General features: G+C 52.1%; 3 protein-coding genes and 2 pseudogenes across 5 annotated transcripts; 1 reads left to right on the top strand and 4 right to left on the bottom strand.

The window, feature by feature from the left end:
* Positions 1–3,887: 3,887 nt before the first annotated feature.
* LOC310890571 (olfactory receptor 14J1-like) lies at positions 3,888–5,040 on the bottom strand (the record flags this gene model as incomplete). Its single annotated transcript, XM_083852891.1, has 1 exon — positions 3,888–5,040. Exon 1 carries the CDS (start codon positions 4,848–4,850, stop codon positions 3,888–3,890), a length of 963 nt encoding a protein of 320 aa, XP_083709017.1. The 5' UTR covers positions 4,851–5,040.
* Positions 5,041–11,435: 6,395 nt separating this feature from the next.
* On the top strand, positions 11,436–14,039 carry LOC310890651 (olfactory receptor 14C36-like). The gene has a single exon (XM_083852964.1). It carries the CDS (start codon positions 12,436–12,438, stop codon positions 13,540–13,542), a length of 1,107 nt encoding a protein of 368 aa, XP_083709090.1. The 5' UTR covers positions 11,436–12,435; the 3' UTR covers positions 13,543–14,039.
* A 5,316-nt stretch (positions 14,040–19,355) lies between these two features.
* Positions 19,356–20,774, bottom strand: LOC310890570 (olfactory receptor 14J1-like; annotated as a pseudogene). The gene is made up of 2 exons: positions 19,523–20,774; positions 19,356–19,379 (listed from the first exon to the last, which is right to left on the bottom strand). The product of its transcript is annotated as an olfactory receptor 14J1-like (transcript).
* A 13,841-nt stretch (positions 20,775–34,615) lies between these two features.
* Positions 34,616–50,785, bottom strand: LOC310890609 (olfactory receptor 14C36-like). Its single transcript, XM_083852922.1, has 2 exons — positions 49,952–50,785; positions 34,616–35,258 (listed from the first exon to the last, which is right to left on the bottom strand). The coding sequence occupies exons 1-2, from the start codon at positions 50,606–50,608 to the stop codon at positions 34,950–34,952; spliced, it is 966 nt and encodes a 321-aa protein (XP_083709048.1). The 5' UTR covers positions 50,609–50,785; the 3' UTR covers positions 34,616–34,949.
* Positions 50,786–57,622: 6,837 nt separating this feature from the next.
* On the bottom strand, positions 57,623–58,595 carry LOC310890569 (olfactory receptor 14J1-like; annotated as a pseudogene). Its single transcript has one exon. The product of its transcript is annotated as an olfactory receptor 14J1-like (transcript).
* Positions 58,596–69,690: the final 11,095 nt, after the last annotated feature.

Here is a 69,690-nt window from a genome sequence, read left to right as displayed (position 1 = left end):
TAGGGCAGATCATTGGAGGCCGTGATTCCAGACAGGCAAAGCGCTGTGCTGAGAAAAGTCTTGGTTGGTTTTGGTGAAGCAGAAGGGCCAAGACCTGACCCCAGCCCCTGCGAGGGGAGATCCTGCACCCCCCCGTCTGGCTCAGGGCTCTTCTTGGGGTCTGTATGATGTGGTGGGCAGTGTGATGCCACGAGAAGAACTTCATTAGGACACCTCCCCACCCCTGCACAGGGTATCAAGGAAGCAAAGAGGCCCCATTGCAATGACTCTATCTCGTCTCCTCAGAAGCTCTAGCCAAAGGGAGAAAAACGTCAGGGCTGCTGGGGCCTTCCCTTCTTGCCAGCATCCTCTGCCTTCTCCTCTGCAGGCTTTCCTCTGCTGTCCCACACTTTGCCCTATTTCCTTGAAGTCTGCAGACGCCCTTCTCTGTCCACCACCTTGCTCTCATCCCGGCATTTCAATCATCTCACCATGTCTCTTCAACCTTAATCAGCTGTTCCTTGAAATTCAAAGCCATGGTGTTGTTGTGGTTTAACCCGGCTGGCAGCTAAACACCACACAGCCGTTCGCTCACCCTCCCCCCTCCCTCTCTGGGATGGGGGAGAGAAACGGGAAAGTGAAGCTGGTGAGTTGAGATAAAGACAGTTATTAAGACAGGAATATAATAATAACAATAATAATAATAATAGTGATAATGATAATAGTATTAATAATAATAATGTGTAAGAAAACAAGTGATGCACAATGCAATTGCTCACCACCCGCTGACCGATGCCCAGCCTATCCCCGAGCAGCCGGCCCCCCCACCCCGGCCAGCCACCCCTATATATTGTTTAGCATGACGCCAGATGGTATGGAATACCCCTTTGGCCAGTTGGGGTCAGCTGTCCTGGGTCTGTCCCCTCCCAGCTCCTGCTGCACCCCCAGCCTGCTCGCTGGCAGGACAGAGCGAGAAGCCGAAAAGTCCTTGGCCTGGTGTAAACACTGCTCTGCAACAATTAAAACATCAGCATGTTATCAGCGCTCTTCTCATCCTAATCCAAAACATAGCACCCTACCAGCTACTATGAGGGAAAATTAACTCTGTCCTAACTGGAACCAGGGCAGGTGTGATCACAGATACTCTTTGGGTGACCTCTGTCACTACAGCACTGCCCTTTGAGGGATATTTTTTCCTCCCCGTCCCTAGTGCGAACATTCCAAGGTGCACTTTGTGGCAGTTTTTTCTCTCCTGCTCTTTCCTACTACCAAAGAAAGCTCCATCAGGGTGGAAACCACTCCTGAGGGATGCATCCCAACCCACCAGGCTCCTTGTGGCCTGTCAGCCAAGCAGACAGAAGTCACCTCAGCAGCATCCTCCAAGGCCTGGGCCTGCTGCTGGCCTTGCAGCTTCTTGGCTAGACACAGCCAAGCCTTGGGCCTCCTGCTGTCCAGTCCTGGCCTCAAGCAGAAGGGACAGGACAACCCCTCTGCGGGCCTTCTTTCTGTCTGGGTCCTCCTGGGGATGGAGGCAGAGGGGATCCCACAGGCAGCATGCCAAGCAGGGGCCTTCTGTTGGCCTAGCAGGGCCACTGGCAGATGGCAGCCCCAAAGTGCACATCCCAGGGAGAAGCCAAGGCTGACCTGCCACCTCCAGACACAAGGGACCTCACAGTCCCTTTGCGTGACACGTTCCTGCTGCTGCCCTATCAGCTGCAGAGACAGAAGTGACCTCCCAGTCACTGCCACAGTCCCATTCCTCCTGCTGGGGCAGGAGAGCCTGAGGCAGAGCTGAGCTCATCAGAGCATTCCCACCCATCTCCTCCTTGTGGCCCACACACCGACCAGATCCATGGCCCCTCACACTCATCTCTGAATGCCATGCGACTGCACGGGAACCTCATGGTTCCTGCCCTTTCTCAAGGGGCCAAGTGCCTAAAGATAACGTTTAGGAGAGGGATTGAATGTGAGGAGGTTAATACACAGGAGGACAGGGTTTGGATGTTAGTTGTTCACGTATGACATGAGGGAGTACGACAAACATTTCCGGGTGAGAGCTTAAGGAAAAATTGAAGGAGAGGGTTTGGTGTTGGGCTTGGGGTGTCAGGTCTGTGGTTAGGGTATGTGCAAGCTCTTTGCTTTAGTGTTTTGCTTAGGTCTACAAGAAGACTTGGGTTAAATAGAGCGTTTTAATGCTTGTGTTAAAGGCTGGAATCAGGGTTAGCAAGAGAGTAAAGGTAAGGGAAAGATGTTATGGACTTATTTTGGCTCAAAGGATATTGTGGTCAAAAATTAGAGCAGTGGATTCCTGTCAGGGTGTGTTGTGGCATTTAGATTTACATATTAATGTTACAGGTTAAAATAGGGTAAGGGCCTCACATGTCTGCTTAAAGTCAGCTCTACTGCAGGATCAGCATTACCTGAGCATTCTTACCTCTCCAAAATCATTAGCTTCTCCTGGCCAAGCTCCTCTTCCCTCCCCCAAATCTCACATCTCTCCTGGCCAGGCTTCTCCTGACTTCCCCATATCAGTCATCTTCTCAGGGGCAGCTTTCTGATGGCTTTCATGAACTCAGAGTATCTGTCTCACCTCGGTTGGCTACTCTGCTCCTGAGAAAGAAGCAGCTCCCAAGCCAGCATGGAGAAGCACACAAAGGCTGTAGGAGCACCCTGCACAATGTGCCCAGCAGCTCTGCACCTCCACAAAAGCAGCCCTGAAGGATGAGTTCAGGCAAAAGCGGATACCTCTGACATGACAACACCTATTTAAGACCTCTTCCTCTATGGGGCCTACCAGCTACTTAGGAAGAGAGGATCTCACAAACTGTGTGCAGAGCACATGCATCTGCTGGCCTATCATGGAGACCAGCAGATGTGAGCCTAAAGGCACAGATCCCAGCCAGGAGCCAAGGGATGACCTGTCAGCTGCTTCAGAAAAAAGTCACCTCACCGGCCACTTAACAGCCATTAGCTGCCTACTGGACTTGGAGCTTCTGAGGCACCACTGAGCTCATAATACCACACCTACAAAACACCCCCTTTTTGGCCCAGAATCTGCCCAGGTAGAAGTGATCTGGTTGTGATCCTTCCAGCCCATGGCACAGCTCCTGGGCTCCCAGCCTCTCTGACACACAGGAGCCAGTGCCGTGCCAGTTCTGGGAGGTGCTAGGGCAGGAGGGACCTTGCAGTCAAATCACTCGCCAGACTCCTTGGCTGGGGCTGCTGCGTGCCCTGGGGCTGCAGAGCTCTCCTCTGCCTGCTCACAGCAGACTGAGCCCTTGAGCTGTGGTCAGTCCACCTTGGAGGAGATCCCCCCTTAGGAGGGAAGTGCTGCAGCGCAGGCCGGCTGTGCCACTGCCGTGCCCACTGCCTGTCCCTGCCTGCAGTCCCAGCACAGCCCCACAGCAGCACTGGCACCAAGCTACAGGAGCAGCCGGGCCTGACCCCACCAGCAGGGCTCAGCACGAGAGGGGGGCAGTGGCAAGAGAGCAGCTCGGCATGCCCCAAGCGCTGGTGCTCCCTGCCCGTGCTGCTGGGATGGGACTCTTTTCCTCTGCAGCCCTGCACATGGCACTGCCCCTGCAGAGCCAGAGCAGCTCTCACAGGAAGGACGTCACACAAGGAAGGCAGTGCAGGCTCCTTTCTTTTATTTCAATTCACAGAGGGCCTGGCTCCTCATATACAGAATCTCTGAGCTATACTCGACAGGTACATACTGTAAAAGAAATCAGATGAATCATATCATTTTAATGGGCAACTTCAGCCGCATTAAAACAGAGAAAGTCCTGTAATGAAAACACTCATAAATAAACAAACACACACAAATATAATTATATATATATAATATTAGTTCTTGTAGTCAGTAATCATATCTATAATATTAGATGTTCTTGTAGTCATTGACATTATTAGTCAACTGCAGAGCTAGAATGGAAATTTATTGCCTCCGAAACACATCTAGTCATTAATTTCCACAGTGCATTCTTGAGCTCCTTGTTCCTCATGCTGTAGATGAGGGGGTTCAGTGTTGGAGGCACCACCGAGTACAGAACTGCCACCACCAGGTCCACGGATTGGGAGGTGATGGTGGGAGGCTTCAGGTAGCCAAACAAGCCAGTGCTAACAGTCATAGAGACCACGGCCAGGTGAGGGAGGCACGTGGAAAAGACTTTGTGCTGGCCCTGCTCAGAGGGCATCCTCAGCACTGCCCTGAAGATCTGCACATAGGACAGCACAATGAAAACAAAACAACCAAAGACTAAAGAAACATTAAAGACAAGTGCCCAAATTTCTCTGAGATAGGCATCTGAGCAGGAGAGCTTGAGGATCTGGGGGATTTCACAGAAGAACTGGTCCACAGCATTGCCTTGGCAGAGGGGCAGGGAAAATGTAGTGGCCGTGTGCAGGACAGCATTGAGAAAGCCACTGCCCCAGGCAGCTGCTGCCATCTGGGCACAAGCTCTGCTGCCCACGAGGCTCCCATAGTGCAGGGGCTTGCAGATGGCAACGTAGCGGTCGTAGGACATGATGGTGAGAAGGGAATACTCTGCTCCAAGCAAGAACACAGAAAAGAAGACCTGTGCAGCACACCCTTGATAGGAGATGGCCCTGGTGTCCCAGAGGGCATTGGCCATGGCTTTGGGGAGAGTGGTGGAGATGCAGCCCAGGTCGAGGAGGGCGAGGTTGAGGAGGAAGAAGTACATGGGGGTGTGGAGGCGGTGGTCGCAGGCTACGGCGGTGAGGATGAGGCCGTTGCCCAGGAGGGCAGCCAGGTAGATGCCCAGGAAGAGCCCGAAGTGCAGGAGCTGTAGCTCCCGCGTGTCTGCGAATGCCAGCAGGAGGAACTCGCTCACAGAGCTGATGTTGGGCATTTCCTGCTTCTGGGCATGGGGTCCTGCCAAAGGAACAGAAATACAGTAATAATATACCAGAGTTATCTGAGAAAAACCATTTCAATTTCTTAATTAGGCCCCTCAAAGCACTTGCCCAGTTGCACACAGACAGTTGGCAGAGCCCTTTCCCACATTGGATTCAGCTGCTCTGTGTGGGCATCTCTGACTGCAGGACAATTGCACTAAGGACGTTGTCCTGAGAAGAGCTTGAACGCTGCTGAGGGCAGAGGAATCCAGGCTCCAAGTGCCCATTTCCAGACCCCTCACCCTGTCCCTGTACTCCCCTTCCCCCAAGCACCCCGAGGGCTCACTCCATGGGCAGGTGAAACCCCCATCCCCAGGCAGCCTGGGAACAAGAGCAGCAGCAGCACGGCCAGGTGGAGAAGCCAGGAGGAATGGCAGCGTGCTGCTGCCAGGGGAGGCAAGGCCAGGGAGGGACAGACGGACACTCAGCACACCCTCCTGTGCTGCAGCTCTGCCTGCAGAGGAGGCAGCTCCTGCTGGGGACAGCGGGGGCTTGAGGGCAGAGGCTGTGCTGGTGGCAGAGGAGAGCAGGGGGTGTCCCAGGGAAGGCGCCTGCCCTGCAGGGGCTGCCAGGGCGGTGCCTGAGCCCTCCCTCGCACAGCATTTCTGGCAGCAGATCCCTCTCACCGCCTGCCCATGTCCCTGCTGCCTGCCTGTGCTTCTGCTGGGAACTCCTTCTATGTCCCCACATCTACCCCCTGTCCATGCTCACAGACCCATCCGACAAGCTCTGTGCTCAGATTCACTCAGATTCCCATCCACTGAAGGAATCTGAAAGCACAGAATCCAAAAAAGCTTCTCCCTTCAGATAAACCAAACCTCAGTATTCTTGAAATGCCCCCTTCTAAATGCCATTCTCTACAGCATCTTCTACTCGCTGAAAAAACAGAGAGACCAACCCTGACAGCTGCTATCAGCCATCGGATGTGCCAGCTGTAGAAGACCCCTCTGGCAACCCCACCTGCATGGCCCTGCTGCCAGAGACTCACGGTGCCAAGAGCCTGCAGATCTGTCCTGCCACACGCTGCCCTCTGTTGCTGCGCTCCTCACTGCCTCCAAGCCCTCTCTCCTTCTCTCCTGTCCCCGTGCCAGCTGCGGTCAGAGCCCCCAGCCCTGCTGCGCTGTGCAGAGGAGCTGCTCCTGGGCACAGCTGTCTCTCTGCACCAGGGCCCTCTTGCCACGAGCTCTCTCTGTCCCACGAGCCCGGCCCAGCTCAGCACCAGACGCCCAGCCCAAGGCATTGGAATCCCCCCTCGGGGGGCTTTGGGGAGGAGCCCACGAACCTCAGGCACTGAGAGACAATTGAAGACATCTCTCAACAAGTCCAAGTCAGAGGCAAGTTTCCTGCAGTGTCCCCCTGAGGGCCAGCCCTGACACAGCCTCCCTTGGAGCTCGTTAGAGCAGAGCATTGGAGGCACTGAGGACAAGGAGACAAAGGCACTGTGAAGGTGACCCTGATGTCACTTTTCCAAACTGGATGTGTTTCACCAAGCACAAGGACCAGGCCTTGACCCCTGGCACCAAGGAAGGGAGATCCTTTCCCTTCACACACTGCTCAGGGCTTTTCGTGGGGCAGGAGGAGATGGGGATGTGCATGGCCAAGTGCAGGAGAATGGTACGAGCCCTGCCTGGTTCATGGGTGGGGGCGAGGAGGCAATGAGGCCCTGGTGCTTTACCGATAAGCTGTCTCCTCGTAGGCCTCAGTGGCAGAGACAACAGCCAGAGCCATGGACACAAAGACCTGGGTCCTGTTGGGACTTGCTGCCTTGTCACAGCCCTTGCTGCTCTCCACACCAGACTGTCCTAGGGACTCCCAGACCTTCACCTCTTTTCCTGCTGGCTCTAGACCCTTGTCCGTGTGGTGTCACACCGGATCTGAGCTGAGTCTGATAACTCAGATTTTCTTGGTGGCCATGCTCCTCGTAAGGCAGCTCTGTAGGAAGCTGGCCTGGTTCCTGGGGAGCAGCACCACTGCTTGTATGGCATCCCTCGTGGTGCCCAGGCCCTCCTCCTCCTGGTCACTGCTCACTCAGCAGGGTCCCAGTCTGCCCTGATGTGTGGGGTTCCTCTTCCTCTGCTGCAGGACTGGGCTCTTCTCCCTGTAACTGTCAAGAGGTTTCTGTAGGCCAAATCCTGCAGTTTCTCAAGTTTTGCCTGGACAAATGCTCCATTCTGTCAGGTGTTAATGTCTACAGGCAGATGGCTCACCCTGATTGTGCTGTCTTTCACGAGGTAACAGCAGTAGGAGTTTGCAGGACAGTTTGGACAATAGAGGAGTAATTAGTTTAATGGAATTAGAGCACAGAATCACAGAAGGGTACGGGATGGAAAGATGCGAGATTCCACTTTTTCTCTTCTTTCTTCTTATGCATGCTGTTATTTCATCTAGAGCTGTGTCCTATAGACAAACACTGCACCATACCAGTTAATAGAAAGAAAATTGAGTCTATCCCAGCCACAACGAGGACAATATCCACCCCATATTCCACACCATCTGCATCGTGCTCAGCTCCAGTACTTTCTAATTATTCACCACCACCTTTTCTCTTTTGATATACACACAGAGATATCATGCCCTTCGTCTGTGGGTGTCCTGGAGTTGGCTAGGATGGAGTTAATTTTCCTCCTAGTAGCTGGTATGATGCTGTGTTTTGCATTTAGCATGAGAAGAATGATGATCACACACTGATGGCTTAGTTGTTGCCCAGCAGTGGAGGGCTGGGGGTGCCTGAGGAGCTGGGGGGGACAGAAGCAGGACAGCTGACCCCAAGTGGCCAAAGGGATGTTCCATACCGCAGCCGTCATGCTGAACAATCAATATGGGGTGGCTGGCCAGGGTAGGGGGTACCACTGCTGCGGGACAGGCAATCACCATCATGGTCATCGTCATCATTGTTCGTATTATTTGTCTTCCCTTTCTGTCCTATCAAACTGTCTTCATCTCAACCCATGATTATTATTATTTATTTTTTCCCCCTCCTCATTGTCTCCTGCATCCGCTGGGGGTGTAGCAGGGTGTGTGTGTGAGGGAATGGCTGTGTGGTGCTGAGCTGCCTGCCGGGTTAAACCACGCTCTTTTTGGTGCCCAACATGGAGCACAAAGTTTCAGCCAATGACAGATCTCACCACAGCATGTTAAAAGAAAGCCTTTATAAGCATGAGTTGATTTTAATAGTTGCTGATCACAAAGATGATTTTCTTTCTTTTTTCTTTTTTTTTTTTTTTTAATCTCAGGTCTGTTGTGCTCGATTTCAGATCTGTGTTGTACAGCACACGACTTCCTGTATGTCTCCCCTGTCATGCTGTTTATCTTTTCTGATGGCTGCTTCAAGTTTATTCTTTTGTTGTATGGTGTAACACTGGATTATGATATGATAAAATTCCTGGTCATGAAACTAATCTGGTACTTGTACTCAGCATTGCCATTACCTCCATACCTTGGGAGCCATCTCTCAGAAACTATTAAGAATTACACTCTTGACCTTTTCTCCTCAGGAAACCAAGCCATGGGGGAGACAAGGGGAGGACACTTTTCCCCACTGCTTCACTCTCCCTTTCTCCTGCACCTCCCCCTTTTCCCACAGGCCAATTACAGTAGCTCTTCAAAGTTTTGAATATCCTTGGGATGGTCAAACCAGCATGTTCCTATTGTTATGTCTCCTGAATGTGTTTCAGCTTTTGTTTAATGTCATAGAACTACTTAAGCATGCCATCCAGAGATGTGTCCAGAGGCAGGAGAGTGAGGAGTGGCAGGGAGTGTGGGAGGATCTGGGCAGGCACCTAGAGCAGGGGGCACCTCCACTGCTTTGGAACTTCACCTCTGAGCAAGTGCAGAATCCTAAAAAACTGTGAAATGCTTGGAAAAGTGGTGTTATCACCCTGGCATTTCCAAAGAGACACATACCTCTGCAGTGTGCTGGCTCTCGGCCTCTGCTTACAGAGCCACAATCAATGCCACTACAACCTCTGTGACAAGCCCTGCAGCCACTCCAACCCCTCTGACAGACCCTGCAGCCACTACAGCATCTGCAGAATGCCCTGCAGCAACTCCAGCTCCTTTTATGGGCCCTGTGTCTGGGCCAGAGAAGCAACCTGTGTCTGTATCAGTTGCTCCTATATGCAAGAAAAAACAGTGGATATGAAAGTCAGTTTTTGTTTTGTTTGTTTGTTTGTTTGTTTTTCTTTTTAAGAAAGGAAAGAAACTCCCACCCAGACAAGAAAGGAGGAGAAAGAAGATGAGGCAGGCTTCAGAAAAGCTGGGCCATCATGTGAGCAGGAGGACCAAGAGGAAGAGGTCCTAAGAGCATCAGTAATCACGCGATCCCTATCCCTGTGCTGCTCTGGTGCTGGAAGAAACGGGGCCCCTCCCTGGACTCAGAGGGCAGGAAAGGAGAGATGGTGGGTACACACGATGTGTCACCCTGTGGTTTTACCTGTGTGACCATGGAGAGGACATGAGAAAGTGGGATGGAAAATCTGCCTCAACCCTAGAGGCACAGGTATGTGAGTGGCAAGGAACAACAATCCCTAAAAGGGGTTCTTAGAGAACTGCTGCTCCACTTTCCAGCGGGCAGTCCTGCAGACACAGTAAGGAATACTATGGGCAGGACGAGAGGGGCCCTGCCTCCAGCCAGGGGGAGGAAGGGGACGATCGGCTGTATTGGACTGTGTGGATTCGATGGCCTTGCACATCAGGCCCCCAGAAGTCTCAGGCTCCAGTGGACACCACTGCACAGCGTACCCTAGTGCCATCAAGCTGTGGAGGGGTGAACCCATTTGTATGTCTGGAGTGACAGGGGGATGCCAACACTGACCTGTACTGGAGGCTGAGGTGAGTCTAAGTGGGAAGGAGTGGCAAAAGCACCCCACTGGGACTGGCCCCAGACTCTGTGCATCCTTGGAAGAGACTGCTTCAGGAGAGGAGAGATATTTCAAGGACCCAAAAGGGTATGGGTGGGCTTTTGGCACAGCTGCCTTGGAGACGGAGGACATGATGCTGTTGTCTGCCTTGCCTTGGTCTCTCACAGGACCCTTCTGTTGTGGGGTTGATGAGGGCTGAAGGACAGCTGGTGCCAATCACTGCCACAGCCGTGCACCTCAGTCAGTAGAGCACCAACCGAGTCCGCTGACAGAGGATTGTCGTGGCCTGAAGGAAGTCATGCGGTGCTGAGTGCTGCCATGCCGGACACGGTAGAGCTTCCCTGCACACTGGGATCAAAGGCACCCAAGCGTTTTGCCACAACTGATGTCGCTAATGCATTTTTCTCCATGCGTTTGCCAGCAGATGGAAGGCCACAGCTTGCTTTCAACCTGGCATCGACTGCCCCAGGGCAGGAAACTCAGCCCTACCATTTGCCATGGACTGATCCAGAGTGGCCTGGAAGAGGAGGAAGGTCCTGAACACCTGCAGTACATAGATGGCATCGTTGTGTGGGGTGACAGAGCAGAGGAAGTGTTTGAGAAAGGGAAGAAAATACTCCAAATTCCTCTGAAAGCTGATTTTGCACTGAAAGAAATGAAGGTCAAGGGACGTGCACAAGAGATCCTGCTGCAGGCTGGCCAGGGTCAGGGGGACCAATGCTCAGGGACAGGTTGAGCATCGGTGAGGGGCTTCTCAGCAATTGCACGGTGCATCACTTGCTTTGTACATATTATTATTATTGTTATGGTTATTATTAATATTGTTGTTATTGCTATTTTAACTTTCTTTTCTGTCTTTTCAAATTTTAAATCATTCACTATTGTCTGGGGCCTTGTGCTTAGTGAAACAAATACACTTTGTCTACACATCAGTATCACCTTCACGTTGCCTTTGTCTCCTTGTCCTCAGTGCCTCCAATGCTCTGCTCTAACGAGCTCCAAGGGAGGCTGTGTCAGTGCTGGCCCTCAGGGGGACACTGCAGGAAACTTGCCTCTGACTTGGACTTGTTGAGAGATGTCTTCAATTGTCTCTCAGTGCCTGAGGTTCGTGGGCTCCTCCCCAAAGCCCCCCGAGGGGGGATTCCAATGCCTTGGGCTGGGCGTCTGGTGCTGAGCTGGGCCGGGCTCGTGGGACAGAGAGAGCTCGTGGCAAGAGGGCCCTGGTGCAGAGAGACAGCTGTGCCCAGGAGCAGCTCCTCTGCACAGCGCAGCAGGGCTGGGGGCTCTGACCGCAGCTGGCACGGGGACAGGAGAGAAGGAGAGAGGGCTTGGAGGCAGTGAGGAGCGCAGCAACAGAGGGCAGCGTGTGGCAGGACAGATCTGCAGGCTCTTGGCACCGTGAGTCTGTGGCAGCAGGGCCATGCAGGTGGGGTTGCCAGAGGGGTCTTCTACAGCTGGCACATCCGATGGCTGATAGCATCTGTCGGGATAGTTGTCTCTCTGTTTCTCCAGCAAAGTGTAGAAGAAGCTGTAGAGTGGCATTTATTAGAGGAAATTTCCAGAGGAAGACTGAGGCTTGGTTTATCTGAAAGGGAAAGGCTTTTTATTTGGATTCTGTGCTTTCAGATTCCTGCAGTGGAGGGGAATCTGAGTGAATCTGAGCACAGAGCTTGTGGGATAAGTCTGTGAGCATGGACAGGGAGGAGACGTGGGGACACAGAAGCGGCTCCCAGCAGGGACACGGGCAGGCAGCAGGGACATGGGCAGGCGGTGAGAGGGAGCTGCTGCCAGAAATGCTGTGCGAGGGAGGGCTCAGGCACCTCCCTGCCAGCCCCTGCAGGGCAGGCGCCTTCCCTGGGACACCCCCTGCTCTCCTCTGCCACCAGCACAGCCTCTGCCCTCAAGCCCCCGCTGTCCCCAGCAGGAGCTGCCTCCTCTGCAGGCAGAGCTGCAGCACAGGAGGGTGTGCTGAGTGTCCGTCTGTCCCTCCCTGGCCTTGCCTCCCCTGGCAGCAGCACGCTGCCATTCCTCCTGGCTTCTCCACCTGGCCGTGCTGCTGCTGCTCTTGTTCCCAGGCTGCCTGGGGATGGGGGTTTCACCTGCCCATGGAGTGAGCCCTCGGGGTGCTTGTGGGAAGGGGAGTACGGGGACAGGGTGAGGGGTCTGGAGATGGGCACTTGGAGCCTGGATTCCTCTGCTCTCGGCAGCGTCCAGGTTCTTTTCAGATGAACAACTGAGTACAGCTTTCCTGCAGCTCTCACAGGGCAGCTGAGACCAGCACTGATGGACAGATTGCCTGTCCTCACTAAAGGACACTCTGCACTATATGGCCAGTCCCTTTTTCTCTGAGGATCCACAAAGTTTCCCTTCAAGTGCAGGAGAAATGCCCAGGATTTCTGTTTTAGAAAAACTCATCAGGTGTTGTGGGGTAGCAACAAGACACAATATGACCCCATGAAAGGAAAATGAAAAAAAAATCCATATATATATATCTGCTCTGCAGTTGGGTGACCTGGGAGCAACACTGGGGCAAAGTTCTTTGATATCAGGCCTGAAGTGAATCTGAGATAACCCCATGTTCCTCTTTACCTCTGCCTATAGGGCATAACTGACTCTTCCATTGCTCACAGAGGAGTCCCCTGCTCCCAGGGATACCCTCAGGCAGCATCAGGAAGAACTTATGAAAAGGACCCGCCAAATGTCTTCCTGGAAGTGGACAATGTTTTTGGCAATATTAAACAAGAAATGGGATGAGTTTTCTTCTGGTAAGTCTGTTGTACATTATTACTGTTCTTTCTCTTCCTTGTGCAGGACCACATCCCAAAACAAGCAGATGTCCAATCGAAGTGCCATCAGTGAGTTCCTCCTGCTGGCATTCGCAGACACGCGGGAGCTGCAGCTCCTGCACTTCGGGCTCTTCCTGGGCATCTACCTGGCTGCCCTCCTGGGCAACGGCCTCATCCTCACCGCCGTAGCCTGCGACCACCGCCTCCACACCCCCATGGACTTCTTCCTCCTCAACCTCGCCCTCCTCGACCTGGGCTGCATCTCCACCACTCTCCCCAAAGCCATGGCCAATGCCCTCTGGGACACCAGGGCCATCTCCTATCAGGGGTGTGCTGCACAGGTCTTTCTATTTGTCTTCTTGATTTTGTCAGAATTTTATGTTCTCACCATCATGTCCTACGACCGCTACGTTGCCATCTGCAAGCCCCTGCACTATGGGAGCCTCGTGGGCAGCAGAGCTTGTGCCCAGATGGCAGCAGCTGCCTGGGGCAGTGGCTTTCTCAATGCTGTCCTGCACACGGCCACTACATTTTCCCTGCCCCTCTGCCAAGGCAATGCTGTGGACCAGTTCTTCTGTGAAATCCCTCAGATCCTCAAGCTCTCCTGCTCAGACACCTACCTCAGGGAAGTTGGGCTTACTGTAATCACCTTCTGTTTAGGAATTGGTTGTTTTGTTTTCATTGTGGTGTCCTATGTGCAGATCTTCAGGGCGGTGCTGAGGATGCCCTCTGAGCAGGGCCTGCACAAAGCCTTTTCCACGTGCCTCCCTCACCTGGCCGTGGTCTCCCTGTTGGTTAGCACTGCCATGGTTGCCTACCTGAAGCCCCCCTCCATTTCTTCCCCATCCCTGGACCTGGTCGTGTCATTTCTGTACTCGGTGGTGCCTCCAGCAGTGAACCCCCTCATCCACAGCATGAGAAACAAGGAGCTCAAGGGTGCAGTGAGGAAACTGTTTCTCTACGTGCTTCTTAAGTATCAAGAGTGTCTTCAATATCTTTGATTTTGATTTAATAGTATTCTTGACCTTTTGACTGTTAATTAGTTTACTTACTTTGACAGTATTATCTAAACTACTTATAGAAGTAGGCTTCCAGTGTACATATAGGCAATAAAGAAGCCACAAGAACTTTCTTGATCTCAACTTTCCTCTCTTCCTATCACCTCTGTAGCTGTGGGAGCAGTCCCAGCTCAGGGCCAAAACCCAGCTGGCACAGGGAGGAGCAGCCCTGGTGTCCCTCAGAGCTGCCCTTCACTGCCCGCTGGGCTCTGCCTCTCTGCTGCCTTGATAGGATCGTAGAATCATTAATGTTGAAAAAGACCTCCACGTCCATCCCATCCAATGGCTGTCCTACTAATAATGTCATCACAAAACCATATCGCTAAAGACCATGAGGTGGGTCTGCCTCCCCGCCTGCCCAGCACAGCCCTCCCTCTGCACGACCCCTTGCTCTGCAGAGCAGCTCCTCTGGTTGTCATGTCAGAGATTCCAACTTTTGCCTGAAGTCATCCCTCAGGGCTGCTTGCAGCTTTCTACACAGAGGTGGCCACTGCCTCCCAGATGCCATGGGGGGAATATGAGGCCTGCATGATGGCCTGGGAAACGTTACCCTGGATCCACAGAAGCCATTCCCGAACCAAAACACGTAAGCAGGAAGCTCACTGTGGTGGTGGTGGAGAGCTGCTGGGCACCTTGTGCAGGGTGCTCCTACAGGGTGCTCCTTTGTGCCCTTTGCCCTCCTGACTACAACGCCACTTCTGTCTCAGGAATGTGGGAGCCAACAGAGGTGAGACAGAGATCATGAACTGTGAGATCACGAGTGCCATCAGATAGCTGCCCCTTAGAAGAAAACTGATATGGGGATTTCATGAGAAGCCTGGCCAAGAGAGGTGTGTGATTTCGGGAGGGAACAGGGGCTTGACAAGAAGAAATTAACAATTTTGAAGAGGAAAGAGGGTTCATGTAATGTTCATTCTGCTGTAACACTGACTTAAACAGTCATGTAAAGCCCTGCCCCTATTTTAACTAGTAACCTTAATCCCTAAACCTAAATGCTGCTCCACACCCTGACAGGAATTCACTACTCTAATGCCTGACCTCAAAGAATCCCGTGAAGCCAAAACTCAGCCCCTTACATTTACACTTGCTTTCTTGCTCACCCTGATCCCTTCCCTTTACACTAGCATTAAAGTGCTCTATTTAATCCTAGAGAACTTCTTACCAGTGCTAAAGCAAACCCTAAAGCACAAAGTTTACCATAGCCTAACCACAGACCTGACACCCCAAGCAGAACACCAAACCCTCCCACTAAACAGTTGCTTAAGCTCTCACCCAAAGCTCCTGCTCTTGTGCATTAACCTCCTCACCTTAAACCCTCTCCTAAACCTTAACTCTGAGATCATGAAAGCCATCAGAAAGCTGATCCCAATGAGATGACTGATATGGGGAGGTCAGGTGAAGCATGGACAGGAGAGATGTGAGATTTGGGGGAGGGAATAGGGGCTTGGCCAGAAGAAATTAAGTAATTTGTAGAGGTAAGAGGGTTCAGGTTATGCTGATGCTGCTGTAGCAGTGACTTAAAAGAGTCATGTGAGGCCCTTCCCCAGGTTCAATCAGTAACCTTAATTCATAAATCGAACTGCTACCCCAAACCCTGACAGGAATCCACTCCTCTTATGCCTGACCTCAAAGTATGCACTGAAGCCAAAACTCAGCCCATAGCCTCTTTCCCTTACCCTTACTCTCTTGCTTACCTTGATCCCTGCCCTTAGCACTAGCTTGTCATTGCTCTATTTAACCCTAGACTTCAAGGGTTAAACAACAAACAAAAACCTAAACAAAACCCTAAACCACAAAGCCTGCCCATCCCCTAATCACAGACATGACACCCCAAGCAGAACATCAAACCTGCCCACAAAATATTTGCTTAAACTCTAACCCAGAAAGGTGAGCCCTGGTCCCTAAACCCAAATGTAAAAAGTAACCAGACAAAGCCCTCGTTCCTGTGCATTAACCTCCTCACTTTCAGCCTCTCACCTGACCCTTAACTTTAGGTGCTTGGCCCCTTGCGGCAGGGCAGGAACTGTGAGGTTGCTCTGCAGTCACATGGCATTCAGAGATGAGTGTGAGGGGCCATGGATCTGGTCGGTTTGTGGGTCACAAGGAGGAGATGGGTGGGAATGCTCTGCTGAGCTCAGCTCTGCCTCAGGATCTCCTGCCCCAGCAGGAGGAATGTGACTGGGGCAGTGACTGGGAGGTCACTTCTGTCTCTGCAGCTGATAGGGCAGCAGCAGGAACGTGTCACGCAAAGGGACTGTGAGGTCCCTTGTGTCTGGAGGTGGCAGGTCACCCTTGGCTTCTCCCTGGGATGTGCACTTTGGGGCTGCCATCTGCCAGTGGCCCTGCTAGGCCAACAGAAGGCCCCTGCTTGGCATGCTGCCTGTGGGATCCCCTCTGCCTCCATCCCCAGGAGGACCCAGACAGAAAGAAGGCCCGCACAGGGCTTGTCCTGTCCCTTCTGCTTGAGGCCAGGACTGGACAGCAGGAGGCCCAAGGCTTGGCTGTGTCTAGCCAAGAAGCTGCAAGGCCAGCAGCAGGCCCAGGCCTTGGAAGATGCTGCTGAGCATCTGTGATCAGACTCTAGCTTTGTGTTTCAAGGAACAGCTGGTGAGGGTTGACGAGACATTGACGAAACGATGGAAAGTCCTGGATGAGAGCAAGGTGGTGGACAGAGATGGGTGTCTGCAGACTTCAAGGAAATAGGGAAAAGTGTCGAACAGCATAGGGAAGCCTGCAGAGGAGAAGGCAGAGGGTTCTGGCAGAAAGGGAGGCCCCAACAGCCCTGATGTTTTTGTCCCTCTGGCTAGAGCTTCTGAGGAGACGAGATATAGTCATTGCAATGGGGCCTCTTTGCTTCCTTGATACCCTGTGCAGGGGTGGGGAGGTGTCCTAATGAAGTTCTTCTCGTGGCATCACACTGCCCACCACATCATACAGACCCCAAGAAGAGCCCTGAGCCAGACGTGGGGGTGCAGGATCTCCCCTCCCAGTGGCTGGGGTCAGGCCTTGGCCCTTCTGCTTCACCAAAACCAACCAAGACTTTTCTCAGCACAGCGCTTTGCCTGCCTGCAATCATGACTTCCAATTATCTGCCCTAACAAGTCCCAGGGGAGGCTTTGTTAATAAGAGCCCTCAGTGGGGCCCATTAATACTCCAAGTCACTTCAACTTTTCCTTCTGACTTTACCTTCTCAAGCGGTTACATCATTCTCCTCTCAGTACCTGAGCCTCATAGACTGAGCACCAAAATACACCGTGGAACTCATTAAAATGCAGAACGTCCTTAGCAGACATATCTCTCCCATAATTTTCTTCAAGTCTTCAAGATTTGTAGAGCTAATTGGAGAGCTTTCATGGTGTAGTTAAGGAGGAAGATTTTGAGAAGCACCTGAAAATATCTTTTGTCATCTTAAAGGATGTGTTTAATTGAATTTCAGTTTGGAGCATTATTCTCTAATTGATATTGATCCAGGGTGTCTCCTTTGGAGACCTGCACAGAGAGGAAAAGCAGACTCTTGAGGTCTGACTCTGCATGGAGAACCTTGCTCCTCACCACCCCAGCCCTGACATTTCTCTCTTTGGCGCTTGCATCACTTCTCCTTCCAGCAGACTTCGGCCCAGAAGTCTGCAGCTGGATGTTACAGCTCCTTTGCACCAGCTCCCTCCTGCTTGCCTTAGAGACCTGGATGCACACAGGCACAGAAGGGTTTCTCCTTATTTCACACCAAACAACAGAAAAACATGCAGCAATCTTCCAAAAGCAAAGCAAGCTCCTCCTCCTGTGTGCCTCCTGTGAGGTTTATGTTCCCAAAAGAATGACTGGACAAGAAGTCATTTATACTGATGGACCAGAAATTATAAGTGTTAAGATTAGAATTAATCCATATGATATTAATTCAATGATAAATGATGATGAGCTTTCTAAGGACACAGTTGGACAGACTGCAGATAGCTGGGCAAGCTTCAACTCTCTGAAGCTCAAAGCAGCAACTGGGTTGGTGAGGACGGTCTGAGTGATCCAGGAGGAAGGGGAGGGCAAGTCAGGAGAACCATGGGAAGTGCATAGGTCCAGACAGGCAGCTGGAAAGGGGACATTCAACATGGACTGTATAATCCAGATGGGTGGATGTACCTGGAAGATGAGGGAGCACACGATGATAGACAAAATGATGACAATGCAAGTACAAGTGAACACCAGTATTTCTTTTTCTGTGACGAATATACATCCTGAAAATGCCTATTTCTTCATGAGAGAAACTACACTGTGTGACATTTTACAGAAGGGATTGAATCATTTGAGGTAATGAAGTCGTTGCTTTATGACTTAAGTACTGAAGAAAATACTGGGTACTGAGGCAGAGCTTTGCTGTCTGACCATAAGCAACCAGTGCCAAGGTCTTCAGAGTAGTTTACTCACATTTGAAATATTTCCTTGAAATCCCATTTCCTGGTTCTGCTTCCAATGAAATCATTAGGCCTGCAGAGGCTCTGGTGCATTTAGAGTAATTCCCTGGAACAGAAGCTGTCTGAAAGGACCTGCAGGAGACCAGAGGCCATTGGTAGATACGGTGGAGACAGGTGATGTTTCCCGGTCACCTCCACTGCCAGCAGTGCTCTTTGTCCCTGTAACTGCAGCCCAGCCAAGCACAGGAAACCCCTTCAAGGCAATTTCCTTCTTCAGTCGTTTCTTGGGACAGACCTAAATTTGAAATGGCCATTGGGATCCCAAGACACTCTCCCTTCTTCCTAGGAGACACCTAAACATCCATTTACCAGTTTTCATCAATGCAAATTACACGAGAACTACGTCAAATAAAGGTAACCTGTCCCACCACGGGGCAGCGGAGGGACCTTTTTCAGTTTCAGCCTCTTTTTCAGAGAGGCTTTGCCCTCTCCCTGAGCACCACGGGGCACAGCCTGGTCCTGGACGCTCCGTGAGTGCTGTGCAGCTCCTGGCTGGCTGCGGTGAGGGGACGAATGCCCTGGGCCCCCTTCCTGCTCTGCCCAGGCCAGCAAGGGCCCCGAGCGGCCTCGTGTCCCCTGCCCCTGCAGCTCGGGGCTCCCTTCCCCAGCCCTGGCTCTGCAGCACCAAGCCCTGCTGGGAGCCCTCCCCTGCATGCTGCCACCGCTCCCTGACGCTGCTGGTGCCCTCTGCCGGGCACTGCCCAGCCCAGCCCAGCCCCTGCCCACCTCTCCCCACCTCCCGGACCTTGCCTGGTCACCCAGTCTAGGTCCTTTCCGCTTGTTCACTGAAGGCCTCTGAGACCTTTGTGCTGTGGCCTCGCTGTGTGTCCTGGCATTGCAGAGCTCCCATCAGCCCGTGCATCCTTTGGCTTAGCTTTACTGTGAAGACCCACTCGCTGCCCACCCAACACAAGGCACACGGCATCCCAGGAGAACCCTCAGGGTGTCCTGGTGGCTCCCGATACCTCCCTGAGTCCGCCAGCCCTGTCACGTTTCAATCCCAGGAAGCCGCTTCTTGACCAGTCAGGGCCTCCAGGGGCACTGGGAATCCGCCAGTGACGACTCAGTCCAGCCCTGACTCCCTCACCCCCCACCCCGTGCCCCCATGCCCCTGTGTCCAGGTGGCACCCAAGGAAAAGAATGAGGTCTTAAGCCTGGCATTTCCTTTAGCGTCTTCTGCTCTCCAGTTTGGGAAGAAGAGCCCTGAGCACCGAGAAACTTCACTTTTATTAACAAGATGCCACAATGGAGGCCAGGTGTCATTTAGGATTAAACATGTTTACAGAAAACCTCTCAGTCAAACAGAGGGTTGGTCATCTGGAAAAGACGAATGAAAGCAAACATTTAGCTGAAAACGGAATTGCGAACAATACTACACATAAAGGTCAAAAGTTGCCTGAGATTAACTTGAATAAAAGTAGAAAAGTGAGATAGTCAATTCATTGCCAAGTAAATACTACCACTAGAATCATTTTCTTCAGTGTGGCTTTCAGGTCCTGGTTCCTCATGCTGTAGATGAGGGGGTTCACTGCTGGAGGTACTACCACATATAAAACTGCCAGCAGCAGGTCTAGGGATGGAGAGGAGATGGAGGGGGGCTTCAGGTAGGCAAACATGGCAGTGCTGACAAACAGGGAGACCACAGCCAGGTGAGGGAGGCACGTAGAAAAGGCTTTGTGCCGGCCCTGCTCAGAGGGCATCCTCAGATCCTGAAGATCAGCACATAGGACACCACAATGAAGACAAAACAGCCAAAGACTAAAGAAACATTAAACACAAGCGCCCCAACTTCCCTGAGGTAGGCATCTGAGCAGGAGAGCTTGAGGATCTGAGGGATTTCACAGAAGAACTGGTCCACAGCATTGCCTTGGCAGAGGGGCAGGGAAAATGTAGTGGCCGTGTGCAGGACAGCATTGAGAAAGCCACTGCCCCAGGCAGCTGCTGCCATCTGGGCACAAGCTCTGCTGCCCACGAGGCTCCCATAGTGCAGGGGCTTGCAGATGGCAATGTAGCGGTCATAGGCCATGATGGTGAGAAGGAAGTACTCTGCTCCAAGTAAGAAAACAAAAAAGAAGACCTGTGCAGCACACCCTTGATAGGAGATGGCCCTGGTGTCCCAGAGGGTATTGGCCATGGCTTTGGGCAGAGTGGTGGAGATGCAGCCCAGGTCGAGGAGGGCGAGGTTGAGGAGGAAGAAGTCCATGGGGGTGTGGAGGCGGTGGTCGCAGGCTACGGCGGTGAGGATGAGGCCGTTGCCCAGGAGGGCAGCCAGGTAGATGCCCAGGAAGAGCCCGAAGTGCAGGAGCTGCAGCTCCCGCGTGTCTGCGAATGCCAGCAGGAGGAACTTGCTCAGAGAGCTGCTGTTGGGCATTTCCTCCTTCTGTGCTTGGGGTCCTGTCAAAGGAACAGAAATACAGCAATAACATACGAGAGTTATCTGAGAAAATCATTCCCATTTCTCAATTAAGGGCCTCAAAGCTCTTGCCCAATTGCACGCAGACAGTTGGCAGATCCCTTTCCTGCATTGGTTTCAGCTGCTCTGTGCTGGCATCTCTTTGCAGGGCAATTGCATTAAGGAGGTTCTCCTGAGAAGAGCTTGAAGACTGCTGAGAGCAGAAGAAGCCAGGCTCCAAGTGCCCATCTCCAGACCCCTCACCCTGTCCCCGTACTCCCCTTCCCCCAAGCACCCCGAGGGCTCACTCCATGAGCAGGTGAAACCCCCATCCCCAGGCAGCCTGGGAACAAGAGCAGCAGCAGCACGGCCAGGTGGAGAAGCCAGGAGGAATGGCAGCGTGCTGCTGCCAGGGGAGGCAAGGCCAGGGAGGGACAGACGGACACTCAGCACACCCTCCTGTGCTGCAGCTCTGCCTGCAGAGGAGGCAGCTCCTGCTCATTGCAAATGATCTGTGCTCACCTCAAGCCTGCAGAGACCTCCCAAAGGCAGGGCACTGGGCATTGGAGGGTTTGCAGCTCCCAAAAATCAGCTAGGATAAAGCCTGAGAGGACCACAATGATGATGTTGGTGCAGTCTGTGGGCTGAGGTGCGGGAAGGGACTTTATGAAGTTCATTGATGGCATATTGGTCCCTCACTGCAATGCTCTAGGAGTCTCAGTCTCCTGTACAATCCTGACAATCCATTACCATGAAACCTGCCTCCCCTCCACTGCAGGATTCTTCAGGCACCGAGTGCAGAAAAAGGCTTGCCTTTCTGGTATCCCCTGCTTTGGTCTTTCTCTTGAAAAATACAACCATAAATGCCGTTCTCTACAGCATCTTCTACTCCTCGCTGGAGAAACAGAGAGACCCATCCTGACAGATGCTATCAGGCATCGGATGTGCCAGCTGTAGAAGACCCCTCTGGCAACCCCACCTGCATGGCCCTGCTGCCAGAGCCTCACGGTGCCAAGAGCCTGCAGATCTGTCCTGCCACACGCTGCCCTCTGTTGCTGCGCTCCTCACTGCCTCCAAGCCCTCTCTCCTTCTCTCCTTTCCCCGTGCCACCTGCGGTCAGAGCCCCCAGCCCTGCTGCGCTGTGCACAGGAGCTGCTCCTGGGCAGAGCTGTCTCTCTGCAGCGCTGCCCGCTTCCACGAGCTCCCCTTGGGCCCAGGAGCCCGGCCCAGCTCAGCAGCACAGCACCCGACCATGGCATCGCTTGCTCTGTGCCATTGGGCTCCCTCGAGGTGTCCCCAAGGCCTCAGGGCTGACAACTCCCGAAGGCAGCAGGGTCTCTGCTGGGCTGTGGTGTCTGAAGCAGACCAAAGTCATCGCCGACTGCTCCTCTTTGTAGATGTGAGAGACTGATTTTTACAAGTGTGATTTGTGCTGTTGGACTGTGGTTGTCAAACACGTTGTGCTTTAACCCGTCAGCCACCTTAGCACCACACAGATGTTAGTTGACACCCACACCCAAAAGATAATGGGTTGAAATAAAGATAGTTTAAATGGACAGAAATTGAAGAGATAGTAATAACTTTAACAATACTACTAATAAATAATAATAATTTTTATTTTTTTATTATTATATGTATAAAGCAAGTGATGCACAATGCAATTGGTCATCACCCACTGACCGATGCCCAACCTTTCCCCAAGGAGGGGTCCCCCTGAACCTGACCAGCCTGCATTATGTTCTCCTCTGCAGGTCCCTTGACCTTACTTTGGTTTAGGGCAATACAAGCTTTCAGAAGGATTAGGACTATTTTCTTCCCTTTCTCAAATATTTCTTGAGCTGTGTTGCCCCATGTGATGACAACATCAATGTACTGGAGGTGTTCAGGAATTTCCCCCTCTTCCAGGGCAGTCTGGATCAGCCTATGGCAAATGGTAGGGCTGTATTTCTACCCCTGGCGCAGTCGATTCCAGGTGGACAGGACGCCCCTCCAACTGAAAGCAAAGTGTGGCCTTCACACTGCTGCCAAAGGGATGGAGAAAAATGCATTAGCAATATTAATTGTGGCTGAGCGCTTGGCTGCCTTTGACTGCAGTTCGTACTGAATGAAGTTCTAGCATGCCCAGCACAGCAGCACTCAGCGGTGGTGTGACTTCATTCAGGCACAGAAGCCCACCGTTCTCTTCCACTCACCATTAGAATTTTGCACTGTCCGTATGGGACTACTAAAGGGTGAGCAAGTGTTGCTGATCACTCCTTGGCTCTGCAGTCAATGAACCAGCTCATGCATGGGAAGCAGGGAGTCTCTGTGAGTGCAATACTGCCTCAGGTGCGCTGTTGTGGTAGCGATTGGCACCTGCTGCTCATTGGCCATCAGCACCTGCACAGCAGAAGGGTCCTGTGAGAGAGTGGGCAAGGTAGACAACCATTTGATGTCCTCCGTCTCCAAGGGAGTCATGCCCAAAGTCCATCCAGTAAACATTTGGATCTTTGAAGGACCCTCTTGTGATTTAGTCTATGTCAGGGTTGCACAGAGCCTCCAGGCCAGTCCCAGTGGGGTGCTTTTGCCACTCCTTCCCAGTTAGGCTCACTTCAGCCTCCAGTACAGTTAACTCTTGGGTTTGATGTGCCAGGCCAATACTCCTCAGAGTCCAATACACCCGATTGTCCCCTTCCTCCCCCTGGATGGAGGCAGGGCCCCTCTAGTCCTGCTCATAGTATTCATTACTCTGTTTGGAGGACTGGCTGCTAGAAGCTGGAGCAGTAATTTTCTCAGAAGAACCACTTTTTTGCGAATGCTTTTCCTTGCGCTTCATGTATCCATGCCTCTAGGGTGGAGGTAGGGTAGATTTTTGCATCCCGTTTTCTCATGGCTTTTCCATGGTCACACAGTTAAAACCACAGGGTAGCACACAGTATGCACCCACTATATCAACTTTCTTGAGCAAAGGGATGTTTACACCTGATAGCCAAGCTATTGGTTCGTGCAGGTGGGGAGGAAGATGTCTCCTCTTGTAGTTCTGACATCTCGTGAGAAAGTTTCTCTCTAGACGAGATGCAGGCCCATAGGGAAGAAGAGAGACTTTCGTTGTAATGCTGTAGTTGGCTAGCCGATTCATCCATGTGGGTTCCTCTTGGCCTTTCCAGGTCATAACTGCCAATGAGCTGGCATACGGTGATGGTGCGCTCTGTACAAACTTCTGCCACATGGGTCATGGGCACTCGACTTCATCTGGAACTTTGGACAGCTGTTTGTTGTCTAGGTCACTATCAATCACCTTCAGCATGGCTAATTCCCTCAGGTACCGGATACCCCTCTGCATGGTGGTCCACTTTCCTGGTTGACATACAAGATCTTTCTTGAAGGGAGACCTTTCCTTGACGCCTGACAGGATTAAATTCCTTGTGCCCTTTTCCAATGGCTTTGTCATTCACCCCTTCCTTAGGGGGGGATCCCAGCTGCTTGGCTTCCCTGCCCTCTAATTGCAGGCTATTGGCCCTGTTCTCCCAGCACTGGGGCAGCCAGGTGACAATGTGCTCATCAAGATGATGGCTGAAATCTTTTCCCTTATCTCGTAGCTTACCCTGGGAAAGGGATCACTTGGTTTCTGATGTTTAGATGTTCTCTTCTTCTTTGTCCTCCTGTTTCCAAGATGGTCCAGCTTTGGAGAAACCTGCCTAATCTTCTTCCTTATTTCTTGTCTAGGTAGGAGTTTCTTTCCTTTCTACAGAAAAACTGACTTCCACACCCATTGTTTTCTCTTGCATAAAGAGGCAACCGATACAGGCATAGGCTGGTTCTCTGGCCCAGCCATGGAGCCCATTGCAGGGGCTGGAGCGGATGCAGGACCCATCACAGGAGTTGTTCTGGCTGCAGGGCCTTTCAGAGGAGTTGGAGTGGGTGCAGGGCCTATTGCAGTTTTGGGAGCGGCTCTAGGGCCTGTCACAGGGGTCGGTTTAAATTTACGCCCATCTCAGGAGCTGGAGTACCTGCAGGGCCTGTTGCAGGTTTTGGAGTGGCTGCTGGGCCCTTCACAAGGGTTGGAGTGGCTGCTGGGCCTGCCACAGGGGCTGGCGTGTGCCTGCAGGAAAAGTCACAGGGGTTGGGGAGGTGTTGACTGTGGCTTGTTAAGCACGGGACAGAGCCCAGCACGCTGCAGTGATTTGTGTCTCTTTGCAATTACCAGGGTGATGACACACAGTTTTCACATTTTTCTTTAGGACTCTGCACTTGCTCAGAGGTGAAGTTCCAAAGCACTGGAGGTGCCCCCTGCTCTAGGTGCCTGCCCAGATCCTCCCACACTCCCTGCCACTCCTCACTCTCCTGCCTCTGGACAGATCTCTGGATGGCATGCATTAAGTAGTTGCTTAAACAGAAACAAAAGCTGAAACACAGCCAGGAGATGTAACAATAGGAACATGCTGGTTTGACCATCCCAAGGATATTCAAAGCTTTGAAGAGCTAGTGTAATTAGCCTGGAGGAGAAGGGGGAGGTGAAGGAGAAAGGGAGAGTGAAGCAGTGGGGAAAAGTGTCCTCCCCTTGTCTCCCCCATGGCTTGGTTTCCTGAGGAGAAAAGGTCAAGAGTGTAATTCTTAATAGTTTCTGAGAGATGGCTCCCAAGGTATGGAGGTAATGGCAATGCTGAGTACAAGTACCAGATTAGTTTCATGACCAGGAATTTTATCATATCATAAGCCAGTGTTACACCATACAACAAAAGAATAAACCTGAAGCAGCCATCAGAAAAGATAAACAGCATGACAGGGGAGACATACAGGAAGTCATGTGCTATACAACACAGTTCTGAAATCGAGCACAACAGGCCTGAGGTTAAAAAAAATAATAGTAAATTTTTTTATCAGCAACTATTAAAATCTTCTAATGCTTGTAATAGCTTCCTATTATTTTTTTTTTATTATTATTTTTTATTTAACATGCTGTGTTGAGATCTGTCATTGGCTCAAACTTCGTGCTCCATGTTGGGCACCAAAAAGAGCGTGGTTTAACCCGGCAGGCAGCTCAGCACCACACAGCCATTCCCTCACACACACACTCTGCTACACCCCCAGCGGATGCAGGAGACAATGAGGAGGGGGGAAAAAATAAATAATAATCATGGGTTGAGATAAAGACAGTTCAATAGGACAGAAAGGGAAGACAAATAATACGAACAATGATGACGATGACCATGATGGTGATTGCCTGTCCCGCAGCAGTGGTACCCCCTACCCTGGCCAGCCACCCCATATTGATTGTTCAGCATGACGGCTGCGGTATGGAACATCCCTTTGGCCACTTGGGGTCAGCTGTCCTGCTTCTGTCCCCCCCAGCTCCTCAGGCACCCCCAGCCCTCCACTGCTGGGCAACAACTAAGCCATCAGTGCGTGATAATCATTCTTCTCATGCTAAATGCAAAACACAGCATCGTACCAGCTACTAGGAGGAAAATTAACTTGATTCTAGCCAACAGCAGGACACCCCCAGACTAAGGGCATGATATCTCTGTGTGTGTATCAAAAGAGAAAAGGTGGTGGTGAGTAATTAGAAAGTACTGGAGCTGAGCACGATGCAGATGGTGTGGAATATGAGGTGGATATTGTCCTCGTTTTGGCTGGGATAGACTTAATTTTCTTCCTATTAGCTGGTATGGTGCAGTGTTTGTATATAGGACACAGTTCCAGACAAAATAACAGCATGCATGAGAACGAAGCACAGAAGAAGTGGAGTCTGGCAGCTTTCCATCTCGTACCCTTCTGTGATTCTGTAATGTAATTCCATTCAACTGGTTGCTGCCGTATCGTCCAAACTGTCCTGCAAATTCCTGCTGCTGTTACCTTGTAAGAGACGGCATAATCGGGGTGAGCCATCTGCCTGCAGACATTAACAGCTGACAGAATGGAGCATCTGTCCAGGGGAGCCTTGAGAAACTGCAGGATTTGGTCTACAAAAACCACTTGGCATTTACAAGGAGAAGAGCCCAGTCCTGCACCAGAGGAAGAGGAACCCCACACATCAGGGCAGACTGGGACCCTGCTGAGTGAGCAGTGCCCAGGAGGAGGAGGGCCTGGGCACCACGACGGATGCCATACGAGCAGTGGTGCTGCTCCCCAGGAACCAGGCCAGCTTCCTACAGAGCTGCCTTACGAGGAGCATGGCCACCAAGACAATCTGAGTTATCAGACTCTGCTCAGATCCGGTGTGACACCACACGGACAAGGGCTTGCAGCCACAAGGTAAAGATGTGCAGGCCTGGGAGTCCCTAGGACAGCCTGGTGTAGACAGGACAGAGGGCTGTGACAAGGCTGAGAGTCCCAACAGGACCCAGGGCTTTGTGTCCATGGCTTTGGCTGTTGTCTCTGCCACTGAGGCCTACGAGGAGACAGCTTATCGGTAAAGCACCGGAGCCTCATTGCCTCCTCGCCCCCACCCATGAACCAGGCAGGGCTCGTACCATTCTCCTGCACTTGGCCATGCACATCCCCATCTCCTCCTGCCCCACGAAGAGCCCTGAGCAGTGTGTGAAGGGAAAGGATCTCCCTTCCCAGGGACTGGGGGTCAAGGCCTGGCCCTTGTGCTTGGTGACACACATCCAGATTTCCTACACATCAGTGTGGCTTGACATTGTCTTTCTGTATTTGTCCTCGCTGCCTCCAATGCTCTGCTCTAACGAGCTCCAAGGGAGGCTGTGTCAGGGCTGGCCCTCAGGGGGACACTGCAGGAAACTTGCCTCTGACTTGGACTTGTTGAGAGATGTCTTCAATTGTCTCTCAGTGCCTGAGGTTCGTGGGCTCCTCAGCAGAGCCCCCCGAGGGGGGATTCCAATGCCTTGGGCTGGGCGTGTGGTGCTGAGCTGGGCCGGGCTCCCGGGACAGAGAGAGCTCGTGGCAAGAGGGCCCTGGTGCAGAGAGACAGCTCTGCCCAGGAGCAGCTCCTGTGCACAGCGCAGCAGGGCTGGGGGCTCTGACCGCAGCTGGCACGGGGACAGGAGAGAAGGAGAGAGGACTTGGAGGCAGTGAGGAGCCAAAAACAGAGGGCAGCGTGTGGCAGGACAGATCTGCAGGCTCTTGGCACCGTGAGTCTCTGGCAGCAGGGCTCTGCAGGTGGGGTTGCCAGAGGGGTCTTCTACAGCTGGCACATCCGATGCCTGACAGCCTCTGTCAGGATGGGTCTCTCTGTTTCTGCAGTGCTTTAGAGAATGGCATTTAGAAGGGGGCATTTCAAGAGGGAAGATCGAGGCTTGGTTTATCTGAAGGGTAGGCTTTTTCTTCAGTCTGTGCTTGAAGAATCCTGCAGTGGAGGGGAGGCAGGTTTCATGGTGATGGACTGTCAGGATTGTACAGGAGACTGAGACTCCTGGAGCATTGCACTGAGAAATCAGTATGTCAGTGTTGAAACTTGCAAAGTACCTTCCCAAACCTCATCTCACGGACTGCACCAACATCATCATTGTGGTCCTCTCAGGCTTTATCCTAGCTGATCTTTGGGAGCTACAAACCCTCCGATGCCCAGTGCCCTGTCTTTGGGAGGTCTCTGCTGGCTTGAGGTGAGCACAGATCGTTTGCAATGAGCAGGAGCTGCCTCCTCTGCAGGCAGAGCTGCAGCACAGGAGGGTGTGCTGAGTGTCCGTCTGTCCCTCCCTGGCCTTGCCTCCCCTGGCAGCAGCACGCTGCCATTCCTCCTGGCTTCTCCACCTGGCCGTGCTGCTGCTGCTCTTGTTCCCAGGCTGCCTGGGGATGGGGGTTTCACCTGCCCATGGAGTGAGCCCTCGGGGTGCTTGGGGGACGGGGAGTATGGGGACAGGGTGAGGGGTCTGGAGATGGGCACTTGGAGCCCGGATTCCTCTGCTCTCAGCAGTGTTCAAGCTCTTCTCGGGAGAACCTCCGTAGCGGAATTGTCCAGCAGTCAAAGAAATGCTCGCAGAGAGCAGCTGAAACCAACGCAGGAAAGGGATCTGCCAACTGTCTGCGTGCAATTGGGCAAGTGCTTTGAAGGAATTAACTGAGAAACGGGAATGGTTTTCTCAGATCACTGTGGTATGTTATTGCTGTATTGCAGTTCCTTTGGCAAGACCCCATGCCCAGAAGCAGGAAATGCCCAACAGCAGCTCTGTGAGCGAGTTCCTCCTGCTGGCATTCGCAGACACGCGGGAGCTGCAGCTCCTGCTCTTCGGGCTCTTCCTGGGCATCTACCTGGCTGCCCTCCTGGGCAACGGCCTCATCCTCACCGCCGTAGCCTGCGACCACCGCCTCCACACCCCCATGGACTTCTTCCTCCTCAACCTCGTCCTCCTCGACCTGGGCTGCATCTCCACCACTCTCCCCAAAGCCATGGCCAATGTCCTCTGGGACACCAGGGCCATCTCCTATCAAGGGTGTGCTGCACAGGTCTTTTTCTTTCTCTTCTTCATATCAGCAGAATATTATACTCTTACTGTCATGTCCTACGACCGCTACGTTGCCATCTGCAAGCCCCTGCACTACGGGAGCCTCGTGGGCAGCAGAGCTTGTGCCCAGATGGCAGCAGCTGCCTGGGGCAGTGGCTTTCTCAATGCTGTCCTGCACACGGCCACTACATTTTCCCTGCCCCTCTGCCAAGGCAATGCTGTGGATCAGTTCTTCTGTGAAATTTCCCAGATCCTCAAGCTCTCCCTCTCAGACACCTACCTCAGGGAATTTGGGGCACTTGTATTTAGTTTTTCTTTAGCATTTGGCTGCTTTGTTTTCATTGTTGTGTCCTATGTGCAGATCCTCAGAGCCGTGCTGAGGATGCCCTCTGAGCAGGGCCGGCACAAAGCCTTTTCCACGTGCCTTCCTCACCTGGCTGTGGTCTCCCTGTTTGTCAGCACTGCCACATTTGCCTACCTGAAGCCCCCCTCCATCTCTTCCCCATCCCTGGACCTGCTGGTGGCTGTTTTATATGTGGTAGTACCTCCAGCAGTGAACCCCTTCATCTACAGCATGAGGAACCAGGACCTGAAAGCCACACTGAAGAAAATGATTCTAGTGGTAATATTTACTTAGCAATAAATTGGCTGTCTCCCTTTTCCAGTTTTATTCTAGTTAATCTCAGGCAATTCTTGACCTTTAGGTACGTATTCTTTAAAATTCTGTTTGCAGATAAATGTTTGCTTTCATTTCTATTTTCCAGATGACCAACCCTCTGTGTGACCTAGAGAATGTGTTTATTTCTAAATGACACCTGCCCTCTATTGTGGCATCTTGTTAATAAAAGTGAAGTTGCTGAGTGCTCAGGGCTCTTCTTCCCAAACTGGAGTGCAGAAGACGCTCAGGGAATGCCAGGCTCAAGGCCTCACTCTTGTGCTTGGGTGCCACCTGGACACAGGGGCATGAGGGCACGGGGTGGGGGGTGAGGGAGTCAGTGCTGGACTGAGTCGTCACTGGTGGATTCCCAGTGCCCCTGGAGGCCCTGACTGGTCAAGAAGCAGCTTCCTGGGATTGAAACGTGACAGGGCTGGCGGCATCAGGGAGATATCGGGAGCCACCAGGATACCCTAAGGGTTCTCCTGGGATGCCGTGTGCCTTGTGTTGGGTGGGCAGCGAGTGGGTCTTCACAGTAAAGCCAAGCCAGAGGATGCACGGGCTGATGGGAGCTCTGCAATGCCAGGACACACAGCGAGGCCACAGCACAAAGGTCTCAGAGGCCTTTAGAGTGAACAAGCGGAAAGGACCTAGACTGGGTGACCAGGCAAGGTCCGGGGGGTGGGGAGAGGTGGGCAGGGGCTGGGCTGGGCTGGGCAGTGCCCGGCAGAGGGCACCAGCAGCGTCAGGGAGCGGTGGCAGCATGCAGGGGAGGGCTCCCAGCAGGGCTTGGTGCTGCAGAGCCAGGGCTGGGGAAGGGAGCCCCGAGCTGCAGGGGCAGGGGACACGAGGCCGCTCGGGGCCCTTGCTGGCCTGGGCAGAGCAGGAAGGGGGCCCAGGGCATTCGTCCCCTCACCGCAGCCTGCCACCACCTGCACGGCGCTCACGGAGCGTCCAGGGCCAGGCTCTGCCCCGTGGTTCACAGGGAGAGGGCAAAGCCTCTCTGAAAAAGAGGCTGAAAGTGAAAAAGGTCCCTCCGCTGCCCCGTGGTGTGACAGGGCCAGGGTGGGACAGCTTACCTTTATTTGATGTAGTTCTCGTGTAATTTGCATTGGTGATGGCACAAAAAGACAGCTCCTTCACCAGTGATGTACATCCTTCTTCATGTTAGGGCACAACTCAACGTCCTTCACTCTGCTTTATCTCACAGATGAACTGGATTAGGTCTCCTTGATTACTCTGAGGCACAGTGCAGTGCTTTTTGCCTTCTGACACTCCAGCACAATATGTGTGACTTTCCCTTACTCTGTGCATTGACCTGACGGGTCATTTCACATTTTTCACTTTCATATCCCTAGTTGGAAGGGGATGATTCCCCAAAGTGGGGCAAGCTGATGGGTTCTGCCTCAGCCATTTGTAATGTCCTCCTCTTGAGTCTTTCAGGCTGAGTTTTCCACAGATGACCTAGGATGGTAAATGGATGTTTAGGTGCCTACTAGGAAGAAGGGAGAGTGTCTTGGGATCCCAATGGCAATTTCAAATTTAGATCTATCCCAAGAAACCACTGAAGAAGGAATTTGCCTTGAAGGGGTTTCCTGTGCTGGGCTGGGCTGCAGTTTCAAGGAGAAAGAGCACTGCTGGCAGTGGAGGTGCCCGGGAAACATCACCTGTCCCCACCTTATCCACCAACGGGCTCTGGTCTCCTGCAGGTCCTTTCAGACTGCTTCCATTCCAGGGAATTACTCTAAATGCACCAGAGCCTCTGCAGGCCTAATGATTTAATTGAAAGCAGAACCAGGAAATGGGATTTCAAGGAAATATTTCAAATGTGAGTAAACTACTCTGAGGACCTTGGCACTGGTTGCATAAAGCAACTGCTCATTACCTCAAATGATTCAATCCCTTCCGTAAAATGTCACACAGTGTAGTTTCTCTCATGAAGAAATAGGCATTTTCAGGATGTATTTTCATCACAGAAAAAGAAATACTAGTGTTCACCTGTACTTGCATTGTCATCGCTTTGTCTATCATGGTGTGCTCCCTCATCTCCCAGGTACATCCACCCAGCTTGATTAAACAGTCCATGTTGAATGTCCCCTTTCCAGCTGCCTGTCTGGACCTATGCACTTCCCATGGTTCTCCTGACTTGCCCTCCCCTTCCTCCTGGATCACTCAGACCGCCCTCACCAACCCAGGTGCTGCTTTGAGCTTCAGGGAGTTGAAGCTTGCCCATCCATCTGCAGTCTGTCTAACTGTGTCCTTAGAAAGCTCATCATCATTTATCATTGAATTAATATCATATGGATTAATTCTAATCTTAACACTTAAAATTTCCTGTCTATCAGTATAAAAGACTTCTTGTCCAGTCATCCTTTTGGGAACATTAACCTCACAGGAGGCATACAGGATGAGGAGCTTGCTTTGCTTTTAGAAGATTGCTGCATGTTTTCCCGTTATTTGGTTTGAAATAAGGAGAAACCCTTCTGCGCCTGTGTGCATCCAGGTCTCTAAGGCAAGCAGGAGGGAGCTGGTGCAAAGGAGCTGTAACATCCAGCTGCAGACTTCTGTGCCGAAGTCTGGTGGAAGGAGAAGTGATGCAAGCGCCAAAGAGAGAAATGTCAGGGCTGGGGTGGTAAGGAGCAAGGTTCTCCATGCAGTGTCAGACCTCAAGAGTCTGCTTTTCCTCCCTGTGCAGGTCTCCAAAGGAGACACCCTGGATCAATATCAGTTAGAGAATAATGCTCAAAACTGAAATCCAGCTAAACGCATCCTTTAAGATGAGAAAATATTTTTTTCAGGTGCTTCTTGAAATCTTCCTCCTTAACTACACCATGAAAGCTCTCCAATTAGCTCTTCCTACCTACGCAGAGCTTCAAAGGAGTAACCCTAGACCAATATCTATAGGAAAATAATGCTCCAAACTGAAATGCAACAACATTCAGCCTTTAAAATGAGGAAAGATTTTTATTAGATGCTCTTTGAAATCTTCCTCCTTAACTACACCATGAAAGCTCTCCAATTAGCTACACAAGTCTTGAAGACATGAAGAAAACTGTGGCAGAGATATGGCTGCTTAGGACTTTCTCGGTTTTAATGAGTTCCATGGTGTATTTTGGTGCTGTCAGTGAAACTTGTGTACTGAGAGGAGAATGATGCAATTGCTTGAGAAAGGAAAGTCAGGAGGAAAAGTTGAAGTGACTTGGAGAATTAATGGGCCCCACTGAGGGCTGTTCCTAACAAAGCCTCCCCAGGGACTTGTTAGGGCAGATCACTGGAGGCCATGATTGCAGACAGGCAAAGCGCTGTGCTGAGAAAAGTCTTGGTTGGTTTTGGTGAAGCAGAAGGGCCAAGGCCTGACCCCAGCCCCTGGGAGGGGAGATCCTACACCCCCACGTCTGGCTCAGGGCTCTTCTTGGGGTCTGTATGATGTGGTGGGCAGTGTGATGCCACGAGAAGAACTTCATTAGGACACCTCCCCACCCCTGCACAGGGTATCAAGGAAGCAGTGAGGCCCCATTGCAATGACTCTATCTCCTCTCCTCAGAAGCTCTAGCCAAAGGGACAAAAACGTCAGGGCTGTTGGGGCCTTCCATTCCTGCCAGCACCCTCTGCCTTCTCCTCTGCAGGCTTTCCTATGCATTTTAGTGCCAGTTTTAAGGGCAGGGATCAGCGTGAGAAATAGAGTACAGGTAATGGAAAAGGTGTTACAAACTAATTTTTGCTTCAAGGGATATTGTGATCAAAAAATAGAGCACTGGATTCCTGTCAGGGTGTGGAGTGGCATTTAGATTTAGGTATTAATGTTAAAGGTTAGACTAGTGCCTCGCATGTCTGCTTTAAGTCTGCGTTACGGTGGGATCAACATTACCTGAGCATTCTTACCTCTCCAAAATCATTAGCTTCTGCTGGCCAAGCTCCTCTTCCCTCCCCCAGATCTCACATCTCTCCTGGCCAGGCTTCTCCTGACTTCCCCATATCAGTCATCTTCTTAGGGGCAGCTTTCTGATGGCTTTCATGAACTCAGAGTGTCTGTCTCACCTCGGTTGGCTACTCTGCTCCTGAGAAAGAAGCAGCTCCCAAGCCAGCACGGAGAAGGACACAAAGGCTGTAGAAGCATCACTCACAATGTGTCCAGCAGCACTGCAACACCACAAAAGTGTGCTTCCTACCTTCAGTTTTGGTTCCAGAATGTTCCTATGGACACAGGGTAAGTTTTTTCAGGCCCTCTTGCAGGCTTTATGTTCCCCCAGGCATCTGGGAGTCAGTGGCCCCTCTGTGTAGAAAACTGAAAGCAGCCCTGAAGGATGAGTTAGGCAAATGCTGAAACTTCTGACATGACAACCCCTGTTGAAGACCTCTTCCTCTATGGGGGCTACCAGGTACTTAGGAAGAGAGGATCTCACAAACTGTGTGCAGAGCAGATGTATCTGGTGGTCTATCATGGAGACCAGCAGATGTGGGCCTAAAGGCACAGATCCCAGCCAGGAGTCAAGGGATGACCTGTCAGCTGCTTCAGAAAAAAGTCACCTCACCGGCCACTTAACAGCCATTAGCTTCCTCCTGGACTTGGAGCTTCTGAGGCACCACTGAGCTCATAATACCACACCTACAAAACACCCCCTTTTTGGCCCAGAATCTGCCCAGGTAGAAGAGATCTGGTTGTGATCCTTCCAGCCCATGGCACAGCTCCTGGGCTCCCAGCCTCTCTGACACACAGGAGCCAGTGCCGTGCCAGTTCGGGGAGGTGCTAGGGCAGGAGGGACCTTGCAGTCAAATCACTCGCCAGACTCCTTTGTTGGGGCTGCTGCGTGCCCTGGGGCTGCAGAGCTCTCCTCTGCCTGCTCACAGCAGATTGAGCCCTTGAGCTGTGGTCAGTCCACCTTGGAGGAGATCCCCCCTTAGGAGGGAAGTGCTGCAGCGCAGGCCGGCTGTGCCACTGCCGTGCCCACTGCCTGTCCCTGCCTGCAGTCCCAGCACAGCCCCACAGCAGCACTGGCACCAAGCTACAGGAGCAGCCGGGCCTGACCCCACCAGCAGGGCTCAGCACCAGAGGGGGGCAGTGGCAAGAGAGCAGCTCGGCATGCCCCAAGCGCTGGTGCTCCCTGCCCATGCTGCTGGGATGGGACTCTTTTCCTCTGCAGCCCTGCACATGGCACTGCCCCTGCAGAGCCAGAGCAGCTCTCACAGGAAGGACGTCACACAAGGAAGGCAGTGCAGGCTCCTTTCTTTTATTTAAATTCACAGAGGGCCTGGCTTCTGATATACAGAATCTCTGAGCTATACTCGAAAGGTACATACTGTAGAAGAAATGAGATGAATCATATCATTTTAATGGGCAACTTCAGCTGCATTAAAACAAAGAAAGTCCTATAATGAAAACATTCATAAATACACAAACACACACACAAAAAATTATATATATATAATATTAGTTATTCTTGTAGTCACTGACATTATTAGTCATCTGCAGAGGTAGAATGGAAATTCATTGCTTCCGAAACACATCTAGTCATCAGTTTCCTCAGGGCATCCTTGATCTCCTGGTTCCTCATGCTGTAGATGAGGGGGTTCAGTGCTGGAGGCACCAGCGAGTACAGAAATGACACCACCATGTCCAGGGATGGGGAAGAGATGGAGGGGGGCTGCAGGTAGGCAACCATGGCAGTGCTGATAAACAGGGAGACCACGGCCAGGTGAGGGAGGCACGTGGAAAAGGCTTTGTGCCGGCCCTGCTCAGAGGGCATCCTCAGCACAGCCCTGAAGATCTGCACATAGGAGAACACAATGGAAACAAAACAACCAAAGACTAAAGAAACACTAAACACAAGTGCCCCAACTTCCCTGAGGTAGGCATCTGAGCAGGAGAGCTTGAGGATTGTCCTGGTTCCAGTTAGGACAGAGTTAAGTAGCTCATAGTAGCTGGTAGGGTGCTATGTTTTGGATTAGGATGAGAAGAGCGCTGATAACACGCTGATGTTTTAATTGTTGCAGAGCAGTGTTTACACCAGGCCAAGGACTTTTCAGATTCTCGCTCTGTCCTGCCAGCGAGCAGGCTGGGGGTGCAGCAGGAGCTGGGAGGGGACAGACCCAGGACAGCTGACCCCAACTGGCCAAAGGGGTATTCCATACCATCTGACGTCATGCTAAACAATATATAGGGGTGGCTGGCCGGGGTGGGGGGCCGGCTGCTCGGGGATAGGCTGGGCATCGGTCAGCGGGTGGTGAGCAATTGCATTGTGCATCACTTGTTTTTTTACACATTATTAATACTATTATCATTATCACTATTATTATTATTATTGTTATTATTATTTTCCTGTCTTAATAAACTGTCTTTATCTCAACTCACCGGCTTCACTTTCCCGTTTCTCTCCCCCATCCCAGAGAGGGAGGGGGGAGGGTGAGCGAACGGCTGTGTGGTGTTTAGCTGCCAGCCGGGTTAAACCACAACAGTCCTTTTGGCGCCCAACGTGGGGCCCGAAGGGTTGAGATATCGACAAATCTGACCAGAGTGTGTTAAACTAAAATTGGTATAAGTATTGGACCTGCTTAATAGTTGCTAGTCACGATGTTGATTGCCTTAATCTCCAGTCTGCTGTACCTGTATTCCAAATTGAGTTTTATGGTGCGTTACTTTCTGTATGTGCTCCCTGTTGCACTGTTTATCCTTTCCGGGCCCTGGTTTAAGATTGTTATGGTACTGTGCGGTGTAACAATGGCTTATGAAATGATGAAATATCTGGTCACGACTTTAACCTGGTATTTGTACTCAGCACTGACGTCGACTCTATACTTTGGAACCCATATCTCGGAAACTATTAGCAATTACACCTATTGCCTGTTTTCGTTAGGGAGCCAATCTGTGAAGGGGACAGGGGAAGACATGTTTCCCTACCTGTTCACTCTCCCTTTCTCCTTCACCACCCTCTTATCCCCCGAGCTAGTTACGGTGGTTCTCCGAGATGTTGAATATCCTTGGGATACTCAGACCAGCCTGCTCTTGTTGTTATGTCTCCTGAATGCGCTTCAGGTTTTGTGGAGGGTTAAACAACTACTTAGGAATCTCATCCGGAGATCTGTCTTGAGGCGGGATAGTTGCGAGTGGCAGGGAGTGTGGGAGGATATGGGCAGGTTTCTAGAGCAGTGGGCACCTCCAGTGTTTTGGACATTCACCCCTGAACAACTGCAAAATCCTAAAAAGCTGGCAGAATGCTTGAAAAAAAGGTGTCATGACTCTGGCAGTTCCAAAGTGACACAAATCACTGTAGCGTGCTGGGGTCTGGCTTGTGCCTATCGAGCTGCAATTGATGCTACTAGCAACCTAGCTCCAGCTCCTGCAGCCGCTCCAGCTCCAGCTCCTGCAGCCGCTCCAGCTCCTGCAGCCGCTCCAGCTCCTGCAGCCGCTCCAGCTCCCGCAGCCACTCCAGCCCCTGCAGCAGCTCCAGCTCCTGCAGCTGCTCCCACTCCTGTGTCTGGGTCAGAGAAACGAGCTGTAGCAGTGCAAGTTGACCCCGCAGAGGGTATTCCAACCCCTGTGGCAGGGTCAGAGAAACGAGCTGTAGCAGTGCAAGTTGACCCCGCAGAGGGTATTCCAACCCCTGTGGCAGACCCTGTGTCTGGGTCAGAGAAACGAGCTGTAGCAGTGCAAGTTGCCCCTGTAGACAAGGTGAAGAAATGGTATAGAGACTCGGGTCGTTTAGAATGCAGACAGTCTTCTGCTAAGTCTGGGCATAGTGAAGATGAGGCTGGGCCATCAAAGGTGCAGGAGGATGAAGATGAGGATGGGGATGTCGAAAAATCAACAGTAACTACCCGGACTCTATACCAGCGTGAGCTACGAGATGTGCGAAAAGATTTTGGTCGCTGTATAGGTGAGCAGCTTGTCACCTGGCTGCTCCGGTGCTGGGACACCGGAGCCAATTGTGTGGAATTAGAGGGCAAGGAAGCCAGGCGGCTGGGATCCCTTGCTAGGGACGCATGTATTGACAAAGCAATTGGAGATGGAGCACGATCTTGCAGCCTCTGGAGGCGTCTCCTGGATCCAGGGTTCCTTTTTCCCAGGCCCTTACGCATGGATTTGTTTTGGATGTGCAGGGATGGGATAAGAAAATCCAAGGCACGGATGGAACTGAGCTTATCAAGTGAAGCAAAGAATAACAGGAAGAGATTCTACAGATACATGGCTCAGAAAAGAAAGGCCAAGGAGAGTGTTCCCCCTCTGGTGGATGAGAAGGGTGAACTCGTAATGACAGACATGGAGAAGGCTGAGGGACTCAGCAACGTCTTTGCCTCAGTTTTCACTGCCAGTCAGGCTTCCAGGGTCTTTCATTTCCCTGAACCCAGAGATGGAGGCTGGGGGGCAAAGTCCCACCTGCTGGAAGTGAAGAGCAGGTTCAAGACCACCTGATGAAATTAAACAAGTACAAGTCTATGGGGCATGATGATTTGCATCCCAGGGTCCTGAGGGAACTGGCTGATGTAGTTGCCAAGCCTCTCTCCATCCTATTTGAAGAGTTCTGGCAGTCGGGTGAAGTCCCTGGTGACTGGAAAAAGGAAAACATCACTCCAATTTCTAAAACGGGTAGAAAGGAGGACCCAAGGAACTCCAGAACAGTGAGCCTCACCTCTGTGCCTGGCAAGATCATGGAAAAGATCCTCCTGGAATCAATGTCAAGGCGCATGCAAGAGAAAGAGGTGATCCAAGAGAGCCAGCATGGCTTCACCAAAGGGCAAATCGTGCCAGACCAATCTGGTGGCTTTCTACAATGGAGTGACCACATCAGATGACAAGGGAAGACCGACCGATGTCATCTACTTGGACTTCTGTAAGACCTTTGACATGGTCCCACATGACATCTTGGTCTCCAAATTGGAGGGATACACATTTGATGGGTGGACCATTGAGTGGATAAGGATTTGGCATGAAGGTCACACCCAGAGAGCGATGGTCAACGGCTCTATGTCCAAGTGGAGGCTGGTGATGAGTGGTGTCCCTCAGGGTTCTATCCTGGGACCGGTACTGTTTAATATCTTTATCAATGACAGGGGCAGTGGGATCAAGTGCATCCTCAGCAAGTGTGCAGAAGACACCACCTGAGAGGTGTAGTTGATGCAACAGAGGAAGGGATGCCATCCAAAGGGTCCTGGACAAGCTTGAAATTTGGGCCCATGTTAACCTAAGGAGGGTCAACAGGTCCAAGTGCAAGGTGCTGCACGTGGGTCGGGGAAATCCCAGACATGGGGATAGGCTGGGAGAAGAACTCATTGAGAGCAGCCCTGCAGAGAAGGACTTGGGGGTTCTGCTGCATGAAATGCTCAACAGGAGCCAGCAGTGAGCACATGCAGGCCAGAAGGCCAAGTGCATCCTGGGCTGCATCAAGAGAGGAGTGGGCAGTAGGTGGAGGCAGGTGATTGTCCCTCTCTGCTCTGCCCTTGTGAGGCCTCACCTGGAGTACTGTGTCCAGGTTTGGGGCCACCAGCACAAGAAGGATGTGGACCTGCTACAGCAAATCTAGAGGAGGGCTATAAAGATGATGAGAGGGCTGGAGCACCTCGCCTGTGAAGACAGGCTGAAGGAGTTAGGTTTGTTCAGCCTGGAGAAGAGGAGGCTCCAGGGAGACCTCCTTGCAGCTTTTCAATCCTTAAAGGGGTCTTCTAAAAAAAACAATGGAGAAGGACTCTTCACTCGGGTAGATAATGACAGGAGGATGTGGGAATTGTCTTAAACTAAAAGAGGGGAGATTTAGACTAGACATTAGGAGGAAAATCTTCGCTGTGAGGGTAGTGAGGTACTGGAACAGGTTGCCCAGAGAAGTTGTGGATGCCCCATCCCTGGAGGTGTTCAAGGCCAGGCTGGATGAGGCCTTGGCCAACCTGATCTTGTTTGTGGAATCTGGGGGGAGTTCACTTAGATGATCTTTAAGGTCCTTTCCAACCCAAGCCATTCTACGATTCTATGATACTAGGATGAAAATTAACTCAATCCTAACCAAAACCAGGACACAAATAGACTAAGGGCAAGATATCTCTGTGTGCATATCAAAAGAGAGGAAAAGCGGTGATAGTTATTTAGAAAGTGTCAGACCTGAGTATGACATAGGAACAATGGTATGGAATGAGGGGTGGATATAGTCCGAGTTTTAGCTGGGATAGACTGAATTTTTCTTCCTAGGAGCTGGTGTGGTGCTGTGTTTTGGATTTACAGAATCAGCGAATCACAGAGTAGTTTGGGTAGGAAAGGACCTTAAAGATCCTAAAATTCCAAGCCCTCTGCCGTGGGCAGAGACATCTTCCACTAGACCAGGTTGCTGAAAGCCCCATCCAAGCTGGCCTTCAAAACTTCCAGTGAGGGGGGATCCACAACATCTCTGGGCAGCCTGTTCCAGTGCCTCACCACCCTCTGAGTAAAGAACTTCTGCCTAATATCTAATCTAAACCTACCCTCTTTCAATGTAAAACCATTTCCCCTAGTCCTATCACTACGCTAGTTGATGAAGAGTCCCTCCCCAGCTTTCCTACAGCCCCCTTTAGGTATTAGAAGGCCGCCATAAGGTCTTGCCAGAGCCTTCTTTTCTCTAGGCTGAACAACACCAAATCCCACAGCCTGTCTTCAGAGGAGAGGTGCTCCAGCCCCTTGATCATCCTCGTGGCCCTCCTCTGGATTCATTCGAATAGATCCGTGTCCTTCTCATGCTGGGGGCCCCACAGCTAAACACAATACCTGACATGTGGCCTCACCAGGGCTGAGTAGAGAGGCACAATCAGTTCCCTACTCCTGCTGACCACACCATTCCTGGTACAAGCCCGGATGCTGTTGGCCTGCTTGGCCACCTGAGCACCCTGCTGGCTCCTATTCAGCCGACTGTCCACCAAAACCCCCAAGTCCCTTTCCGATGGGCAGCATTCCACCCGCCATTCCCCAGCATTGCATGGGGTTGTCGTGCCCCAAGTGCAGGACCCGGCACTTGGCCTTGTTGAACTTCATACATTTGGCCTTGGCCCATGAGTCCAGCCTATCTAGGACCCTCTGCAGAGCCCACCTACCGTCGAGCAGACCAACACTCGCTTCTAACTTGGTGTTGTCTGCAAACTTACTGAGGGTGCACTTAATCCCCTTGTCCAGATCATTGATGAGAATATTCAAGGGAACAGGCCCCAGAACTGAGCCCTGGGGGTCACCACTACAGAACGGCCTCCAACTCCATTTAGCTCCATGTCCCACAACACTTTGGGCCCAGCCACCCAGACGCTTTTTAATCCAAGGAAGCAGATACCCATCCAAGCCTCAAGCAGCCATTTTCTCTGGGAGAACGCTGTAGGAAACAGATTCAGAATCCTTACTGAGGTCTAGATAAACCACATCCACAGCCATTACGTCATCCACTGAGTGCATCACTTTGTCATAGAAGGAGTTTGGACTTCTCAAGTAGGACCTGACTTTGATAAAGCCCTCCTGACTGCGCCTGATCACCTGGTTGTCTTCTAAGTGTTGCATGATGGTACTCAAGATAATCTGCTCCATGAACTTCCCCGTCACTGGTCAGACTGACAGCCCTGAGGTTCCCCACATCCTCCTTCCAGTCATTTTGTAGGTGGGCATCATATTTCCTTGTCACCAGTTGACTGGGAACACCCCTGATAGCCAGGACTGCTGATAAATGATGGAAAGCGGCTTGGTGAGCACTTCTGCCAGCTCCCTCAGTACCAAGAGGGGGATCCCATCTAGCTCCATAGACTCGTGAACATCCCCCATGAGGGATGCCATACGAGCAGTGGTGCCTGCTCACCAGGAACCAGGCCAGCTTCCTACAGAGCTGCCTTATGAGGACCATGCCCACCAAGAAGATCTGAGTTATCAGATCCTGTGAGATACCATATGGATAAGGTTCTAGAGCCAGCAGGAAAAGATGTGCAGGTCTGGGAGTCCCTAGGACAGCCTGGTGTAGAGAGGAGCAATGGCTGTAGCAAAGCTGAGAGTCCCAACAGGACCCAGGGCTTTGTGTCCATGGCTCTGGCTGTTGTCTCTGCCACTGAGGCCTAGGAGGAGACAGCTTATCAGTAAAGCACCAGGACCTCATTGCTTCCTTGCCCCCACCCATGAACCAGGCAGGGCTCGTACCATTCTCCTGCACTTGGCCATGCACATCCCCATCTCCTCCTGCCCCACGAAGAGCCCTGAGCAGTGTGTGAAGGGAAAGGATCTCCCTTCCCAGGGTCTGGGGGTCAAGGCCTGGCCCTTGTGCTTGGTGACACACATCCAGCTTTTCTACACATCAGTGCCACCTTCACATTGCCTTTGTCTCCTTGTCCTCCCTGCCTCCAATGCTGTGCTCTAACGAGCTCCAAGGGAGGCTGTGTCAGTGCTGGCCCTCAGGGGGACACGGCAGGAAACTTGCCTCTGACTTGGACTTCTGGAGAGATGTCTTCAATTGTCTCTCAGTGCCTGAGGTTCGTGGGCTCCTCAGCAAAGCCCCCAGAGGGGGGATTCCAATGCCTTGGGCTGGGCGTCTGGTGCTGAGCTGGGCCGGGCTCGTGGGACAGAGAGAGCTCGTGGCAAGAGGGCCGTGGTGCAGAGAGACAGCTGTGCCCAGGAGCAGCTCCTGTGCACAGCGCAGCAGGGCTGGGGGCTCTGACCGCAGCTGGCACGCGGAGAGGAGAGAAGGAGAGAGGGCTTGGAGGCAGTTGGCAGTGGGAGGATGTTGAGAGCTGCCTGCAGGAGAAATCTGCACAGCCCTTGACAAGGTACGTCTCTGGCTGCAGGACCATGCAGCTGCACGTCCTGGAAGGGTCTCCTGCTGGGTCTTATTTCTGGGAGGGCAGTGGGCAATGCAGTAGGCTTTGGGACTCCTGCTGGATGGCACTGCGAGGTGAGGAAGTCCGGCAGAAGCCCCTTGGAGTGTCAGAACCCAGCTGCCCCTGGTCAGCCAAGAGCTGGGTGGCCGAGCCTCCTTCAGACACTGCAGGGGATGCAGACTAATATTGAGACACCCCAGTTTGTGAATATGCTGCTCTCTCTGTGGGGCATCCTCCTTGTCTGCAGGCTGCTCTCCAGCAGGATGTAGCTCTCTTGTGCCATCCTTGTGTTATCCAGGTGCCCCAAGGAAGAGACACCTCAGTGCTAAGGCCATGTCCGTGCTGCTGGATGGCTGTCAGTGGGCAGCTGGAGTGAGGTTTCTGTACCCGTGGTTAGGTAGGATGAGCTGAGATCCTGCTGAGACACCTGGAAACAAGGTGAGAATTCTGTCCAGAGGCACTGGGACTGGGGCTTCTCTGCTTTAAGCAGTCTCCACTTATTGGGAAACACAAGAGTGTGATTGTTGTCCTAAGCATAAGAATATTTGCCTTGCTCTACACTGGTTGCTTGAGTTCTTTGCAACAGCACTGCAAATATCATTGACCTGATAAACGGACCGAGCTTGAGTTTCCCCCATGTTCCTGCCTCCCTCCTGCTTCACAGCAGGAAGGACTCCTCTGGAGCCCACAGCAGCCCCTGCTCCCAGGGCCACTCTCAGCCAGCACCAGCCGCAGCTCAAGCAGGAGAGCTGCAGAAAGGTTCTCCTGCAAAGAGAGAGGCTTGGGATGAGAGTGCTCAAAGAGTTGCAACAGGTTTTCCTGAGATAAGTCTGTTCCAACATTTTTCTGCCTTCTCCTTTTCAACAGACAACTGTGCCCAATGTCAGAAAATGCCCAACAGCAGCTCTGTGAGCGAGTTCCTCCTGCTGGCATTCGCAGACACCCGCACGCTGCAGCTCCTGCACTTCAGGCTCTTCCTGGGCATCTACCTGGCTGCCCTCCTGGGCAACGGCCTCATCCTCACCGCCGTAGCCTGTGACCACCGCCTCCACACCCCCATGTACTTCTTCCTCCTCAACCTCGCCCTCCTCGACCTGGGCTGCATCTCCACCACTCTCCCCAAAGCCATGGCCAATGCCCTCTGGGACACCAGGGCCATCTCCTATCAAGGATGTGTCGCACAGGTCTTTCTCTTTGCCTTCCTGTTAGGAGCAGAGTATTCCCTTCTCACTGTCATGTCCTACGACCGCTACGTTGCCATCTGCAAGCCCCTGCGCTACGGGAGCCTCGTGGGCAGCAGAGCTTGTGCCCAGATGGCAGCAGCTGCCTGGGGCAGTGGCTTTCTCAATGCTGTCCTGCACACGGCCACTACATTTTCCCTGCCCCTCTGCCAAGGTAATGAGCTTGATCAGTTCTTCTGTGAGCTTCCTCAAATCCTCAAGCTCTCCTGCTCAGAGTCATTCCTCAGGGAGGTTGGGCTTATTGTAGTTGTTGTTTGTTTAGTATTTGCTTGTTTTGTTTTCATTGTGTTGTCCTATGTGCAGATCTTCAGGGCTGTGCTGAGGATGCCCTCTGAGCAGGGCCAGCACAAAGCCTTTTCCACTTGCCTCCCTCACCTGGCCGTGGTCTCCCTATTTATCAGTACTGGCATGTTTGCCTACCTGAAGCCCCCCTCCATCTCCTCCCCATCCCTGGACCTGGTGGTGGCAGTTCTGTACTCTGTGGTTCCTGCTGCCATGAATCCCCTCATCTACAGCATGAGAAACAAGGAGCTCAGGGATGCATTGAGGAAACTCTTTGGATACATGCACTTAATGAAGTCCTAACAGGGCGCTTTTATTTATCTTTTTTTTTTTTTTTCTGAATAAGTGTTAGAACAGTCTTACTTCACTTTTATACTATTTTCTGAACCTTGTGATTTTCATTCAGAAATGATCTACTTAGTATCCTAGGTGTTTATCATTCTATTTTAGTTTTGAACCAAGTATCTCATGTACTTATGGAAGTGGGCTTCCCGTTTAGATAAAGACAAAAAAGAATCGAGAAGAAATTAACTGGTCCCAGCTTCCATCCCTTCCCATCTTTTCTGGAGCTGGGGGAGCAGCCCCAGCACACAGGAGGGGCTCAGGGCCCAGAGCCCAGCTGCCACAGGGAGGAGCAGCCCCGCTGGCCCTCGCGGCTGCCCCTCACTGCCCGCTGGGCTCTGCCTCTCTGCTGCCTTCGGGTCGGGGCTGCTGCTTCCCTGGAGCCATGGCCATGGCCAGCAACAGGACGTGGCCTTTCCACTGCTGCTCTCTTCTGGCTTCCACATTGTGCTTCTTGTATTTGGATAAGCCCTGAGATCTCATGTATGTTGGTGACAGTCCTGTTATCCCTACATTGGCATCTCTTCAATATCTCTGCACGCCTCTTGCAAAGCCGGTTTCAGGAATACACCCAAGGAGCTGCTTCCTGAACAGACCTCTTGCTTTTCTGGGCCTCACAATGGATCAGAACCCCAGCGTGATCAGTGAAGGACCAAGGGCTGGACCGGGAGCTGCCTTCTTGCTTGCCTATGGCCCAGCAAACAACAACTGGCCCTTGAATTCTCTGCTTGGGACTGTCCCAGTGGTGCTGGGTCTGATGGCAAATGGCATCCTGGAGAGGAATCTGGAGCTGCTCTGTGCCTGGGCCAGGCCTCTTGTGCTGGCCTGGGGAGCGGGGCTGGCCCTGCGGGGCACAGGCACTCTGTGCTGGGGATGTCCCAGGCAGGAGAGCAGGGCTCCTGCAGCTTCACGGCCCTCCATCTCCTGAGCCGTGGCTGGCCCCAGCTCGGGGGCTGCTGGGGAGGCCCAGAGCCGCCTTTGTGCCAGCAGCTGCGGTGCCTTGCGAGGGGCTGGGGCTGTGCTGGCCGTGCCAAGAGCCCTGCAGCAGCCTGCGGTGGGCACTGGCCTGGGGCCAGCCCAGCCTGGGCTGCTGGGCTGGGGAGAGGTCCGGGAGGTGGGGAGAGGTGGGCAGGGGCTGGGCTGGGCTGGGCAGTGCCCGGCAGAGGGCACCAGCAGCGTCAGGGAGCGGTGGCAGCATGCAGGGGAGGGCTCCCAGCAGGGCTTGGTGCTGCAGAGCCAGGGCTGGGGAAGGGAGCCCAGAGCTGCAGGGGCAGGGGACACGAGGCCGCTCGGGGCCCCTGCTGGCCTGGGCAGAGCAGGAAGGGGGCCCAGGGCATTCGTCCCCTCACCGCAGCCTGTCACGACCTGCACGGCGCTCACCGAGCGTCTAGGGCCAGGCTCTGCCCCGTGGTGTGCAGGGAGAGGGCAAAGCCTCTCTGAAAAAGAGGCTGAAACTGAAAAAGGTCCCTCCCCTGCCCCGTGGGGTGACATGGCCAGGGTGGGACAGGTTACCTTTATTTGATGTAGTTCTTGTATAATTTGCATTGGTGATGGCACAAAAAGACAGTTCCTTCACCAGTGATGTACATCCTTCTTCATGTTAGGACACAACTCAACGTCCTTCACTCTGCTTTATCTCACAGATGAACTGGATTAGGTCTCCTTGATTGCTCTGAGGCACAATGCAGTGCTTTTTGCCTTCTGCTACTCCGGCACAGTATGTGTGACTTTCCCTTACTCTGCGCATTGACCTGATGGGTCATTTCACATTTTTCACTTTCATATCCCTAGTTGGAAGAAGATGATTCCCCAGAGTGGGGCAAGCTGATGGGTTCTGGCTCAGCCATTTGAAGCGTGCTATACTTGAGTTTTTCAGCCTGAGTTTGCTAAAGATGACCCAGGAAGCTTAATGGGTTTTCATGTATCTCGTAGGAATAAGGAGGAGTATCATGGGTTTCCAATGGCCATTTCAAATCTAGGCCAATCTCAGGAACCCACTGAACTAGGGTGTTGTCTTTGAAGGGGTTTCCTGTGCTGGGCTGGGCTGCAGTTACAGGGACAAAGACCACTGCTGGCAGTGGAGGTGCCCTGTCAACTCCACCTGGCTCCACCTGATTTTCCCAAAGGGCTCCGGTCTCCTGCAGGTCTTTTCTGACATCTGCTGGTCCAGGAAAGTGCCAAAAACACAATGGGGCATCAGGAGGTTTTCCGTGGTTATGCTTATGGTCAGACAGCAAGCTCTGCCTCAATGCCCAGTAATTTTTTTAGTACTTAACTAATAAAACAACTACTCATCACCTCAAATGATTCAATCCCTTCCATAAAAAGTCTCACGTGAAGTGGAATTTCTATCATGAAGAAATGCTAATTTCCATGATCTATATTCAGCACTCGAGAAGAAATACTGGTGTTCACCTGTACTTGCATTGTCATTGCTTTGTCTATCATGATGTGCTCCCTCATTTTACAGGTACAAAACCTGACTTGATTACACAGACCCTGCTGAATGTCCCCTTTCCAGCCGCCTGTCTGGACCTATGCACTTCCCATGGTTCTCCTGCTTTGCCCTCCCCTTACTCTTGGATCATTCAGACCGCTCTCACCAACCCAGTTGCTGCTTTGAGTTTCAGTGAGTTCCAGCTCGCCCATCTCTCAGCAGTCTGTCTAATGGTTTCCTTAGCAAGAAACCCATTGTTTCTCATTGAATTAGTATGATATGGATTAATATTAACACTACTATTAAAAATTTCCTATTAATCAATGTAAAATACATCATGTACAGTCATCCTTTTGGGAAGGTAAACTTCACTGGAGGCAACAAAATGAGGAACTTGAACTTTATTTTTTTTTTGGTTTGAAAACTGCAGCATCGTTTCCTATTCTTTGTTTTTAAATAGGAAAAACCCTGCTTTTCCTACCCTAAGCAGGGCTCCAAAGGAGAAACCCTAGAACAGTGTCTACAGGAGAATGATGCTCTAAACTGAAATGCAACAAAATTCAGCCTTTAAAATGAGGAAAGATTTCTATTAGTTGCTCTTTGAAATCTTCCTCCTTAACTACACCATGAAAGTTCTCCAATTAGCTCTACAAGTCTTGAAGACGTGAAGAAAACTGTGGGAGAGATATGGCTGCTTAGGACTTTCTCTGTTTTAATGAGTTCCACGGTGTATTTTGGTGCTGAGTCAATGAAGCTCAGGTACTGAGAGGAGAATGATGCAACTGCTTGAGAAAGTAAAGTCAGAAGGAAAAGTTGAAGTGACTTGGAGTATTAATGGGCCCCACTGAGGGGCGTTCCTAACAAAGCCTCCCCAGGGACTTGTTAGGGCAGATAATTGGAGGCCATGATTGCAGACAGGCAAAGCGCTGTGCTGAGAAAAGTCTTGGTTGGTTTTGGTGATGCAGAAGGGCCAAGGCCTGACCCCAGCCACTGGGAGGGGAGATCCTGCACCCCCCCGTCTGGCTCAGGGCTCCTCTTGGGGTCTGTATGATGTGGTGGGCAGTGTGATGCCATGAGAAGAACTTCATTAGGACACCTCCACACCCCTGCACAGGGTATCAAGGAAGCAAAGAGGCCCCATTGCAATGACTATATCTCGTCCCTCAGAAGCTCTAGCCAAAGGGACAGAAACGTCAGGGCTGTTGGGGCCTTCCATTCTTGCCAGCACCCTCTGCCTTCTCCTCTGCAGGCTTTCCTATGCTGTCCCACTCTTTGCCCTATTTCCTTAAAGCCTGCAGACACCCATCTCTGTCCACAACCTTGCTCTCATCCCGGCATTTCCATCATCTCACCCATGTCTCGTCAAACTTAATCAGCTGTTCCTTAAAACTTAAAGTCATGGTGTGATCAAAAACACTCTTTGGGTGACCTCTGTCACTACAGCACTGCCCTTTGAGGGACATTTCTTCCTCTTCATGGCCAGTGCCACTCTTCCAAGGTGCACTTTATGGCAGTTTTTGTCTCCTGCTCTTTTCTCCTACCAAAGAAAGCTCCATCAGGGTGGAAACCACTCCTGAAGCAGGCATCCCAACCCATCAGGCTCCTTGCGGCCTGTCAGCCAAGCAGACAGAAGTCACCTCACCAGCATCTTCCAAGGCCTGGGCCTGCTGCTGGCCTTGCAGCTTCTTGGCTAGACACAGCCAAGCCTTGTGCCTCCTGCTGTCCAGGCCTGGACTCAAGCAGAAGGGACAGGACAACCCCTGTGCGGGCCTTCTTTCTGTCTGGGTCCTCCTGGGGATGGAGGCAGAGGGGATCCCACAGGCAGCATGCCAAGCAGGGGCCTTCTGCTGGCCTAGCAGGACCACTGGCAGATGTCAGCCCCAAAGTGCACATCCCAGGGAGAAGCCAAGGGTGACCTGCCACCTCCAGACACAAGGGATCTCACAGTCCCTTTGCGTGACACGTTCCTGCTGCTGCCCTATCAGCTGCAGAGACAGAAGTGACCTCCCAGTCACTGCCCCAGTCCCATTCCTCCTGCTGGGGCAGGAGATCCTGAGGCAGAGATGACCTCTCTAGTCTCTTTGGGACTAGGGCTCACTTTTCTGGGTTAGAAATTTAGCAAATGTGTTGTTCAGCTTAGGGTATCGGGTCTTTGGTTAGGTTATGGGCAAGCTTTGTGGAATAGTTTTTTGTTCTACGTCTGCCTAGGTTTAATAGAGGATTTCAATGCTAGTGTTAAGGGCAGGAATTAGGGTGAGCACAAGAGTAAAGGCAAGGGTAAGGGCTATGGGCTGAGTTTTGCTTCATGGAATCCTTTGAGTTCAAGCATTAAACTAGTGGATTCCTGTCAGGGTGTTGGAGTAGCATTTAGGTTTAGGGATTTAGGTTACTCTTTAAAATTGTGTAACGGCCTTACATCATTGTTTCAATTTAGTGTTAAAGCAGCATCAATGTTATGTGAAGCCTCTTGCCTCTACGAAATCATTGTAGAGGTTCGCTCGTCATTCCCCCTCCCTCTCTAGGATGGGGGGGGAGAATAAGAAAGAAATGAAAACTTGTGGGTTGAGATAAATAGAAAAGGATTTATTAGGACAGGAAAAAAAGGATAATAATAACAATAATAATAATGTTACAAACAAGTGATGCAGAATGCAATTGCTCACCACCCGCTGACTGATGCCCAGACTATCCCTGAGCAGCGGGCCCCCCCACCCCACCCAGCCCCCCCATATTAATTGTTCAGCATGACACCAGATGGTATGGAATACCTCTGTGGCCAGTTGGGGTCAGCTGTCCTGGGTCTGTCCCCTCCCAGCTCCTGCTGCACCCCCAGCCTGCTCGCTGGCAGGACAGAGCGAGAAGCCGAAAAGTCCTTGGCCTGGTGTAAGCACTGCTCTGCAACAATTAAAACATCAGCATGTTATCAGCGCTCTTCTCATCCTAATCCAAAACAGAGCACCCTACCAGCTACTAGGAGGAACATTAACTCTGTCCTAACTGAAAACAGGACAAATGCTACACCTAAGGGTCACAACCTGCCTGAGATTAACTTGAGTTAAACTAGAAAAGAGAGACAGACAGTTCCTACCTAAGTAAATACTACAACAAGAATCAGTTTCTTCAGTGTGGCTTTCAGCTCCTGGTTCCTCATGCTGTAGATGAGGGGGTTCGCTGCTGGAGGCACCACCGAGTACAGAACTGCCACCACCAGGTCCAAGGGTGGGGAGGAGATAGAGGGGGGCTTCAGGTTGGCAAATATGGCAGTGGTGACAAACAGGGAGACCACGGCCAGGTGAGGGAGGCACGTGGAAAAGGCTTTGTGCCGGCCCTGCTCAGAGGGCATCCTCAGCACGGCCCTCAAGATCTGGACATAGGACAGCACAATGAAAACAAAACAGCCAAATGCTAAACATGCACTAACCACCAGAAGTCTAACTTCCTTTAGGTAGTCTGAACCTGAGCAGGAGAGCTTGAGGATCTGGGGGATCTCACAGAAGAACTGGTCCACAGCATTGCCTTGGCAGAGGGGCAGGGAAAATGTAGTGGCCGTGTGCAGGACAGCATTGAGCAAACCACTGCCCCAGGCAGCTGCTGCCATCTGGGCACAAGCTCTGCTGCCCACGAGGCTCCCGTAGTGCAGGGGCTTGCAGATGGCAACGTAGCGGTCGTAGGACATGATGGTGAGAACATAAAATTCTGCTGATATAAAAAACAGAAAGGAAAAGACCTGTGCAGCACATCCCTGACAGGAGATGGCCCTGGTGTCCCAGAGGGCATTGGCCATGGCTTTGGGCAGAGTGGTGGAGATGCAGCCCAGGTCGAGGAGGGCGAGGTTGAAGAGGAAGAAGTACATGGGGGTGTGGAGGCAGTGGTCGCAGGCTACGGCGGTGAGGATGAGGCCGTTGCCCAGGAGGGCAGCCAGGTAGATGCCCAGGAAGAGCCCGAAGTGCAGGAGCTGCAGCTCCCACGTGTCTGCGAATGCCAGCAGGAGGAACTCGCTCACAGAGCTGCTGTTGGCCATTTCCTGACTCTGGACACAGCTGTCTGTTAAAGAGGATAAGGCAGAAAAAAGTTCGAGCAGACTTCTCTGAGGAAAACCTATTGCAACTCTTAGAGCACCGCCAGCCCAAGACTCTCTCTTTGCAGGAGAACCTTTCTGCAGCTCTCCTGCTTGAGCTGCAGCTGGTGCTGGCTGAGAGTGGCACTGGGAGCAGGGGCTGCTGTGGGCTCCAGAGGAGTCCTTCCTACTGTGCAGCAGGAGGGAGGCAGGAACTTGGGGGACACTCAAGTTCAGTCCACTGGTCAGACCAGAAGATTTGCAGTGTTGCTTCAAAGAATGTATCCAACGACTGTGTCGAACAAGGGACATATATTTGTTTCATTTTCTGGTAGCTACGCCTGTAATGTTTAGGAGGAACAATCTATTCGTTGTTCCCATGAGAAGAAACTACCGACATCTGAGAGCAGAGAACCCCAGACCAAGTGCATATGGACAGGATCCTCACCTTGTCTTGAATGAGCAGGATCTCAGCTTTTCCCTCTTCACCAGGGCTGCAGAGGCCTCACTCCAGCTGCCCACAGACAGCCATCCAGCAGCACGGACATGGCCTTAGCACAGAGGTGTCTCCTCCTCGGGGCACCTGGATAACACAAGGATGCCACGAGAGAGCTGCATCCTGCTGGAGAGCAGCCTGCAGACCAGAAGAACACCCCACAGACAGACAAGAATATGCACAAGCTGGACGTCCCAATATCCCATCTCCATCCCCTTCAGTGTCTGAAGAAGTCTTGGCCACGCACTCTTGGCTGACTGGAGGCAGCTGGATTACGACACTCCAAGGGGCTTGGGCCAAACTTCCTCAGCTCGCAGTGCCATCCAGCAGGACTCCCAAGGCCTACTGCATTGCCCACTGCCCTCCCAGAAACAAGACCCAGCAGGAGACCCTTCCAGGACGTGCAGCTGCATGGCCCTGCAGCCAGAGACGTACCTTGTCAAGGGCTGTGCAGATTTCTCCTGCAGGCAGCTCTCAGCATCCTCCCACTGCCAACTGCCTCCAAGCCCTCTCTCCTTCTCTCCTCTCCCCGTGCCACCTGCGGTCAGAGCCCCCAGCCCTGCTGCGCTGTGCAAAGGAGCTGTTCCTGGGCAGAGCTGTCTCTCTGCACCAGGGCCCTCTTGCCACGAGCTCTCTCTGTCCCACGAGCCCGGCCCAGCTCAGCACCAGACGCCCAGCCCAAGGCATTGGAATCCCCCCTCGGGGGGCTCTGCTGACAAGCCCACGAACCTCAGGCACTGAGAGACAATTGAAGACATCTTTCCAGAAGTCCAAGTCAGAGGCAAGTTTCCTGCAGTGTCCCCCTGAGGGCCAGCGCTGACACAGCCTCCCTTGGAGCTCGTTAGAGCAGAGCATTGGAGGCAGTGAGGACAAAGAGAGAAAGACAATGTCAAGGCACACTGATATGTAGCAAAACTGGATGTGTTTCACCAAGCAGAAGGGCCAGGCCTTGACCCCCAGCCCCTGGGAAGGGAGATCCTTTCCCTTCACACCTTGCTCAGGGCTCTTCCTGGGGCAGGAGGAGATGGGGATGTGCATGGCCAAGTGCAGGAGAATGGTACGAGCCCTGCCTGGTTCATGGGTGGGGGCGAGGAGGCAATGAGGCCCTGGTGCTTTACCGATAAGCTGTCTCTTCCTAGGCCTCAGTGGCAGAGACAACAGCCAGAGCCATGGGTACAAAGACCTGGGTCCTGTTGGGGACTCTCAGCCATGCCACAGCACTCTATCCTGTCTACACCAGGCTGTCCTAGGGACTCCCACACCTGTACCTCTTTCCCTGCTGGTTTTCGACCCTTCTCCATGTGGTGTCACACCGGATCTGAGCTGAGTCTGATAACTCAGATTTTTTGTTGGCCATGCTCCTCGTAAGGCAGCTCTGTAGGAAGCTGGCCTGGTTCCTGGGGAGCAGCACCACTGCTCGTATGGCATCCCTCGTGGTGCCCAGGCCCTCCTCCTGCTGGGCACTGCTCACTCAGCAGGGTCCCAGTCTGCCCTGATGTGTGGGGTTCCTCTTCCTCTGCTGCAGGACTGGGCTCTTCTCCTTGTAAATGCCATGATGTTTCTGTAGGCAAAATCCTGCAGTTTCTCAAGGTTCTCCCACATGGATGCTGCATTCTGTCAGCTGTTAACATCTGCAGGCAGACAGTTCAACCTTCGTGTGATTGTGCTTTCTCTGACAAGACAGCGGCATGAGGAGCTGCAGGAAGGTTTGGATAACACAGGAGTAACCAGCTGAATGGAATCGCAGCACAGAGTCACAGAAGGGCCGGGGACAGAAGGCTGCCAGGTTCCACGTCTTCTGTGCGTCCTTCTCATTCATGTTGTCAGTTTGTCTCGAGCTGTGTCCTGAATGTTATGGGGCTGTGCAGGTAAAAATTAGAAGGGCCAAAGCCCTGCTAGAGCTCAATCTTTCTACTACTGTCAAAGAAAATATAAAATGTTTATATAAATACCTTAATAAAAGAGGATTAAGGAGAATCATAATCTTTTAATGGATGTGGGGGGAAACCTTTTGACAAGAGATGAGGTAAAGGCTGAGGCACTTAATGTCTTCTTTTCCCCAGTCTGTAGCAGCAAGACCAGTTGTTCTCCTGGACATTTCTTCCTCCTCATGGCCAGTGCCACCTTTCCAAGGTGCACTTTGTGGAAGTTTTTGTCTCCTGCTCTTTCTCCTACCAAGGAAAGCTCCATCAGGGTGGCAACCACTCCTGAAGCAGGCATCCCAACCCATCAGGCTCCTTGCGGCCTGTCAGCCAAGCAGACAGAAGTCACCTCACCAGCATCTTCCAAGGCCTGGGCCTGCTGCTGGCCTTGCAGCTTCTTGGCTAGACACAGCCAAGCCTTGTGCCTCCTGCTGTCCAGGCCTGGACTCAAGCAGAAGGGACAGGACAACCCCTGTGCGGGCCTTCTTTCTGTCTGGGTCCTCCTGGGGATGGAGGCAGAGGGGATCCCACAGGCAGCATGCCAAGCAGGGGCCTTCTGCTGGCCTAGCAGGACCACTGGCAGATGGCAGCCCCAAAGTGCACATCCCAGGGAGAAGCCAAGGCTGACCTGCCACCTCCAGACACAAGGGACCTCACAGTCCCTTTGTGTGACACGTTCCTGCTGCTGCCCTATCAGCTGCAGAGACAGAAGTGACCTCCCAGTCACTGCCCCAGTCCCATTCCTCCTGCTGGGGCAGGAGATCCTGAGGCAGAGCTGAGCTCCTCAGAGCATTCCCACCCATCTCCTCCTTGTGGCCCACAAGCTGATCAGATCCATGGCCCCTCACACTCATCTCTGAATGCCATGGGACTGCACGGCAACCTCATGGTTCCTGCCGTGCCCCAAGGGAAAAAGATCCTAAAGTTAAATGTTAGGAGAGGGGTTGAAAGTGGGGAGGTTAATGCACAGGAGGACAGGGTTTGGATGTTAGTTGTTCATGTACGGCATTAGGGACTACTGCGAACCTTTCTGGGTGAGAGCTTAAGCAAATGATTAGTAGGAGGGTTTGGTGTTGTGCTTGGTGTGTCAGGTCTGTGGTTAGGGTATGTGCAAGCTCATTTGTTTAGCGTTTTGTTTAGGTCTGGAAGAATACTAGAGTTTATTAGAGCATTTTAATACTTTTGTTAAAGGCATGGATCAGGGTGCGCAGGAGAGTAAAGATAAGGGAAAGGTGTTATGGACTAATTTTGGCTTCAAGGGATATTGTGGTCAAAACTTAGAGCAGTGGATTCCTGTCAGGGTGTGGAGTGGCATTTAGATTTAGGTATTAATGTTACAGGTTAAAATAGGGTAAGGGCCTCACATGACTGCTTTAAGTCTGCGTTATGGTGGGATCTACATTACCTGAGCATTCTTACCTCTCCAAAATCATTAGCTTCTGCTGGCCAAGCTCTTCTTCCCTCCCACAGATCAAACATCTCTCCTGGTCAGCCTTGTCCTGACTTCCCCATATCAGTCATCTTCTTAGGGGCAGCTTTCTGATGGCTTTCATGAACTCAGAGTATCTGTCTCACCTCGGCTGGCTACTCTGTTCCTGAGAAAGAAGCAGCTCCTAAGCCAGCACAGAGAAGCACACAAAGGCTGTAGGAGCACCCTGCACAATGTGCCCAGCAGCTCTGCACCACCACAAAAGCAGCCCTGAAGGATGAGTTCAGGAAGAAGTGAATACCTCTAACATGTCAATACCTATTCAAGACCTCTTCCTCTATGGGGCCTACCAGCTACTTAGGAAGAGAGGATCTCACAAACTGTGTGCAAAGCAGATGCATCTGGTGTCCTGTCATGGAGACCAGCAGATGTGAGCCTAAAGGCACAGATCCCACCCAGGAGTCAAGGGATGACCTGTCAGCTGCTTCAGAAAGAGCTCAACTCACAATCCGCTTTAGAGACATTGACTTAGGAAAAGATTAGGAATTTCTGAGGCAGCACTTACCTCATAATACCACACCTACAAAACACCCCCTTTTTGGCTCAGAATCTGCCCAGGTAGAAGTGATCTGGTTGTGACCCTTCAAGCCCGTGGCACTGCTGCTGGGCTCCCAGACCTTCTGATGCACGGGAGCCAGTTCCGTGCCGGTCCTGGGAGGTGCTAGGGCAGGAGGGACCTTGCAGGCAATGTTCCAGCCCCATGCCTGTTGGCGGTCTCTCAGCTCCTTGTACACAGCAAACATCACACTCACATCCAGAAGCCATGTGCCTGAAGCTGGCCTAGAAGACACTCAGGGGAAGCGCCCTCCCAGCCCCAGCCCCAGCTCCAGCCCCAGCCCCAGCTGGCAGTGCTGCTCTGCAGAGCGAGGGAGCTGTGGTGCCCGGGGCATGGGGGCACTCTGCAGGGCCGTGCTGGGCAGGCTGGGAGGCAGACCCAGCTCATGGGGTCACTGCCGTTGCCCCAGGGCTGCAAGGAATCGCTCGCCAGACTCCTTTGCTGGGGCTGCTGCATGCCCTGGGGCTGCAGAGCTCTCCTCTGCCTGCTCACAGCAGATTGAGCACTTGAGCTCTGGTCAGTCCACATGGGACAGGCTCACGCTCTGCAGGCTCCATTCACTGCTGTCTCCCAGGCTCACGCTGCCCCTGCAAATATCCCCAAATGCTTTGCACACACTGCTCTTGCCCGCAGGTCCCACGTGGCTCTCCAACCTTCCCCTCTTCCCCTGCAGTAGTGGCATCTCACTGGAGGAGCTCTGTGCATCCCCCTTAGCACATGGTCCCCTCAGATTTGACTTTTCCTTTACCAGACTTTTCTTTGGATGGTCACTCATTTTATGAAGTTTTCTATTCACTACCCACTGAGCTCCTTGTCCCTGGAGATCCCCTGACATCTCCTGGCAGCTCCAGATTCCTCTCCAGGCTGGCATCGGCCATCAGACCCACTGCGGGAGGCACAGTCCCGTGCTGATAAGTCCAAGACCAGTTGTATGCTTGGGGAAGTGCCACCACAAATTGAGCTCTTGGTCCATCATTTTGTTCCTTCAGAGACCGCCCTGGAACTTTCAGCCTGTGTCCTTCGCTCCATGAAGAAGCCCAGGAAACAGAAGAGCAGGGAGCAACCCCTTGGCTCTATTCCTGATAGCACATTTGGAAGAGGTGTTCAGGCTTCTGGGTTTGCCCTGAGCAGCCCCTTTTGTTACTGTGGTGTTAGCAGGGAGGCCAGCTGTGAGCCAGGGCTGCACAGCGCCTGCTGCTGCCTGCAGCCACAGGGATCTCACTGCAGAGAGAACAGGACTGTCACCAAGGTACATGAGACCTCAAGACTAACACAGATACAAGAGCACAAGAAAACGAAGAAGAACCAAAAAGAGAGCAGCAGTGGAAAGGCCACATCCTGCTGCTGGCCATGGCCATGGCTCCAGGGAAGCAGCAGCCCCGACCCGAAGGCAGCAGAGAGGCAGAGCCCAGCGGGCAGTGAGGGGCAGCCGCGAGGGCCAGCGGGGCTGCTCCTCCCTGTGGCAGGTGGGCTCTGGGCCCTGAGCCCCTCGGGCATGATGGGGCTGCTCCCCCACCTGCACAGGAGATGGGAAGAGACGGCAGCTGATAACAATGAATTTCTCCTGGCTTCTTTACTGTATTTATCTACATGTGAAGCCCAGTTTTACATGAGACTATTGGGTCAAAGTAAGTTAGAAAAAATAACAGGCAGAATGTTAAGAATCACTTTATTTAAATGAAAACCACAACTTGGAGAAAATATTCATAAAGACAAATAATAAAAAATATTTTCCTGTTTCTGAAATAAACCTGGAACTCAAGTGAAAATTAATGGTTCAAAAAAAGCATGTATCCAAAGAGGTTCTTCATGGCCTCCTTGAGGTCCTGGTTCCTCATGCTGTAGATGAGGGGGTTCAGTGCTGGAGGCACCACCGAGTACAGAACAGCCACCACCAAGTCCGGGCTTGGGGAAGAGATGGAGGGGGGCTTCAGGTAGGCAAACATGGCAGTGCTGACAAAGAGGGAGACCACGGCCAGGTGAGGGAGGCACGTGGAAAAGGCTTTGTGCCGACTATGCATATTAATAATAATAATAATAGTAATAATAATAATGTGTACAAACAAGTGATGCACAATGCAATTGCTCACCACCCGCTGACTGATGCCCAGACTATCCCCAAGCAGCCGGCCACCCTATCGTGGCCAGTACCCCCATATTAATTGTTTCGCATGACGCCAGATGGTATGGAATACACCTTTGGCCAGTTTGGGTCAGCTGTCCTGGGTCTGTCCCCTCCCAGCGCCTGCTGCACCCCGAGCCTACCTGCTGGCAGGACGGAGCGAGAAGATGAAAAGTCCTTGGCTTGGTGTAAGCACTGCTCTGCAACAATTAAAACATCAGCATGTTATCAGCGCTCTTCTCATCCTAATCCAAAATATAACACCCTACCAGCTACTAGGAGGAAAATTAACTCTGTCCTAACTGAAACCAGGACAAATGCTACACCTAAGGGTCAAAACTTGCCTGAGATTAACTTGAGTTAAACTAGAAAGGAGAGACAGACAGTTCCTTACTAAGTAAATAATACAACTAGAATCAGTTTCTTCAGTGTGGCTTTCAGCTCCTGGTTCCTCATGCTGTAGATGAGGGGGTTCACTGCTGGAGGTACTACCACATATAAAAGTGCCACCACCAGGTCCAAGGATGGGGAGGAGATGGAGGGGGGCTTCAGGTAGGCAAACATGGCAGTGCTGAGAAAGAGGGAGACCACAGCCAGGTGAGGGAGGCACGTGGAAAAGTCTTTGTGCCGGCCCTGCTCAGAGGGCATCCTCAGCACGGCTCTGAGGATCTGCACATAGGACACCACAATGAAAACAAAACAGCCAAATGCTAAACATGCACTAACCACCAGAATTCAAACTTCCTTTAGGTAGTCTGAACCTGAGCAGGAGAGCTTGAGGATCTGGGGGATTTCACAGAAGAACTGGTCCACAGCATTGCCTTGGCAGAGGGGCAGGGAAAAGGTAGTGGCCGTGTGCAGGACAGCATTGAGAAAGCCACTGCCCCAGGCAGCTGCTGCCATCTGGGCACAAGCTCTGCTGCCCACGAGGCTCCCGTAGTGCAGGGGCTTGCAGATGGCAACGTAGCGGTCGTAGGACATGATGGTGAGAACATAAAATTCTGCTCCAATCAAAAAGGCAAAGAAAAAGACCTGAGCATCACACCCCTGATAGGAGATGGCCCTGGTGTCCCAGAGGGCATTGGCCATGGCTTTGGGCAGAGTGGTGGAGATGCAGCCCAGGTCGAGGAGGGCGAGGTTGAGGAGGAAGAAGTACATGGGGGTGTGGAGGCGGTGGTCGCAGGCTACGGCGGTGAGGATGAGGCCGTTGCCCAGGAGGGCAGCCAGGTAGATGCCCAGGAAGAGCCCGAAGTGCAGGAGCTGCAGCTCCCGCGTGTCTGCGAATGCCAGCAGGAGGAACTCGCTCACAGAGCTGCTGTTGGGCATTTCCTGACTTTGGACACAGCTGTCTGTTGAAGAGGATAAGGCAGAAAAAAGTTAAAGCAGACTTCTCTGAGGAAAACGTACTGCAAGCCTCAGAGCACCCCCAGCCCAAGCCTCTCTCTATGCAGGAGAACCTTTCTGCAGCTCTCCTGCTTGAGCTGCGGCTGGTGCTGGCTGAGAGTGGCACTGGGAGCAGGGGTTGCTGTGGGCTCCAGAGGAGTCCTTCCTGCTGTGCAGCAGGAGGCAGGCAGGAACATGGGGGAAACTCAAGTTCAGTCCACTGGTCCGACCAGAAGATTTGCAGTGTTGCTTCAAGGAAAGTATCCAACGATTGTGTAGAACAAGGGACATATATTTGCTTCATTTTCTGGTAGCTACGCCTGTAATGTTTAGGAAGAACCATCTATTCGGTGTTCCCCTGAGAAGAAACTACCGACAGCTGAGAGCAGAGAAGCCCCACACCAAGTGCAGCTGGACAGGATCCTCACCATGTTTGCATGAGCAGGATCTCAGCTTTTCCCTCTTCACCAGGGCTGCAGAGGCCTCACTCCAGCTGCCCACAGACAGCCATCCAGCAGCACGGACATGGCCTTAGCACAGAGGTGTCTCCTCCTTGGGGCACCTGGATAACACAAGGATGCCATGAGACAGCTGCATCCTGCTGGAGAGCAGCCTGCAGACCAGAAGAACACCCCACAGACAGACATGAATATCTGCAGTCCGGGCTGTTGCAATATCCCATCTGCATCCCCTGCAGTGTCTGGAGGAGGATTGGCCACTCCAATCTTGGCTGACCATGGGCAGCTGGGTTATGACACTCCAAGGGGCTTCTGCCAGACTTCCTCACCTCGCAGTGCCATCCAGCAGGACTCCCAAAGCCTACTGCATTGCCCACTGCCCTCCCAGAAACAAGACCCAGCAGGAGAAACTTCCAGGACGTGCAGCTGCATGGCCCTGCAGCCAGAGACGTACCTTGTCAAGGGCTGTGCAGATTTCTCCTGCAGGCAGCTCTCAGCATCCTCCCACTGCCAACTGCCTCCAAGCCCTCTCTCCTTCTCTCCTGTCCCCGTGCCAGCTGCGGTCAGAGCCCCCAGCCCTGCTGCGCTGTGCACAGGAGCTGCTCCTGGGCACAGCTGTCTCTCTGCACCAGGGCCCTCTTGCCACGAGCTCTCTCTGTCCCAGGAGCCCGGCCCAGCTCAGCACCAGACGCCCAGCCCAAGACATTGGAAACCCCCTCGGGGGGCTCAGCTGAGGAGCTCACGAACCTCAGGCACTGAGAGACAATTGAAGACATCTCTCCAGAAGTCCAAGTCAGAGGCAAGTTTCCTGCAGTGTCCCCCTGAGGGCCAGCACTGACACAGCCTCCCTTGGAGCTCGTTAGAGCAGAGCATTGGAGGCAGTGAGGACAAGGAGACAAAGGCAATGTGAAGGTGACCCTGATGTCCCTTTTGCAAACTGGATGAATTTCATCAAGCACAAGGGTCAGGCCTTGACCCCTGGAACCCTGGAAGAGAGACCTGTTCCTGTCACACCTTGCTCAGGGCTCTTTCTGGGGCAGGAGGAGATGGGGATGTGCATGGCCAAGTGCAGGAGAATGGTACGAGCCCTGCCTGGTTCATGGGTGGGGGCGAGGAGGCAATGAGGCCCTGGTGCTTTACCGATAAGCTGTCTCCTCCTAGGCCTCAGTGGCAGAGACAACAGCCAGAGCCATGGACACAAAACCCTGGGTCCTGTTGGGACTCTCAGCCTTGTCACAGCCCTTGCTGCTCTCCACACTAGGCTGTCCTAGGGACTTCCAGACCTGTACCTGTTTTCTTGCTGGCTGCAGACCCTTGTCCGTGTGGTATCTCACAGGATCTGAGCTGAGTCTGATAACTCACATCTTCTTGGTGGCCATGCTCCTCGTAAGGCAGCTCTGTAGGAAGCTGGCCTGGTTCCTGGTGAGCAGCACCACTGCTCGTATGGCATCCCTCGTGGTGCCCAGGCCCTCCTCCTGCTGGGCACTGCTCACTCAGCAGGGTCCCAGTCTGCCCTGATGTGTGGGGTTATTGTTCTTCTGGTGCAGGACTGGGCTCTTCTCCTTGTAAATGCCATGATGTTTCTGTAGGCAAAATCCTGCAGTTTCTCAAGGTTCTCCCACATGGATGCTGCATTCTGTCAGCTGTTAACATCTGCAGGCAGACAGTTCAACCTTCGTGTGATTGTGCTTTCTCTGACAAGACAGCGGCATGAGGAGCTGCAGGAAGGTTTGGACAACACAGGAGTAACCAGCTGAATGGAATTGCAGCACAGAGTCACAGAAGGGCAGGGGATGGAAGGCTGCCAGGTTCCACGTCTTCTGTGCTTCCTTCTCATGCATGCTGTCAGTTTGTCTGGAGCTGTGTCCTTAATGGTATGGGGTTGTGCAGGTCAAAATTAGAAGGGCCAAAGCCCTGCTAGAGCTCAATCTTTAAACACTTTAATAAAGGAGGATTAAGAAGACTCATCATCCTTTAATGGATGTGGGGGTAAACCTGGTGACAAGAGAAGAGGTAAAGGCTGAGGCACTTAATGTCTTCTTTGCCTCAGGCTCTAGCAGCAAGACCAGTTGTTCCCCTGGACTTTTCCTCCTCCTCATGGTGAGTGCCAACATTCCAAAGTGAATTCTGTGGCACTTTTTTCTCTCCTGCTCTTTCCTACTACCAAAGAAAGCTCCATCAGGGTGGAAACCACTCCTGAAGCAGGCATCCCAACCCATCAGGCTCCTTGCGGCCTGTCAGCCAAGCAGACAGAAGTCACCTCAGCAGCATCTTCCAAGGCTTGGGCCTGCTGCTGGCCTTGCAGCTTCTTGGCTAGACACAGCCAAGCCTTGTGCCTCCTGCTGTCCAGTCCTGGCCTCAAGCAGAAGGGACAGGACAACCCCTGTGCAGGCCTTCTTTCTGTCTGGGTCCTCCTGGGGATGGAGGCAGAGGGGATCCCACAGGCAGCATGCCAAGCAGGGGCCTTCTGCTGGCCTAGCAGGGCCACTGGCAGATGTCAGCCCCAAAGTGCACATCCCAGGGAGAAGCCAAGGGTGACCTGCCACCTCCAGACACAAGGGACCTCACAGTCCCTTTGCGTGACACGTTCCTGCTGCTGCCCTATCAGCTGCAGAGACAGAATTGACCTCCCAGTCACTGCCCCAGTCCCATTCCTCCTGCTGGGGCAGGAGATCCTGAGGCAGAGCTGACCTCTCTCTAGTCCCCTGGGGACTTGGTTTTCAATTTCTGTGTTAGAGTTTAAACAAAGTTAGAGTGGCAGGGTTCCCAAGCAAGTAGGTTTCTTGTTTCTCGTTTAGAGAGTGAACAAAACTTTACTGGGGAGCTTTGGTGTTCTTCTGTGGGTATCAGGTCTGTGATTAGGTAAGCTCGTTTTGTTTTGGTGAAGCAGAAGGGCCAAGACCTGACCCTAGCCACTGGAGGACAGATCCTGCACCCCCATGTCTCACTCAGGGCTCTTCCTGGGGTCTGTGGGGTAAGGGACGATGCCCCCATAATATCATGTGAAGGACAATGGTATGACACCTCCCAGTGTTTGCACATGGTTGAAAGGAAAATACAAGGTCCCAGTGTCATGAGTATAACATGTCTCCTCATAAGCCATGGCTGCGGAGACAAAGATGTCAGTGCTGCTGCGGCCTTCCATTCTTGTCAGAGCCCTCTGCCTTCTCCTCTGCAGGCTTTCCTGTGCTGTCCCACACCTCTCTGAAGGCTGCAGACAGCCACTTCTCTTCCCCACCTGGCTCTCACTCTGGTATTGCCAGGATTTCACTGATGCCTCTCCACTCTCGCCAGCTGTTCCTTCAAACACAAGGGCATGGGCTGATCCAAACTCCCTCTGGGTGACCTCCGGACCCACAGCACCAGTGCCAGTGCCTCACCTCCAAGTCAAGAATTTCATCTGACTATCTACTCTAAATCTACCCTCTTCAAGTTTAAAACCATTCCCCTTGTCCTATCATAGAATCATAGAAATCATGGAAACACAAAGTTGGAAAGAATCATTTAGTCCAACCATCCTATCACTACTACTACCCACTAAGCTACTAAATCAGATACCGTAGCACCTTGTCCTGGTGCTTCTTGAACACTGCGAGGGGCGGTGACTCCACCACCTCCCTGGGCAGACCATTCCAGTGCCTGACTACTCTTTGAAAGAAAAAGTCTTTCGTGACATCTAATCTAAACCTCCCCATGCGCAACCTGTGGCCATTTCCATGAGTCCTATCGTTAGTTATCTGAGAGACGAGGCTGACCCCCGCCTCACCACAACATCTCTTCAGGAAGTTGTAGAGTGCAATAAAGTCTCCCCTGAGCCTCTTCTTCTCCACACTAAACAATCCCAGCCACTCTTCATAAGACTTGTGCTCCAGACCCCTCACCAGTTTGGTTGCCCTTCTCTGGACACACTCCAGGGCCTCGATGTCCTTCTTGTAGTGAGGGGCCCAAAACCGAACGCAGTACTCGAGGTGCGGCCTCACCAGAGCATAGTACAGGGGGACGATCACCTCCCTGCTCCTGCTGGCCACGCTGTTTCTTATACAAGCCAGGTTGCCGTTGGCCTTCTTGGCCACCTGGGCACACGGCTGGCTCATGTTCAGCCGAGCATCAATCAACATTCCCAGGTCCCTTTCCTTTTTCACAGTCTTCTAGCCACTCTGCCCCAAGCCTATAGCGTTGCATGGAGTTATTGTGGCCAAATTGCAGGACCCTGCACTTGGCCTTGTTGAACTTCATCCCATTCACCTCAGCCCAGCAATCCAGCCTATCCAGATCCCTCTGAAGAATTCTAAAGAATTTCTTCCATATATCTCATTTAAACCTACCCTCTTTTAGTTTAAGGTCATTACTCCTTGTCCTATCACTACACTCCCTGACAAAGACTGTCTCCCCAGCTTTCCTGCAGGTCTTCTTTAAGTACTGCATGGTTGTTCTAAGGTTTCTCCAGTGCTTTGTCTTCTCCAGGATGAGCAGTACCAGCTCGCTCAGCCTGCCTTCATAGCAGACGTGCTCCAGCCCCTTGACCATCTCTGTGGCCCTCCTCTGGACTTGTTCAAATAATTCCATGTACTCGAACTGCTGCGTTAAGCCACAGCAGTCTTTTTGGCACCCAGAGTGGGGCACGAAGGGTTGAGATAATGACAGATCTTACCAGAGAGTGCTAAAATTAAATTGTTATAAGCATTAGACCAGTTTAATAGTTGCTGATCACAATGTCGACGTTTTGGATCTCAGGTCTGTTGTGCTTGCTTTCAGAAATGTGTTGTGTAGCACATTACTTACTGCATGTGTTCCCGTTGTGCTGTTCATCATTTCTGGGGCTGGTTTAAAGTTATTTTGCTATGTCGTGTAACACTGGCTTATGATCCTATAAAATGTCTGGTCATGTGACAGATGTGTTATTTGTACTGAGCATTGCCATCACCTCCGTACCTCAGGAACCATCACTCAGAAACCGAAGAATTACACTCTTGACCTTTTTGCTTTAGGGAGCCAATCTAGGGGGAGAAAAGGGAGGGACACTTCTCCACTTATTCAGTCCCCCTTTCTCCTTCACCTCCCCCTTCTCCTCCAGGCTAATTACACTAGCTCTACAAATCTTTGAATATCCTTGGGATGCTCCTATTGTGATGTCTCCTGAATGTGTTTCAACTTCTGTTTAAGGATAAACAACTATTTAAGAATGCCCTCCAGAGACCTGCCCCAAGGCAGGAGAGTTAGGAGAGGCAGGGAGAGTGGGAGGATAAGGGCAGGCACCTAGAGCAGTGGGCACCTCCAGGGCTTTGGAACTTCCCCCCTGAGCACCTGCAGAATCCTTAAAAACTGTAGAAGTGCTTGAAAAGGAGGTGTTATCACCTTGGCAATTCCAAAGGGACACAAATCACTGGAATGTGCTGGGACTTGGTCTGTGCTTACTGAGCCTCAGTCAGTGCCACTCCAACCCCTGTGACAGGCCCTGCAGCTACTCCAACACCTCTGACATGTCCTGCAGCTGCTCCAGCCCCTGGGACAGGCCCCAGGTCTAGTCTGGGGACTAGACCAGACCCCCCAGCTCTGGTCTTGCTAGGCCACAGCACCAACCTGTGCCAGTATCCGTTGCCTCTATATGCAGGAGAAAACAATGGGTGTGAAAATCAGGCTCCTTAGAATGGAAAAGAACTACTACCCAGAAAAGAAAGGAGGAAGAAGAATGTTGATCTATGAAACCTTGACATAGACTTCCCCACGAGGGGGTACTGCAAAGATCCAAAAGGTTACAGGTGGGGCTTTGGGACAGCTGCCTTGGAGACAGAGGATATTAAAGAGTTGTCTACCTTGCCCAGTCTCTGGGAGGAGCCTTCCGTTTGTGGAGTTGTTGAAGGTCAAAGAAGAGCAGGTGCAAGTGGTTACCACAATGTTCTACCATTTGGGGACAGGCTGGACATAAGTAAGTAATGAGCAATTGCGCTGTGCATAGCTTGCTTTGTACATAACAATAATAAAAATAATAAATATCATCATAATCATCATTATCATCATCATCATCGTCATCATCATCATCATCATCATCATAAAAGCTACTATTATTATTATTTCTCTTCCCTTTCGGTCCGTTAAACTGCCCTTATCTCAACACATAAGCATTTGGGGGGTTGGTGTGAGCCAACTGCTGTGTGGTGCTGAGCTACTTGCCAGATTAAAGGACAACATGTTTGACAACCACACTCTAATAGCACAAATCGCACTTGTAAAATTCATCTCTCCTGTGTACAGAGAATGGCAGTCGCTGATGATTTCAGTCTGCTTCAAGCACCACACCCCCTGAGATGGGCCTAAATTTAAACCAACCCCTGTGACAGGCCCTAGAGCCACTCCAAAAACTGCGATATGCACTGCAGCCACTCCAACTCCTCTGAAAGGCCCTGCAGCCAGAACAACTCCTGTGATGGGCCCTGCAGCCACTCCAGCCCCTGAAATGGGCCCCATGGCTGGGCCAGAGAACCAGCCTGTGCCACTATTGGTTGCCTCTTTATTAAAGAGAAAACAATGGGTGTGGAAGTCAGTTTTTCTTTAGAAAGTGAAGAAACTCCTACCCAGACAAGAAAGGAGGAAGAAGAAGATAAGGCAGGTTTCACCAAAGAAGGGCCACCATGGAAGCAGGAGGACAAAGAAGAAGAAATCACCTAAACATCAGAAACCACGTGATCCCTTTCCCAGGGTAAGCTATGAGATAAGGGAAAAGATTTCAGCCATCATCTTGGTGAGCACATTGTCACCTGGCTGCCCCCGTGCTGGGAGAACAGGGCCAATAGCCTGGAATTAGAGGGCAGGGAAGCCAAGCAGCTGGGATCCCCCTCTAGAGAAGGAGTGATTGACAAAGCCATTGGAAAAGGGCACAAGGAATTTAATCCTGTCAGGCGTCAAGTGAAGGTCTCCCTTCAAGAAAGATCTTGTATGTCAACCAGGAAAGTGGACCAACATGGAGAGGGGTATCCGGTACCTGAAGGAATTAGCCATGCTGAAGGTGACTGATAGTAACCTAGACAACAAACAGCTGTCCAAAGTTCCAGATGAAGTCGAGTGCCCATGACCCATGTGGCAGAAGTTTGTACAGAGCGCACCATCACCGTATGCCAGCTCATTGGCAGTAATGACCTGGAAAGACCAAGAGGAACCCACATGGATGAATCGGATGTAGTTGGATGTAGCCAACTACAGCATTACAATGAAAGTCTCTCTTCTTCCCTATGGGCCTGCATCTCGTCTAGAGAGAAATTTTCTCACGAGGTGCTAGAACTACAAGAGGATACATCTTCCTCACCACCTGCATGAACCAATAGCTCAGCTATCAGGTGTAAGCATCCCTCTGCTCAAGAAAGTTGATATAGTGGGTGCATACTACGTGCCACCCTGTGGTTTTAACTGTGTGACCACGGAAAGGCCATGAGAAAACAGGATGCAAAAATCTGCCCTACCTCCACCCTAGAGGCAGGGATACATGAAGCGCAAGGAAAAGCATTTGCAAAAAGTGGTTCTTCTGAGAAAATTACTGCTCCAGTTTCTAGCAGACAGTCCTCCAAATAGAGTAATGAATACTATGAGCAGGACTAGAGGGATCCTGCCTCCATCCAGGGGGAGGAAGGGGACAATCGGGTGTATTGGACTCTGAGGAGTATTGGCCTGGCACATCAAACCCAAGAGTTAACTGTACTGGAGGCTGAAGTGAGCCTAACTGGGAAGGAGTGGCAAAAGCAACCCATCGGGACTGGCCTGGAGGCTCTGTGCAACCTTGGCACTGACTAAATCAAGAGAGTGTACTTCAAAGATCCAAACGTTTACTGGATGGACTTTGGGCATGACTCCCTTAGAGACGGAGACCATCAAACAGTTGTCTACCTTGCCCACTCTCTCACAGGACCCTTCTGCTGTGCAGGTGCTGATGGCCAATGAGCAGCAGGTGCCAATCGCTACCACAACAGCGCACCTGGGGCAGTACTGCACTCACAGAGACTCCCTGATTCCCATGCATGAGCTGGTTCAGTGACTGCAGAGCCAAGGAGTGATCAGCAACACTTGCTCACCCTTTAGGAGTCTCATATGGACAGTGCAAAATTCTAATGGTGAGTGGAAGAGAACGGTGGACTTCTGTGCCTGAATGAAGTCACACCACCGCTGAGTGCTGCTGTGCCGGGCATGCTAGAACTTCATTCAGTACGAACTGCAGTCAAAGGCAGCCAAGCGCTATGCCACAATTAATACTGCTAATGCATTTTTCTCCATCCCTTTGGCAGCAGTGTGAAGGCCGCACTTTGCTTTCAGCTGGAGGGGCGTCCTGTCCACCTGGAATGGACTGCGCCAGGGGTAGAAACACAGCCCTACCATTTGCCATGGGCTGATCCAGACTGCCCTGGAAGAGGGGGAAGCTTCTGAACATCTCCAGTACATTGATGTCGTCATCACATGGGGCAACACAGCTCAAGAAGTATTTGAGAAAGGGAAGAAAATAGCTTTAATAGTACAAATCACACTTCTAAAACCAGTCTCTCCCACTTTCAGTGAGGAGCAGTTGGTGATGAAGTCAGTCTGCTCCAAGCACCACAGCCCAGGAGAGACCCTGCTGCCTTTGGGAGCTGTCAGCCCTGAGGCCTTGGGGACACCTCGAGGGAGCCCAATGGCACAGAGCACGCGATGCCATGGTCGGGTGCTGTGCTGCTGAGCTGGGCCTGGCTCCTGGGCCCAAGGGGAGCTCGTGGCAAGTGGGCAGCGCTGCAGAGAGACAGCTGTGCCCAGGAGCAGCTCCTGTGCACAGCGCAGCAGGGCTGGGGGCTCTGACCGCAGCTGGCACGGGGAGAGGAGAGAAGGAGAGAGGGCTTGGAGGCAGTGAGGAGCACAGCAACAGAGGACAGCGTGTGGCAGGACAGATCTGCAGGCTCTTGGCATTGTGAGTCTCTGGCAGCAGGAACATGTAAATGGGATTTCCAAAGAGTTTCTCTGAAGCCAACATAGCTCATGGCAGATAGCATCTGTCGGGATGGGTCTCTCTCTTTCTCCAATATGAAGTAGATGCTGCCATTCCTCCTGGCTTCTCCACCTGGCCGTGCTGCTGCTGCTCTTGTTCCCAGGCTGCCTGGGGATGGGGGTTTCACCTGCCCATGGAGTGAGCCCTCGGTGTGCTTGGGTGAAGGGGAGTATGGGGACAGGGTGAGGGGTCTGGAGATGGGCGCTTTGAGCCTGTCTTCTTCTGTCCACAGCAGTGTCCCGGTTCTTCTCAAGGCAACCTCTGAAGGCAATTGTCCTGCAGCTCAAATGCTCAAATGTGCTGCTGATGCCAGCACAGCTCAGACCAGCACTGATGGTCAGACTGGGTGTTGTCTGTGTGGGACGCTCTGCACTAAAGGGACAGTCTCTTTGCCTCTGAGGATCCACAAGTTTTACTTGGAGTGCAGCAGAATACCCAGGATTTATGCCTTAGAAACACTCCTCAGGTGTGGTGGGGCAGCTAAAACCAAAAATACAAAACAAATAATTAAATAACTAAATCTCCACACCTCTGCTCTGCAGTTGGGTGAACTAGGAGCAAAACTGGGGAAATCTCTTTGATATGAGCAGTAAAGTGAATCTGAGACTACCCCATGTTACTACCATGTTACTACCATGCTACTACCTCTGGCTGTAGTACAGGACTGATTCTTGCATTGCCCACAGATGAGTCCCCTGTTCCCAGAGACACTCTCAGGCAGAGTCAATGAGAGAGACCTTCAAAATATCTGCCTAGAAATGGGTAATTTTTGGTGAATTTAAGTGAGAAAATGGAAAGAGTTTCCTTCTGATATGCTTGTGGTACATTATCACTGCCTTTGTCCTCCTTGTTCAGGACCTCATGACCAGAATTAGCAGATGCCCAACAGCAGTTCTGTGAGCGAGTTCCTCCTGCTGTCATTCGCAGACACGCGGGAGCTGCAGCTCCTGCACTTCGGGCTCTTCCTGGGCATCTACCTGGCTGCCCTCCTGGGCAACGGCCTCATCCTCACCGCCGTAGCCTGCGACCACCGCCTCCACACCCCCATGGACTTCTTCCTCCTCAACCTCGCCCTCCTCGACGTGGGCTGCATCTCCACCACTCTGCCCAAAGCCATGGCCAATGCCCTCTGGGACACCAGGGCCATCTCCTATCAAGGATGTGCTGCTCAGGTCTTTTTCTTTCTCTTATTCATATCAGCAGAACTTTATGTTCTCACCATCACAGCGTACGACCGCTACGCTGCCATCTGCAAGCCCCTGCACTACGGGAGCCTCGTGGGCAGCAGAGCTTGTGCCCAGATGGCAGCAGCTGCCTGGGGCAGTGGCTTTCTCAATGCTGTCCTGCACACGGCCACTACATTTTCCCTGCCCCTCTGCCAAGGCAATGCTGTGGACCAGTTCTTCTGTGAAATCCCCCAGATCCTCAAGCTCTCCTGCTCAGATGCCTACCTCAGGGAAGTTGGGGCACTTGTGTTTAGTGTTTCTTTAATCTTTGGTTCCTTTGTTTTCATTGTGTTGTCCTATGTTCAGATCTTCAGGGCAGTCCTGAGGATGCCCTCTGAGCAGGGCCGGCACAAAGCCTTTTCCATGTGCCTCCCTCACCTGGCTGTGGTCTCCCTG

This window comes from Anser anser (genome assembly GCF_964211835.1).
Source record: "Anser anser genome assembly, contig: HAP1_SCAFFOLD_32, whole genome shotgun sequence".
Lineage (NCBI taxonomy): Eukaryota > Metazoa > Chordata > Aves > Anseriformes > Anatidae > Anser > Anser anser.
Note: the sequence above shows the minus strand (reverse complement) of the source record. Positions and strands in the feature narration are given on the sequence as shown.

Bases quoted from the DNA above. Each gene is read 5' to 3' on its own strand.
- LOC310890651 (XM_083852964.1), top strand. From the start codon at position 12,436: ATGAAAAGGACCCGCCAAATGTCTTCCTGGAAGTGGACAATGTTTTTG.
- LOC310890609 (XM_083852922.1), bottom strand. From the start codon at position 50,608: ATGGCCAACAGCAGCTCTGTGAGCGAGTTCCTCCTGCTGGCATTCGCA. The intron at 35,259-49,951 runs ATCTTGAGGGCC...TCCTATGTGCAG, and splicing joins TTGTGCTGTCCTATGTCCAG to ATCTTCAGGGCTGTGCTGAG.